The following is a 72,089-nucleotide window of genomic DNA, read 5'->3' as shown; positions in this document are numbered from 1 at the left end:
GTTATTTTATTTTATTTTAAGTTTATATTTAATTTTATTCTTTCTTAGTTAAATTTACCTTCTATTTCCTTCTTCATATTTATTTCCTATTCATAGTTCTGTTATTTTAAGGTCACGGGCAGTTGTCTAGCACTTCACTGCATATTGTACTATGTATGACTGTGTATGTGACAAATAAAATTTGAATTTGAATTTCAATGTGGGAGAAAGTACAGTACAATTCGCCATACAGTACATCAAATGATGTATAATATAACACAGGGTTGCCAGATCAGCAAAACTCCCAGAGTTTCTAACATAAAAACATTCAGACTGTTGAAGTGACCCAGAATAAGTCAGTGTGAGCTGCTGATTAAACACTCAGAAACTTAGAAACCACAATGTTATTTCTGTTCAACTGAAACAACTGCATGATGTGAGAGAGCGCTGCTGCAGTCAGTAACACTTCTACACGTGTGTTAAGAGCGTTTTTACACTGGGCCTAAACACTTGAGTCCACTCTCATGACTGCTTCTTGTTTGGGGGTGAAGCTTATAATCACAGGTCTGCTGTCACACAGAGGAATTAATCCTGAGCCATGGGTCACTTCTGCACTTCCATACATCACTTTGTATGTTTCTGCAACTTTGCTTGAAGTTCGTCTTTTTATTGTTTTAAATTGATTTCATTTGGTTCTCAAGCAGCTCGTCATCATGGAGGAATAACTGCGACCGAGGAGCTGACATGAGATGTGTGTATTGTTCAGTGTTCTCAGTATAAACACTCGCACCACAAGGGTGAGCTCATTACAGTAATGTCGCTCCAGGCATGGATTTTACAGAACCACATTTTACTACTGACATCTGTAACAAGTGTAATAATAATTTAAGGTTTAATACAGTTTATCACCTCAACACATTAAATAACCTAAGAATGTTGTGAAGTCTTTAGGGAGGAGTTGAGACAGGCTATGGGTGGTCAGGAGGGGCTTTCAGTTAACTGGACAACTACAGCCAATGTGATCAGGGAGACAGGTAGGAGGGTACTTGGTGTATCATCAGGTAAGGGGAAAGTGGACAAGGAGACTTGGTGGTGGAATAAGGAAGTCCAGGATTGTATACAGGGAAAGAGGCTAGCTAAGAAGAAGTGGGACACTGAGAGGACTGAAGAGAGTAGACAGGAGTACAGGGAGATGCAGAGTAAGGTGAAGGTAGAGGTGGCAAAGGCTAAACAAAGAGCATATGAGGACTTGTATGCTAGGCTAGACAGTAAGGAGGGAGAGGTGGATCAGTACAGGTTGGCAAGGCAGAGAGATAGAGATGGGAAGGATGTGCAGCAGGTTAGAGTAATTAAAGATAGAGATGGAAATGTACTGACAGATGCTAGGAGGGTGATGGGAAGATAGAAGGAGTACTTTAAGGAGTTGATGAATGAGGAAAACAAAAGAGAACAAAAAGTAGAAGAGGTGACTGTTGTGGAACAGAAAGTAGCAAATATTAGTAGAAGTGAGGTGAGAAGGGCGTTGAAGAGGATGAAGAGTGGAAAGGCTGTTGGTCCTGATGACATACCTGTGAGGTGGCAGTAGAGTTTCTGACAAGTTTGTTTAACAAGATCTTGGAGAGTGAAAGGATTCCAGAGGAATGGAGGAGAAGTGTATTGGTGCCAATTTTTAAGAACAAGGGAGATGTGCAAAGCTGTGGCAATTATAGAGGTATAAAGCTAATGAGCCAGACAATGAAGCTGTGGGAAAGAGTAGTGGAAGCTAGGTTAAGGGCAGAGGTGAGCATTTGTGAGCAGCAATATGGTTTTATGCCTAGAAAGAGTATATCAGATGCAGTATTTGCTTTGAGGATGCTGGTGGAGAAGTACAGAGAAGGTAACAGGGAGTTGCATTGTGTCTTTTTAGATTTAGAGAAAGCGTATGACAGGGTGCCAAGAGAGGAGCTGTGGTATTGTATGAGGAAGTCTGGAGTGGCAGAGAAGTATGTTAGAGTGGTGCAGGACATGTATGAGAGCTGTAAGACAGTGGTAAGATGTGCTGTAGGTGTGACAGAAGAGTTCAAGGTGGAGGTGGGTCTGCATCAAGGACCGGCTCTAAGCCCCTTTTTGTTTGCTCTGGTAATGGACAGGATGACAGATGAGGTAAGACAGGAGTCCCCATGGACTATGATGTTTGCAGATGACATTGTGCTCTGTAGCGAGAGCAGGGAACAGGTGGAGGAAAATTTGGAGAGGTGGAGGTATGCTCTGGAAAGCAGAGGAATGAAGGTTAGCCGCAGCAAGACGAAATACATGTGTGTAAATGAGAGGGACCCAGGAGGATCAGTGAGGCTACAGGGAGCAGAGGTAAAGAAGGTGCAGGATTTTAAGTACTAAGGGTCAACGGTCCAGAGCAACGGAGTGTGTTCAAAGGAGGTGAAGAGGCGGGTACAGGCAGGTTGGAATGGGTGGAGAAAAGTGTCAGGTGTGTTGTGCGATAATAGAGTATCAGCGAGAATGAAAGGAAAGGTGTACAGGACAGTGGTGAGACCAGCGATGCTCTACGGCTTAGAGGCAGTGGCGCTGAAGAAAAAACAGGAGGCAGAGTTGGAGGTAGCAGAGCTGAAGATGTTGAGGTTCTTTGTGGGAGTGACAAGGATGGATAGAATTAAGAATGAGTTTTTTAGAGGGACAACCCACGTTAAATGTTTTGGAGATAAAGTCAGTGTAGGTGCATGTTATTCACAAGTTCTGACGCGTGTCTTTAGTTACACAGTGTCACTGGCGACATCAGACGTTTCGTTGATTTCTTTGTCTCTTGTTTATTTTCAACATCAAAAACAACGGTTGTTACAGTTTCTTGCGTAAATCCACTGTAGTCACGACAAGTCGCTTGCTGTGTTCTGTAGCTTCGATAGATTACAGTTACAACAACTTATTTTACTGTATTCCTTTTAGCTTACTGTCTCACGGTCAAAAGCTTGTGTGCTCCACACCTTTCTGTATCCTTCCGTGTCTTAACAACAATTACAACTAACGTGCGTGATAGACATGGAACTGCATAACTGTGGGATGATGTCACAGAACAACACATGAAATGATGTCACAATACAAATTATATGTATGATACTTAATGCTTAATGCTTAACTAATAAACTGAAATAAGCATAACAACAAATCACAAGAATGAAATATGGCCCTTACATTTCCAGCCCCTAATTGACAGGCAGGAAGACTGACAATTACACACATTTTTTGTTTTGTTGTTTTTTCTTTTTTTTTTACAATTGGGCCACAACATTTACTATTGGATTAAAATTTGAATTAACTTTCTTAACACTTTAGACATTTGTTAACGGTTTAACTTAAGGTATTCATATCGCTGCGTACCAAATGAAAGGAACATGACTACTTTATAAGGTAATTAACAGTCCATTTCACATATCAGGCACAGCTTATCGATGGGTCTTTCCAAGGTACTGGTTTTAGTTTTGACCAGTACACGTCTCACAAGTCCTTTTTTATCAGGGAACACTTTCGTGATCCGTCCGACGACCCATGAATTTCTTGAAGAAGACTCATCAATTATTAGGACTACGTCTCCAATCGAGAGGTTTTTTCTCACCTGAGACCATTTTTGGCGCTCCTGAAGCAAGGGCAAGTATTCACGCACCCATCGCTTCCAGAATAGGTCGGCAAGGTACTGAATTTGCTTCCACTTGCGACGTGCGTAAATGTCCTCTTTTTTGAAAAGTCCAGGAGGCAAGTTTGGCTGTTTTTTCATCAGCAGCAGGTGGTTAGGTGTCAGGGGCTCCAGGTCTGTGGGATCGTCTGTAGCGGTGGTAAGGGGACGGTCATTTATTATAGCTTCCACCTCACACAGGAATGTGTGCAAGCTCTCATCGTTTAGTGTTTGTTCTTTAAGTACAGACCTCAAGATTTTTTTAACTGACCTTATCTGCCTTTCCCATATTCCACCGAAGTGAGACCCAGCAGGAGGATTAAATATCCACTGTATCCCCTTTTGCATGAGGACGCCTTCAATTTTTGACTGATTCCACTGTTGGATAGCTTTACGCAATTCAGTCTCAGCGCCTATGAAGTTTGTTCCATTATCACTTCTCATAACTGACACCTGGCCTCTTCTGCACATGAAGCGTCGAATAGCATTTAAGCCATATCTTTTAACATTACTTCTACCCCGTTTGACCTCGAAGGGTCCAAAATAGTCTACCCCTACGTTAGTGAACGGTGGGTGATCTGGTGTTATTCTATCGCGTGGCAGTTCTGACATTTTTTGTTCACTATTCTTCGCTCTGATCTTTCTGCATGTCACACAACTGGACAGAAACTTTCTCACAAGGGAATTTGCTGTCGGAATCCAGTATTTCTGCCGCAATTTTGAAAGCATATAATTCCTTCCACAATGTCCGAACTGTTCGTGAGTGTTTCTTAAGAATAGGGTTGTAATGTGTGAGTCTGTGGGTATAATGACAGGGTGTTTTGCATGCTCAGGCATTGCAGACCTACCAAGACGTCCTCCAACTCTTAGCACTCCATCCTGCAGTACTGGATCTAGTTTGGAGAGACAACTGTTTTCTTTTACGGAAGCATTACCCTTTTGTAACATGGAAACTTCGTCCTTGAATTTTTGGTTTTGAACGAACTTAATGACTGTTTTCTGCCCTTGTTAAGTCCTTAATTGTTAGAGACTTATGGTTTTCTGTTATTGAGTTGTTTGCCTGTCCCTAATTCTTTTTGTTCTATGTTTAAGCATATCTTTAACGCAAAGAATCCAGGCAACGGATCTTTTTAACTTATACCAGTCAGAGTGATAGTTAATCAGTTTACTCACGGCATCTGTGCTCTCTGTAGTTTTTACGAGATTCGCTGATGCTGAGTGTTTAATCTCAATGTCATCCTCTTTCGTCGACAGATCGTGAATGTTTTCAGGCCATTTACTCTCTGGTGTTTTAAGAAAGGGGGGACCATGGATCCAATTGTTGTTTTTCATGAATTTTTCACAGGAAACTCCTCTGGAAGCAGCGTCAGCTGGGTTTTTCGAAGTGTTGACGTACCTCCACTGCTGTGGCTTGGTTGACTCTCGTATGATGGAGATTCTGTTAGCGACAAAGGTTTTAAAGCGAAGTTTTTCATTAACAATGTATCTCAAAACAGTTGTGCTGTCGGTCCAAAACACAGAGTCCAGCAGTTCTATTTCCAGTTGACCTTTCAACATTTTGTCGTTGTTTACGGCGACCACTGCCGCTGTCAATTCCATTCGGGGGATAGTAGTTTGTTTCAAGGGCGCTACGCGAGAATTCCCCATCATGAATGCACAGTGTGTAAGTCCATCAGCATTTACTAGCCTAATATATGAGACAACTCCATATCCCATTTCACTTGCATCTGAGAAGTGGTGAAGTTGTGCTGTAGTTGTAACTCCAAAGTCAACTGGTTTTACGCATCTTGCTACACTAAACTCAGACAATTGATGCAACTCGTGTAGCCAGGCCCTCCATGTTTTTATAAATTGTTCGGGAATGTCATCGTCCCAAGCGAGTCTCTCTTTACATAACTCCTGCATTAAGATCTTAGCTGGCAGTATGACTGGTGCAAGGAAGCCTAAGGGGTCATAAATTGAACTAGTGACTGACAAGATTCCTCTTCTAGTCACAGGCCGCTCTTTTAAACTAATCTTGAACTTGAGCGTGTCTGAGTTAATACACCACAGCACCCCTAGAGCTCTCTCAACAGGGAGTGTGTCTTTACTCAAATCTAAGTCCCTCATGTCTTTAATTCTCTCACCCTCAGGGATGGAAGCTAGCAATGTACGACTATTACTTGCCCACTTGGTGAGGTGAAACCCTCTACTTGCGCACAGTTTGGTGAGATTGCTATATAGCGCAACTGCTTGACTATGACTAGAGACAGATTTCAAGCAGTCGTCTACATAAAAGTTTTTAAGTACTGTGTTGACTGCTTTGGCAGGTGCATTGCTGCGGTTTTCTTCTGCTGTTTTCCTAAGGGCGAAGTTAGCAACACTTGGAGATGATTTTGCACCAAACAAATGAACAACCATTTTATACTCAACCAAGTCCTGGTTCATGTCTCCATTCGGCCACCACAGGAAACGCAACAAGTCTATGTCCTTTTCCGGAACTCTGACCTGATAGTACATGGCTTCCACATCTGCCATCATGGCAACTTCTTCTTGTCTAAAGCGTGCGAGCACTCCAATGAGTAAGTTTGTCAGGTCGATCCCTGCAGAAGCTCGCTATTTAATGATATTCCCTGATAGCTGGCAGCACAGTCAAAGACTACCCTTAGCTTTTTCTTTTGAGGATGGTACACACCATGGTGAGGTATGTACCACACTTGCCCGTCTTGTCGACTTAGGTGGGGTGTGGGGACCTTGACTGCGTGACCCTTTTCAAACATGTCGTTCATGAAGTTTAGATACTCTTTGTGAAAGGAGCGGTTATGCTTAAACTTCCGTTTGAGGTTCAGTGCGCGCTGCATGGCTGCGCTTCGGTTATTGGGCATTTGAATAGCTGCTTTCTTAAATGGGAGACCGATGTAGAAGTGATTATCGGTAAATTGCAGGGAGTTAGTTACAGAGTCTAAAAACTGATAGTCCTCTTGTGACAACTCAGCTTTGTCATCACAGTTCCGTTCAGAAAAATCATTTTTCTTGTACTGTTGTATCAGCATTTGTTCTACACTTTCGATGGAGACTCTGTTGACTGCAACGCTCACTTGCTCATTGTCACATGTGCCTTCCTTGACCGACTCTCGAAGAGGTCCATTTATGGTCCATCCAAGAGCGGTCTTTACTGCGTATGGCCCATTGTGCCTGTTGTTAATTACTTGCCATGGTTCTAGGAGCCTGTGCTCTTTGTTACCTATAAGAATTTCATCTCCAGCATTAATGTGAGGCAGTTTTACTTCGCTGAGGTATGGCCACTTATCGATGTCGTGCTGTTGTGGAATGTTTTACACTGAGACTGGGATACTCTTTTGTGTGAACACTTTGGGGAGTTCAACAAAGGTGTTTTCTTCCAGACTACTAACCTCTAGGTCAGTAAGCACGTAACTTTCTACTTGTTTCCTCGCGTTCATGGTGCTTAACAGGATGTCAATTTTTTTACCTTGTACGTTTAAGCGCCTTGCTAATGACTCTGTGCAAAGGGTAGCGGAGCTGCCTGGGTCCATAAAGGCATATACTTCTACTGTCTTGTTACCTTTCTTGGACTTTATTTTAACAGGTACTATGGAGAGAATACAGTCATCTCCAGCTCCGATACACGCACTCGTTTCGTGACTCATTGTAACAGGCAATGTTTAAACTGGTTCGGTTTCGTCAGCCTTTACGATCGCTTGAGCTGTGTCTTTTGCTGCAATGTGTAGCATCCGAGGATGTTTCTTTTAAGTTCAAGTTCAAGTTCAAGTAGGCTTTATTGTCATTACAACCATATACAGTTAGTACACAGTGAAACGAAACAACGTTCCTCCAGGACCAAGGTGCTACATGCAACATAAATTTACAACATAAATTAACAGAGACACTAAACGAGCTAACCAAGAGGCCTAGTTAACTGGCTAGCAGAGACAGGACAGAGAGACTTAACATAAATTACAACATAAATTAACAAAAAACTAACTAGCTAAGTATAACTATTTTTACAGACAACATAAAGTGCACGTGCAAATGTGCAAACAAGAGCAACAACAAAGTGACAGTGCGCAACCACGACATAACAGAACATAAAATATGGTGTTGAGGTAGTGGGGAAACGTAAACGTAACAGTAACAGAACATAAAATATGGTGTTGAGGTAGTGGGTAAACGTAAACATTCTTTAAAAACAGCAACAAGAATTGAGGAATTAGTGCAAAAATTAGTCCAGTAATGATCATTGTGCAAAAGATAAACAGTGAAGCATTTACAGGTTACAGGTGAAGCAGGTTACAGGTTGGTGTATACGATAATTTGGTGGTGTAGGTCAGTGTGTCTGCACTTGTGTTGATTAGTCAGTCCAGTCCCAATATTTTGAGGTAGTTGAGTTAAGCTGTGTGATAATGTTTGTGTTAGTGTGTGTGTGTGTGTGTGTGTGTGTGTGTGTTTATCAGTCCAGTCCCTTTTTGTTGAGGAGACGGATGGCTTGTGGAAAAAAGCTGTTGCACAGTCTGGATGTGTGTGCCCGAATGCTTCGGTACCTTTTTCCAGATGGCAGGAGTGTCAAGTGTGTGTGAGAGGGGTGTGTCCGATCAGCCACAATGCTGGTGGCTTTGCGGATGCAGCATGTGGTGTAGATGTCTTCAATAGAGGGGAGAGAGACCCTGATGATCTTCTCCGCTGTCCTCACTATCCGCTGTAGGGTTCTGCGGTCTGATATGGCACAGTTCCCAAACCAGACAGTGATGCAGCCGCTCAGAATGCTCTCGATAGTTCCTCTATAGAAGGTGGTCAGGATCGGTGGTGGAAGCTGGGCCTTTCTCAGTCTTCTCAGAAAGAAGAGATGCTGTTGGGCTTTCTTGTGTAGGGAGCTGGTGTTGAGGGACCAGCTGAGGTCCTTCTCTAGGTGGACACCTAGGAATTTGGTGCTTTCGACGATTCCCACAGAGGAGCCGTTGATTCTCAGCGGAGAATGGTCGCCTCGTGTCCTCCTAAAGTCAACAACCATCTCCTTTGTCTTGTCAACATTTAGAGACAGGTTGTTGTCATTACACCAGTCCGTTAGCCTCTGCACTTCCTCTCTGTACGCTGACTCGTCGTTCTTGCTAATGAGACCCACCACGGTTGTGTCATCAGCGAACTTAATGATGTGGTTCGAACTGTGTGTTCCTACACAGTCGTGAGTCAGCAGTGTAAACAGCAGGGGACTGAGCACACAGCCTTGTGGGGCCCCAGTGCTCAGTGTGATGGTGCTGGAGGTGCAGTTCCCGATCCGTACTGACTGAGGCCTACCGGTCAGAAAGTCCAGGATCCAGTTGCAGAGGGAGGTGTTCAGGCCCAACAGGTTCAGCTTCCCAATCAGTTGTTGGGGGATGATAGTGTTGAATGCTGAGCTGAAATCTATGTACAGCATTCGAACATATGTGTCCTTCTTGTCAAGGTGTGTGAGGGCAAGATGGAGTGTAGTGGAGATGGCGTCGTCCGTTGAGCGGTTAGGACGGTACGCAAATTCAATTCAATTCAATTCAATTTTATTTGTATAGCGCTTTTAGCAATTTTCATTGCCGCAAAGCAGCTTTACATAGTCAAAAGAATTATTTAAGTTTGTATGAAATGTGAATTTGTATGAATCAAAATGGTCAGTTTGTCCCTGGTGAGCAAGCCGAGGGCGACAGTGGCAAGGAAAAACTCCCTGAGATGGTAATAGGAAGAAACCTTGAGAGGAACCAGACTCAACAGGGAACCCATCCTCATTTGGGTGAAACAGAAAGCAGTAAATGATCTGCATTTATACAGTGTGTAGGGTGGGAGGCAGTTCAGCTATAATAGCTGATGTTAATATGGAGTCCAGGTAGTTATTGAAGACCCAGGTAGACTTGTAAGAAGTTCCAGTCATGAACTATCGAACTGTCAAGTCCCCAGAGAAACAGTTGCCAACACCAGTCAAGGCCAGAACCATTTTCTAGGTAGAGAGAATCATTCCCAGACACCAGACGCATCCCAGAGAGACACACGGGGCATCCATGTGACGAGATCTTCAGATCCAGAAGCGGGGCACCAGGATGGGTCAGACAGGTCCGGAGGGCAGAGGGAGTCTGGATCACTGGCAGCTCAGTAACGACATGTGTAGCTCGACAGAGAGAGAGAGAAAGAGTGAAAGGGGGGGACAGGAGGAGAAAGGAAAAAGAAAGAGGGGGGGAAAGAGAAGAAGAGGAGAGATGGCAGTTAGGTATGGTCACAGTCACACAATGTATAATGTGAATGTATATTAACTGTAGAGTGCAAGCAGAGACTCTGGCAGGACTAACTATGACAGCATAACTAAAAGGGAGAGCCAGAAGGAAACACCAACATGAGGGCTTCCTGACATGTAAAGCAAACAATCACCTCACCGTCAGCAAACCTGAGTGATCAATGAGAGTGAGGAAGACAGCATCCAAACATACCAGTTCACCATAATACTCTACGTCCATGAGTCCCCCAGATCTGCTCCTTTACCTATGGCAAATCTATTTATAAAAATGCTTGGCTAAATAAATAGGTTTTTAGCCTGGACTTAAACACTGAGACTGTGTCTGAGTCCCGAACACTATTTGGAAGACTATTCCATAATTTTGGGGCTTTGTAAGAAAAAGCTCTGCCCCCAGCTGTATTTTTCATAATACGCGGTACTGACAAGCAGCCTGCATCCTTTGATCGAAGTAGGCGTGGCGGATCGTAAGACACTAGCATTTCGCTCAGGTACTGCGGCGCGAGACCATTTAATGCTTTATATGTCAAAAGTAGTATTTTAAAATCAATGCGAAATTTCACAGGGAGCCAATGGAGTGAAGATAAAATAGGGGTGATGTGCTCATATCTTCTGGTTCTGGTGAGGACTCTCGCTGCTGCATTCTGGACTAGCTGAAGCTTATTTATGCATCTAGCTGAACAACCAGACAGTAAGGCATTACAATAGTCCAACCTAGAGGTGATAAAAGCATGAACTAGTTTTTCTGCGTCGTTTAGCGACAATAAATTTCTTATTCTGGCAATATTTCTGAGGTGAAAGAATGCTATCCTGGTAATATTATCTACATGTGCTTCAAATGAAAGGCTGGAATCAATAATCACACCAAGGTCTTTCACTGTTGCATTTGATGGAACAGAAAGGCCATCTAAAGTTACGGTGTGATCTAAAATTTTACTCCTAGCTGTATGCGGTCCTATGACTAGAACTTCTGTCTTATCCGGATTTAGCAGAAGGAAGTTAATTAGCATCCAATTTCTTATGTCCTGCACACATTGCTCAATTTTAGTAAGCTGTTTTTTCTCATCAGGTTTTGCTGAGACATATAACTGTGTATCGTCAGCATAACAATGAAAACTAATACCATGCTTACGGATTATGTTGCCCAGAGGAAGCATGTAAAGGGAAAAAAGCAGTGGACCTAAAACTGAACCCTGCGGAACGCCAAACTCCACTAGAGAACGTGCAGAATAATCACCATTTAAGTCTACATACTGATAACGATGGGTCAGATAGGATCTGAGCCAGGAGAGGGCTGTACCCTTAATTCCCACTACATTTTCTAATCTGTGAAGAAGAATAGCGTGATCAACAGTGTCAAAAGCTGCACTGAGGTCAAGTAATACAAGCATAGTTACACAACCCTGATCAGAGGCCAATAGAATGTCATTTACTACTTTAACGAGCGCTGTCTCTGTACTGTGATGAGGCCTAAATCCTGACTGATACAGTTCATGTATGCCATTTTTATGTATATATGAGCATAGCTGCTCCGCTACTATCTTTTCCAGGATCTTAGAGATAAAGGGGAGGTTTGATATTGGTCTGTAACTGGACAGCTGACAGGGGTCGAGGTCAGGTTTCTTAATTATTGGTTTGATAACTGCTAATTTAAAAGATTTTGGAACATATCCAATGCTGAGTGAAGAATTAATTATTCTCAACAGGGGTTCTATTATTGCTTGTACTATCTGTTTAAGAAAATGTGTCGGTACAGGATCTAATATACAGGTTGATGAATTTGAAGAAGAGATGAGTGAAATTAGTTCATTCTCTTCAAGGAGAGTAAAGTATTGTGGCGTTTTTATCGCCTGAAAGGATAGTGGAGAGACGAGCGAGCTTATCTTGCTGCCCAATGCAAATGGCTGGGAGTATTTTATTCAAGCACACAATCTCACAACTCGAACACATGAGACGGCTTAAAAGAAGACCACCCTATCACACATACCCTGGCTGAAGCCACTAAACCAAACACCTTTCCCCAACACGGTGAACACATAAACAGTCCCTCCCGCAGAGCATGATGGTTATTACCCGAAACCCCGCCCACGCCACAGTATTCTAGGTTCTGGTCTGACATGGCTAGATTAACATCTGCATCAATTACATTGTTCGGTTTCAAAACCTCAATTTTATGCCTAATATTTACAATTTTATTATTAAAAAAGTTCATGAAGTCCTCACTATTGCATGATGTTGTTGTGGAGATTTCTGCAGTGGTCTTATTTCTGGTTAATTTGGCTACAGCATTAAATAAGAATCTAGGATTATTTTTGTTATTTTCTATAAGAGTGGAGAGATATGTTGATCTAGCTACACTAAGAGCTTTTCTATAGTTCAGGATGCTCTCCTTCCATGCTATTTGAAATACTAGTAATTTAGTTTGACGCCATTTACGTTCTAATTTCCGAGCGGTCTGTTTTAGAGTGCACGTGTGATCGTTATACCAGGGAGCAAGTTTTTTATCTCTAATAATTTTTCTTTTGACTGGAGCTACATTATCTAGGGTATAGCGAAATGTCGACTCTAAATATTCAGTCGCCTGATCGAGTTCTGTGGGGTCAGAGGGTGATCTAATCGAAGTTGGGAACTCTGGGAGATTACTGATAAAACTCTGTTTGGTAGTTGATGTGAATGTACGTTTCATACGGTAGCGCGGCGCTGTGTGTACATTATTATTGTGACACACTTGAATTGAGACAAGATAGTGATCTGAGATAACTTCAGATAGTGGTATTGTGAATAAATTTCTTATACTTAATCCAAATAATATTATTAAATCTAAAGTGTGACCTGCTTTATGAGTGGGTCCTACTACACACTGATTTACTCCTACCGAGTCCAGTATAGACATAAATGCAGTTCTCAGAGGGTCTTCTGGGTTTTCAAAATGAATATTAAAATCTCCAGCAATTAACATTTTGTCTACAGAAACGACTAGGTTTGAGAGGAAATCTGCAAATTCACTAAGAAATTCCGAGTACGGCCCTGGAGGTCTGTAAACGACAATTAGCGGGATCGACTGAGCTGACTTAATATAGTTAAATACACTTATGTTACTATAAAGAATTTCAAATGAATTAAATTTGTGTCCGTGTTTTTGTACAATAGTCAAATTATCATTGTGAATAATTGCGACGCCTCCTCCTCTACCAGTTAACCGAGGCTGGTGTATGTAGCTGTATCCAGGAGGACTAGCTTCATTTAGAGCTACATACTCGTCCTGTTTAATCCAGGTTTCTGTTAAACAGAGTATATCAAACTCCTGATCTGTGATAATTTCATTAACTATAACTGCTTTAGATGCGAGAGATCTAATATTTAACAGTCCTAGCTTCAGATCAGAGGTGCCGGCTGCGCATTCAGTCTGATCCAAGTTTGTGGTCTTTATGCTAATTAAATTACTAAAACAGACTTTCTGAGTCTTTCTAAATTTGATTTTAGCTCGGGGAACAGACACAGTCTCAATAGAGTGAACCCTGAGTGACGACTCTATGCAGCTAGCAGACGGTTGGGTTAGCCTGTCTGTCTGCTCCCTGGCCTGGGCTCTGGATTGTCACCGATTAACTAGGCCTCTTCTGAGACTATGAGCTATACTACAAGAAATGAGAGTAGCACCTTCCCAAGTGGGATGGACACCGTCCCGCCCTAACAGGCCAGCTTTGCCCTCAAAGGTCTTCCAATTATCAATGAAGCCCACGTTGTTTTCGGAGCACCACCTGGACATCCAGCGGTTCAGCGACCATAACCTGCTGTAAGTTATGTCACCACGTCTCATTGGGATGGGACCAGAGCATACTACTCCATCGGACATCGCCTTCGCTAATTTAAACACCTCTATAAAGTTATTTTTACTAACCTCTGACTGACGAAGGCGTATATCGTTAGCTCCAGCATGTACCACTATCTTGGAGAACCTGTGCTGTCCTAGAGCCCTAAGATTACCTGCTATGTCCGGTGCTCTGGCTCCCGGGATACACCTAACCACTGCCGCTGGCGCCCCTAAAGGTCTAGCTAATTTCACGTGTCTCATTATAGAGTCTCCTATAACCAGAGCTCTTTCAGGTTTCTCAGTGGGTGCATCACTGAGGAGAGCAAACCTGTTGGACACGTGAAGCGCAGAAGAGGTGTGCTCCGGTGGGCTAGCCTTAGCGTTAGCTTTGGCTGAACGAGTATGCCGCGAGTCGTCACCCACTCGCCCCGCTGTGAGGGCTCTAATGCCGGAGTCGGGGGCTGGTTATCTCCGCCTGCGGCACCCAGACTGTCCGCTACAGGAATAACACTGCTCTTACACTCTCTAACCCTCTCTAAAGTCTGGATGCGCTCCTCTAACGCTGATATCTTCTCCGTCAGAGTGCTCACTAACACACACCTATCACAAATAAAATTACCGCTAACGACGGAGGAAGAATGTCTAAACATCCTGCACTCTACACACTGAACGAGCTGAATATTAGACATGATAACGTACCTGAGTCGGAGTTGTAGTTGTTTGGAGCTGAATTCCGTTTGTTGTTTTTAGAAAAAGAAACTCGCGCGTTCTCCAAAAAGCGCAGAAAAAGGCAAAGCCAAATAGTGTGAGATGTAAAAACTAGTTGCTATTAATATTATTATTGTATAAATGAAAAAAAAGTATGTAATTTAAACGCTAACACAAACGCAAACTTTCGCGGCAACGATACGAAAACAGGAAGCTACGTCAGCAACAGGAAGTCCGATCATCAACACCGCAAATTGCAGTGGGTCCAGTGAGGAGGGCAGCAGGGTCTTGATGTGTCTCATGACGAGCCGCTCGAAGCACTTCATGATGGTGGGTGTGAGTGCAACGGGACGGTAGTCATTGAGACAGGACACAGTAGACTTCTTGGGCACGGGGACGATGGTGGTGGCCTTGAAGCACGTGGGAACGACGGCGCTGCTCAGAGAGATGTTGAAGATGTCGGTGAGAACATCTGCCAGCTGTTCAGCACATTCTCTGAGCACTCTGCCTGGAATGTTGTCTGGTCCAGCAGCTTTACATGGGTTGACTCTGCGTAGAGTTTTCCTCACCTCAGCTGTAGTGAGACACAGCACCTGGTCGTTCGGAGGGGGGGTGGTCTTCCTCGCCGCCACGTCGTTCTGCCTGTCAAACCGAGCATAAAAGTTGTTCAGCGCATCTGGGAGGGAGCCGTCACTGTCACAGGCAGGTGATGTCGTCCTGTAGTTTGTGATGGCTTGTAAGCCCTGCCACATGTGCCGTGTGTCGCCGCTGTCTCTGAAGTGATTGTGGATTTTCTGGGCGTGTGCACGCTTTGCCTCTCTTATGGCCCGAGAAAGTTTGGCCCTTGCTGTTCTGAGGGCCACATTGTCTCCCGCTTTGAAGGCAGAGTCTCTGGTCCTCAGAAGTGCACACACTTCCGCAGTAATCCACAGTTTCTGGTTGGGTCATGAGATGATGCTCTTGGAGACAGTGACGTCATCGGTGCACTTGTTGATGTAGCTGGTCACTGATGACGTGTACTCCTCCAAGTCAGTAAAGTCGCCGTAAGTTGCAGCCTCCCTAAACATGTTCCAGTCAGTGTTCTCGAAACAGTCCTGAAGAGCAGAGATGGCTCCTGCTGGCCAGGTTCTCACCTGCTTCAGAACCGGTTTTGAGCGCCTGACGAGTGGTCTGTATGCTGGAATTAGCATAACAGAGATGTGGTCTGAGTAGCCGAGGTGGGGGCGGGGCTCTGCCCGATATGTGCCGGGGATGTTTGTGTAAACAAGATCCAGCGTGTTTTTCCCTCTCGTTGCAAAGTCCACATACTGATGGAATCTAGGAAGCACTGACTTAAGATTTGCATGGTTGAAATCTCCAGCAACAATAAACAGTCCATCCGGGTGTGTATTTTGCAGTTCACTGATCTTTGTATACAGTTCCCATAGCGATTCCTTAGCATTAGCGCTAGGTGGAACGTACAATCCGTTAATGAAAACAGTGGTGAATTCCCGCGGTAAATAAAAGGGTCTGCATCTAACCATCACAAACTCCACTAGCAATGAACAATAACTAGAAGCTAGCACAGAGTTCTTGCATCATTTCGTGTTGATGTAAACACACAAGCCGCCACCGCGAGTCTTACCACACAGAGCTGCATTTCTGTCGGCGCGAAACGAGGCTAGCCCGTCTAGCTGAATAGCGGCGTCCGGTACTCTGTCGCTGAGCCATGTCTCCGTGAAAACAAAGACACAGCAGTCTCTAACCTCACACTGTGTAGCCTGCTGGAGTCGGATGTAGTCCAGTTTATTTTCCAGAGACCAGACGTTGGCTAAGATGATGGACGGGAGAGCCGGCCGGCTAGGGTTTGTTTTTAGCCTAGCACAGACTCCCGCCCGCTTGCCGCGCTTCCGCTTCCTCGCGCACCGCTTCCGATGTCCCTTCCTCCGGCCTCCTGCATCAGGCAACGCCGAGGCTTTGAGGCCTGGTTCACGCAGCAAGCCGAGGTCGCGTAGCTTTTCCCGCAGCTCATTGTCGATATCATTAACCGGGTTATTTAGGTTGAAATGTGTATGGCTGTATGTACGGACACCAGTTGTGAAGATATCCATACACATAGAAAAAATAAACGCGCTACACACAAAACGTAAACAACGTAGCACCATTTTGGCTCCGGAGCGGCCGCTGCGTGCTACTGCCGCGCCGCCATCTTGGATCCAAGATTCTTTGAACACAACTGACATGTAATTTTCTTCGTGCAGTCTTTGCTTAAATGTCCTTTTACTAAACAGCCAAAGCAGAATCCATTCTTTTTTAGAAAGTCCAATTTGACCTTATATGTCTCATTGTTAAACTGGTGGCATTCATCTAGGGTATGATCCTTCCCACAGGATGCACAAGGTTTAGTGAAGGCACTAATAACTAATGCACCACTACTTTTTACTGTAATTGAGTCTTTATGATTTTTACCAACCTGTTTTACGCCGGTCGCAAAGCTGCTACCTCTCTTTTCTTCCATTTTTTTGCTTGAATCCTGGAGGGGATTTGTTGCTGTGTTTTTTACCACTAGTCGAAACGTTCAGGTCTCCAAAAAGTGGGTTGGACATTACCTTTGCTTCTCGTTGTACGAATTTCATCAGCTGCACGAACTTAGCTCTTTCCTGATTGCGCTCCTCGTACTTGTATACGTGGCTTTTCCATTTTTCACGCAATTTGTAAGGCAGTTTTGAGGCAACACTCCTCAAGTTGGTAGCGTTGTCTAGCTCATCCATGTAATCAATGCTTGACATGGTATTGTAACATTTAACTGAGAACAGGGAGACAGTTTTCAGCGACTTTCCGTCCTCTGACTTTATTTCCGGCCAGTTGAGTGCCTTTTGCATCAGCGTTGTAGCGATTATTTGTCTATTTCCGAAATTGTCATGTAACAGTTTCATGCATAACCACGATGTTCTGGCATGAGCTGGCAGCTTCTCACTAGGTCCCTAGGCTGTCCTTCAGTATACTGCTCAAGAAAGAACAGCCTTTCCAGATTGCTATCAGTTTTGGTTTCGATGGCATGTTTAAAGGCTCTTACAAAGGACGTGAACTCAAGAGGGTCACTATCGAATGAAGGAACGTTGCGCGGAGGTAAGGAAAGTTGCCTCTGACTCTTCGCAAACATTTCTGTAAGATCTGCCTGAAGTGGCATCCTACCCTGAGGCTCCACTATGTCAGTGTTGTAAAGTGAGTGTTCGTTACCTTGGGTGGGCCGTTCCATTAAGGTGCTTGACATTATGGGTTTGGCACTCACTGGCATGCTTAAGTGGGTTGCTCGGAGGCGTGATGGCAGCTCATGGTATTCCGTTGCCGAACTGTGGTCGCAGTGGTCGTTGTGCTCCGGTTCCAGGGGGCATGCACCACTCGTTTCGATGACCACGCTCCGTCTGGCAGGATGTTGTTTTTTACGTTCTGGTAAGAATTTAGTTTAACATCGGCCATTGCAAGCGCCGTTTCCATTTCCAGCCTTTCCTTTTGTGCCTTTAATTGTGCTTGTTTAGCCTTTAATCGTGCTTCCTCCAGCTCCAGCGCCTGCCGATCTCTCAAGGTTGCTGCTTTAGCCAGCAAAGCTGCTCTGTTGGCTTCTGCCTTTTTTAGTCGAGCTTCGGATGTTGCTGACGTTAAGGACCTCTTTGATGCCACTGACGTTACGCTTCCGTGCCTTTGGGGGGCGGGCGTCTTGCGCTCCAGTATTGACACACTGTCGTTTGGCGAAACGCCATCGTCACCGTCTCTGGCGCTCTTCAGTTTCGTCGAGCACCATCACCTGCTCAGATTCGGCAATAGCGACGTTGTTCTGGCCGTGTGACATGGTGAAGTTTAAAACAGGCAAGTCCTTTTCTCGCTTTCGGCTTCGGTTGCTCGTTGGCAGTCAGTGCGCGTTTTAAATCGCACGCGCGCTCTTCAACCCACGTTCACACTCTTAAATCACTTATCTTTATTTCTGCGGCGGAGCAAGCTTTTGACTTTACATGTACATGCATGTTATTCACAAGTTCTGACGCGTGTCTTTAGTTACACAGTGTCACTGACGACATCAGACGTTTCGTTGATTTCTTTGTCTCTTGTTTATTTTCAACATCAAAAACAACGGTTGTTACAGTTTCTTGCATAAATTCACTGTAGTCACGACAAGTCGCTTGCTGTGTTCTGTAGCTTCGATAGATTACAGTTACAACAACTTACTTTACTGTATTCCTTTTAGCTTACTGTCTCACGGTCAAAAGCTTGTGTGCTCCACACCTTTCTGTATCCTTCCGTGTCTTAACAACAACTAACAACTAACGTGCGTGATAGACATGAAACTGCATAACTGTGGGATGATGTCACAGAACAACCCATGAGATGATGTCACAATACAAATTATAAGTATGATACTTAATGCTTAATGCTTAACTAATAAACTGAAATAAGATAAACATAACAACAAATCACAAGAATGAAATATGGCCCTTACAGTGTTGTTTTTTCAAATATTAAAATATATTTCACTGCACATGTTAGTTTGCTGTAGTGGTTGTTTCACTCTGGTTGTTTACACACTTGACCTGCATTTGGTCTGGTTTTAAATTTTTAAAAAGTGTGAAAAAATATTTGTGTTTGTTAAGGTCATATAACAGCTGTTTTTTTTGCATGAGAGTGGACTCACGTGTCCAGGCCCAGTGTGAGAACAATCTTAACACACGTGTAGAAGTGTTACTGACTGCAGCAGCGCTCTCTCACATCATGCAGTTGTTTCAGTTCAACAGAAATAACATTGTGGTTTCTGAGTTTCTGAGACTGAGTGTTTAATCAGCAGCTCACACTAAATCATTCTGGGTCACTTCAACAGTCTGAATGTCTTTATGTTAGAAACTCTGGGATTTTGCTGATCTGGCAACTCTGTGTCATATTAAACTTTCAATTCAATTCAATTTTATTTGTATAGAGCTTTTAGCAATTGTCATTGCCGCAAAGCAGCTTTACACAATCAAATGAATTATTTAAGTTTGTATAAAATGTGAATTTGTATGAATCAAAATGGTCAGTTTGTCCCTGACATTAAACGTCATGTGATGTACTGTAGGGAAAAGTTTGTACTGTACTTTCTCCCACATGATGATGAAATGTTTAAATGAAGTCATGAGGAACATTAACATAAATCTGAAGTGTCTGAATGACAGAAAGACTTTACATATTGATGACCCTCAAAATTTTACGGAGCCACATTTAATAGATACACCTGTTCAACTGCTCAATGACCCAGCCAATCACATGAAAGCAACTTGGTGCAGTAAAACCGAGCACCAGAATGAATAATAGAGTGAGTTTGAACGTCGCATGCTTGTTGCTTTCAGATGGGCTGGACTGAGAATTTCCAAAACTGCTGATGTATGTGAAGGTTTTACAGAGAATGATCTGAAAAAGAGACAATGTCCTGTGAGCAGCAGTCCTCTGGTCAAACATGCCTTGTTGATGCCAGAGGTAAGTAAACAAACTTCTACAAGATTTACTTGGGCACCAGTAACTTAAATAACGTTGCAACCAAGTTATGCTGAAGAAGGTGCTCTAAATACACAAGACATTTATATTTGAAGCAGCTGGGCTACAGGAGCAGAAGACCAGACTGGGTGCTGCTCCTGTCAGCTAAAAACAGGACACAAGATATCTGCTATACTAACCTACAGTACATCAAGTGATGTATAATGTATAATACATCAGATCAATTAACAGACACTTTGGTGTTTGCTTTTGCTCAGGAGTCCAAGAAAACAACTCATCCCTACATTCATACTGGGGGCTTCCAAATAATGTCCCACAAGCCCAACATTTAAAGCATCACTTCCTAGAGTGTCATGACCAGTAGACCCACTATACACACCTACATCCTGTGTCACTAGTCATTATTTTGTGTGACTATTTGTTAATGTGACTGCATGCAGATCATCTCAGGTTACTTTGCTGTAACCCTGTTCCCTGAAAGGTGGGAACGAGATGCTGCGTGAAAATGCTATGGGAATATCTTTTCATGTTGCCGGTTGTGAAGCATGTGTGTACTAAACACGCCAAATTTTGGCTTATATATCCTCGGTCAGGTGACGTCATCTGATTAGACGCACCTGCAGGTTATAAATAGGAGTCAGCTGGCAACATTCCTTAGATTGATTTGTCTGAACGGACGTCCAGTCACATGGGCAGTGCGGCATTGGGACGCAGCATCTCATTCCCGCCTTTTCAGGGAACAGTTGCGGCCCCCCAGTTGCGGCCTCCATAACATATAAAGAGTTGCTCTGATTTACGCCACTGGCTGGTGAGGTGGACGTAAATCCGAAGAGCACGTACTGGACACAATAGATGAAGTTTCTCCTGCTCCGAAGCTGTAAAAGGCGGAAGACAGAAGGCTTTAAGAACAACAGGGTGCATGTTTGAAAATGAAACTTTCGGAAGATAGTTCGGGTGAGGATGCAGAATGGCCTTGACTTGCCCAGGGGCAACGTCCAGGCAGGATGGGGAGCCTGACAAGGCGCACAGATCTCCAATCCTCTTGAGAGAGGAAATGGCCATAAGAAAAACCATCTTAAGAGTCAGAAGTCTGTTAGGCGCTGACTCTAGCGAAAGGAGTGTCAATTAGACCTTCGAGCACGATAGATAAATCCCATGAAGAGGTCGTGGCTCTAGTGGGTGGCCTCAACCATTTAGCTCCACGAAACGGGCAACTAAAGGGTGTTTTCCCACTGTAACATCCTCGATTGGAATGTGGCAGGCTGAAATAGCGGCCACGTACGTCCTGAGGGTACTAGGGTCCAAGCCCGAGGACAACTTATCTTGCAGGAACTTCAGCGCTGAAAAAATTCGGCAGTGGACTGGGTCTACCAGCTTCGTCATGCATCAACTTTCAAAAACATTCCATTTGAGGGCATAAGCTTTCCGAGTGGAGGGAGCTCTAGCGGCTAGAATAATGTCAATAACGCTGGCTGGGAGACCAGCTTGACTTAGTTGGTCCCGTTCAGGGGACCAAAATAATGAAATATGATGAAATATTGTCCCCTGCGACTGAGACAGAAGATCCCTCCTCACTGGAATCATCCAAGGTGTGCCATCAAGGAGAGATATTAGATCCAAGAACCATACTCTGGCCGGCCAACGGGGCGGAAGTGTAAGAGGTGCAAACCATGTTGACAGACCCTCGCCAGGCCTCCCGGGAGCAGAGATATTAGAGGAAACGCATAAAGGCATAAATTGGGCCACGTATGGGCCATCGCGTCCAGATCCAGGGGAGCTGGATGAGTCAGAGTAGTAGAGGGGACATTGTGCTGTCTCTTTGGAGGCAAAGAGGTCCACCTCTGCTGTAAAGAATCTTTCCCAGATTTGGCTGACTACGTCGGGGTGGAGTTTCCATTCCCCGTGTGTCACAGCTTGTCTGGACAGTAAATCTGCTCCCACATTTATGTGCCCTGGAATGTAAATCGCCCTGAGGGACAGGAACTTGTCCTGTGCCCAGAGCAGAACCTGATGTGCTAGCTCGTTCAAGTGGCGCGAGGGCAGTCCGCACTGGCGATTTATATAGGAGACTACCGATGTGTTGTCCACCCGCACTAAAACATGGTAGTCTCTCAGCTGCTGGAGGAAGTGCTGTAAGGCCAAGAATAAAGCCATCATTTCGGGGCAATTGATGTGCCATGCGAGAAGATGACCTCTCCAGCGCCCTGGAGCTGGACAGCCATCCAAGACCGCGCCCCAGTCGGTAAGGAAAGCGTCTGTCATTAGCATTTTTGCGACGACAAGACGGACCTAGAGTGGGACCCAAGGTGAAAAACCCGGGTCTGAACCACATAGAAAGGGTACAACCTCCTTTGAGTGTACCCTTTATTTGCCTTCGGAGATTGGCCCTTGTATGAAATCCCCTGGCTTTTAGCCACAACTAAAAAGCTCTCATGTGCAGAAGGCCCAAAGGTATCACCGTGGATGCAGCTGCCATGAAGCCTAAACATTTTTTTAAATGGTATACAGTCACTTCCTGGTCTAGTCTGATTTCCTTGAGGGCGCTGAGGATGGATTCGACACAAGTGGGTGACAATTGTGCCCGCAAAGTGATTGAATCCCATCTGACACCCAAGTATGTTGTCCTCTGAGCCGGAGTGAGAACGCTTTTGGTAGTGTTAAATCTCAGACCCAGCAAATGGAGATGAGCTAGGACGAGGTCGCGATGTCGGAGCGCTAGCTGCTGAGACTGGGTCAGGATTAGCCAGTCGTCTATGTAATTGAGAATACAGATGCCCTGGATTCGCAAGGGAGCCAGGACAGCATCCATAGATTTTGTATATGTGTGGGGTGACAGAGCTAGACTGAATGGAAGGACCCGATACTGGTAAGCTTCTTCCCCGAAAGCGAACCTCAGGAACTTCCTGTGTTGTGGCAAAACTTTTATGTGAAAGTATGCGTCCTTTAAATCTATCGTCACAAACCAATCTTTTGGTTGGATTTGCGAGACAATCATATTGATGGTTAACATTTTTTAATCTGTACTTTTTGAGTTAGCGGTTCAACCCACGAAGATCCAAAATCGGACGCAGCCCCCCGCCTTTCTTGGGGACGAGAAAATGATGACTGTAATAGCCTGACTCCCTGTCTGGAGGAGGAACCTGTTCTATGGCTCCGTTCTCCAGCAACACCTGGAGTTCGGAGTCCAACAGATGCTCTCTTTCCGGTATCACGGAAGTGTAGACCACGCCGTTGAAACATGGAGGGCGATGAGCAAACTGAATCCTGTAGCCTTTCTTTACAGTCTTAAGCACCCAGGGAGATATGCCTGGCAGTAGCTTCCACGCTGCCAGTTTCTCCGAAAGGGGTACAAGTTTTAGTTAGCGGGGGGGTATTAGTGGTTCAGCATCCTGGAATATATCAAATTCAAATTCAAATTTTATTTGTCACATACACAATCATACAGAGTACAATATGCAGTGAAATGATTTTGTGCGACCACAGAGTCGCGACGGCAGCCACCTAACCGGCGCCATCATACCTAACCGGCGCCCTTCATACCTAACCGGCGCCATCATAGCAGGATATATACCTAGGCACTAATACCTCTGGAGGTCGGTGTCGTCCGAAACACCAGAGGCGGCGGAAACTGAACACCGGCCCCCCACAGTCCCCACAGTCCTGGGTGAGTAGGCTTTTAAGACTTAGTCTTTGAAAAGAAGACAGTGCGGCGATCTGATCTTTTGGATGCAGCCTGTGAGGGGCGACGAGCCGTACCCCAGTCCTTACGGGGGGGTGCCCGGCTGCTGATGCTCTCCTTCTGTGCCTCTCGCCTGGCAAGAATCAGATCTGGTTGAGGCTGGGTGGCCGAAGGCCTCGACTCTTGAGCGCGGCGTGGGAGAAATTTCCCAAAAGCCTGTACATACAGCTTAGCTTCTCGGAACCTAGTGGCGACGGAATTCACAGCGTTGCCAAATAGGCCGGAAGTTGAGACAGTGGCATCAAGGAGGAATGTTTGATTCTTGTCCTTGATGCCTGTCAGATTCAACCACAGGTGTCTTTCAGCAGTCACCAAGGAGGCCATGGAATGGCCGATTGCACGGGCTGTCTGTTTAGTCGCACGTAGGGATAAATCAGTAGCCCGGCGTAATTCATTGAATGCTTTATGCTTCAGTGTGCCGCTCGTGCTCAAATCTTTCAGTGCAAGGATGGTGTGCAAGGAAGCGCCGGCCTGACCTGCTGCTTGGAACGCTTTACCTACCAGGGTAGAAGTTCTACACGGCTTGGAGGGAAGTGTTGGTTTCTTTAATGAGGATGATGTTCCAGGAGAGAGATAGCCCGCAAGCATCTCTTCTATCTGGGGCATCACTACATAACCTCGTGCTTTTGCATTAACAATGTTTGAATAAAACGATGGTACAAAAAGTCGATGGTACAAAAATACGGGAAGAAAAAGGATTCCTCCAAGAACGAGATAACTCGTTGTGGAGGTCATAAAAAAATGGGAAAGAGCGGCGTTGATGCTCCATCTCCTGGTCACCCGACAGAAATCTGTCATCTAAATTAGATTGTTTTGGGTGAGCCTGCTCCTGTGGCCAGTCAATATGCAGTCGTTTGGCTGCGCGCGTTATGACTCCAAGCAATTCCTCGTATTCTCTATCATCTTTAGACGATTGTTCTGAGGTAGAAACTTTCATTTCCACAGAAGCAGGAGAACGAGTCTCTTCAACACACCCGCGAGAAGCACCGGAGTGCGCTCGTGAAGTGGAAGGAGAGACTTCGGGATCGGGGAGAAGGCGAGAGAAAGGAGGGACTCCGTCTCTCGTGCCTCGGCCAGATCTGCTTGTGATCAGCGCGGCTCCTGGTTCCCTAAAGAACGCCAAGCACGCGCGAAGCAGCTTCATGGGGAGAAGATCACAGTGCTCACACTCTCATTAAGCCCTTCGAGAAACATTCGAAGCAGAATGTATGCATATCGCCCTCCGAAAGGAAATTTTCGCAAGGAGGGGGACATCCAACTCTAAACATATTATCTGGTGAGTTTTATGAGCTTTAATTCTGCTTGTTTTATATATTTGTTATGCTTTGCTGACACACACACACACACAATGCGGTGAAGAAAAAGATCTGAGGAATGTTGCCGGCTCACTCCTATTTATAACCTGCAGGTGTGTCTAATCAGATGACGTCACCTGACCAAGGCTATATAAGCCAAAATTTTGCGTGTTTGGTACACACATGCTTCACAACCTGCAACATGAAAAGATATTCCCATAGCGTGTAGCCTTTGAAAGGGAACAGAGTTGTGTTAAGATTAAAACTGATCTGTAAATGTTACCAGGTCTGATCTAATCAGATTACAGAGTGACTTTTACACAGAAAATACCAGGTTGATCATTTACTGTATAAAGCCAACACAAGAAACATTGCTATTATATCTTTATTGATGAGGTTTTGTGTGTGTGTGTGTGTGTGTGTGTGTGTGTGTGTGAAAGGAGTTTAAGTTTCAGTCTTGTGAAATGAGTGTGTTGAAGTGACCAGACTTTCTCTCTCACTCACTCACTCACACACACACACACACACACACACACACACACACACACACACACATTTAAACTCGTATACTTATTAAATACTGAAATGTGTGTATTGTGTGAAATGAGAAACATGGAGTTTAAACTGAGAGTCGAGTCTAAAGTTAATAAATGCTCCTCATATTTCACTTTAGCAGATACTTAAAGATAGACACTTTCTTCACACTGCTACTTCCTGTTTCTCATTAACAGGAAGTTCTGCAGTCCTCCCCTCCTCCCCTCACACTGGTACTTTAAGTTCCAGGTTCCACCATATTGAGACTGTGTCTGTTCCCCCGAGATAAACACAAACACACTTCTAGAAGTTGGTGTTCAGACTTTCAAGTCAATAATAAAATTAGATTCATATAGTTTTTTATAATTATTATTTTTATGATAAATGTGTCATAAAGCAGATTTACAGAAATAAATGAAGTCCATTAAGTTTATCTCTAATGAGAAGATGAGTGGTGATGGTGGTGGGGAAAAGCTCCCTGAGATGATCTGAGGAAGAAACCTTGAGAGGAAGCAGACTGAGAAGAGAACTCATCCTCATCTGGGTGTCAGCAGATTATAAATAACATCTCATCTAGAACTGTACATTATAATGTTAAAAAGTGCAATTGTGTTAACAGGAACTTGCGAGTTTATGAGGAACTTATGAACATCAGAATTCAGTCAGTCATTTCTGAACTCATTAGAGTTTTAAAGTCTGTGGTGTTGCAGTTATCATGAGTTAAAGTAGTTTGTATGATTTGCAGTCCTGAGGTTCTTACAGCAATGTTTATGGTTTCTATCTGCTTCTATCTACAGTAATGTCAAAGATCAGGCAGGTCCAGAGAGCAGAAGGGTCCAAATCACTGGTGTCTCAGGAGTATCATGATGGGATGTTTATCAGAGTCGTCAGAGCTGCTGATTAAACACTTTGTTGCAGAAACTCAGAAACGTCTCGGGTTACTTTGCTGTAACCCTGTTCCCTGAAAAGGCGGGAACGAGATGCTGCGTGAAAACGCTATGGGAAACATCTTGTCATGTTGCCGGTTGTGAAGCATGTGTGTATCAAACACGCCAAATTTTGGCTTATATAACCTCGGTCGGGTGACGTCATCTGATGAGACGCACCTGCAGGTTATAAATAGGAGTGAACCGGAAACATTCCTCAGATTGATTTGTCTGAACGGACGTCCGGTCACGTAGGCAGTGCGGCATTGGGACGCAGCATCTCGTTCCCGCCTTTTCAGGGAACAGGGTTACAGCAAAGTAACCCGAGACGTTCTCTTTCAAAGGCTACACTCGATGCTGCGTGAAAACGCTATGGGAACGAGAATACCAACGCCGCCGCACTGCAAGTGTCTGGACCCCAAGGTTGTGTAGCGTGTGCGCACAAGGCCAAAAAGGTCACTATATCTGGGAAGCTGACTCGAGGGCCTGTGAGCCCGGAGTGGCATGATCATCCAGATTATAAAATCTAACAAATGTGTGCGGAAAGGACAACCCTCCATGTCACACACTTGCTGCAGGGGAATACTTCTTGCCAGTGCAATAGATGAGGCGATCCCCCTGGTTGAATGAGCCCTGATTCCTAGAGGCGAAGTGAGCCCACGCGCCTCATAGGAGAGGGCAATAGCCCAGTGTAGTGGGGGCCACCCCCCGTTGCGGCCCCAGACCATGCAAAAGCTGCTTTGACTTACGCCACTAGCTGATGCGGTGGACGTAAATCTAAAGAGCACGTACTGGACAAAGTAGGTGAAGTCTTTCCTGCTCCGAAGCTGTAAAGGCGGAGGACAGAAGGCTTCATAAACAATAGGATGCATATTGGCAAATGTGTGCGGAGAGGACCAACCCTCCGCGTACCAGACTTGCTGCAAGGGAATACCTCTTGCTAGTGCAATTGATGAGGCGATTCCCCTGGTTGAATGAACCCCGATTCCTAGAGGCGAAGTGAGCCCACGCGCCTCATAGGAGAGGGCAATAGCATCTCTCACGCCGCTTGCGGCTTCAAAACATGTAAAAGCTGCTCTGACTTACGCCACTGGCTAATGCGGTGGACATAAATCTGAAGAGCACATACTGGACACAGTAAGTGAAGTCTCTCCTGCTCCGAAGCTGTAAAGGCGGAGGACAGAAGACTTCAAAACAATAGGATGCATATTGGCAAATGTGTGCGGAGAGGACCAACCCTCCGCATTACAGACTTGCTGCAAAGGAATACCTCTTGCTAGTGCAATTAATGAGGCGATTCCCCTGGTTGAATGAACCCTGATTCCTAGAGGCGAAGTGAACCCACGCGCCTCATAGGAGAGGGCAATAGCATCTCTCACGTAGCTTGCGGCTTCAAAACATGTAAAAACTGCCCTGACTTACGCACCTGGCTAATGCGGTGGATGTAAATCTGAAGAGCACATACTGGACACAGTAAGTGAAGTCTCTCCTGCTCCGAAGCTGTAAAGGCGGAGGACAGAAGGCTTCAAAACAATAGGATGCATATTGGCAAATGTGTGCGGAGAGGACCAACCCTCCGTGTCACATACTTGCTGCAAGGGAATACCTCTTGCTAATGCAATTGATGAGGCGATTCCCCTGGTTGAATGAGCCCTGATTCCTAGAGGCGAAGTGAGCCCACGCGCCTCATAGGAGAGGGCAATAGCTGTCCGCTCCTGGAGGTAACACCATTTAGAAAAACCATCTTAAGGGTCAGAAACCTGAGGCGCTGACTCTAGTGGTTCAAAAGGGGCACAAGCCAAAGGACAAATTTTTTTCTGCAGAAACTCCAGCACTGAAACAATTCGGCAGTGGACTGGGTCTACCTGCTTCGTCATGCACCAACTTTTCAAATACATTCTATTTGAGGGGAGGCAGTCCTAGTACTTAGAATAGTCTTAATTACGCTGGCTGGAAGACCAGCTTGACTTAGAGTCAGAGAGTAGTAAAGGGGACATTAGCTGATCTTGCGAGGCAAAGAGGTCCACCTACGCTACATGAAATTTTCCAAGAGTGTAGATCGCCCTGAGGGACAGGAATCTGGTGCGCTAGCTATTTAGCGGCGCGAGCACAGTCCGCCCTGGCGATTAATATACGAGACTGCCATAGTGTTGTCCACCCGCACTAGGACATGGTAGTCTCAACTGCTGGAGGAAGTGCTTTAGGGCCTGAAATAGAGCCATGATTTTGAGGCAATTGAGTGCCGTGCAAAAAGATGGCCTCTCCAGCTCCCTTGGGCTGGACGGTCATTTAAGGCCGCACCCCAGCCCATGAGGGAAGCGTCTGTCGTTAGCATCTGCGACGACAAGACGAACTTAGAGTGGGACCCAGAGTCAGAAACCGGGGTCTGAACCACATAGGAAGGGTACGAAGCACCTGGCGCGTAGCCCTTATTGGGGATTGGCCCTAGAGTAAAATCCCCTGGTTCCTAGCCACAACTGAAATGCTCTCATGTGCAGAAGGTCCAAAGGTGTCACCGTGGATACAGCTGCCATGAGAGCTAAGATCTCTGAAAGTGATGGTCACTTTCTGGTCTAGCTTGATTTCCTTGATGGTGTTGAGAATGGATTCGACACGAGCGGGAGACAGCTGTGCCCGCTTACGCTCAAATTCCATGTGACACCCAAAAATGTTGTCCTCTAAACAGGAAAGAGCATGCTTTCATGGCATTGGATCTCAATCCTAGGAAACAAAGATTAGCTAGAACGACATGCTGATGTCGAAGCGCTAGCTACTGAGACTGGGCCGGCCAGTCATGTAATTCAATACGGATGCTCTGGAGTCGTAAGAGCCAAAAATTCATCCATGTATTTTGTGTATGTGCGGGTGAAAAAGCTAGACCAAATGGAAGGACCCGATACTGGTAAGCTTCGCCCCCGAAAGCGAACCTCAGGAACCTCCTGTGTTGTGGCAATATTTCCATTGATTTATTTTTAGATAGCGGAAAGGCCCGCAAAATCTAAAAAATTGGACTCAGCCCCCCGTTCCTCTTGCACTTTCCGGTTTCGTGGAGGTGGAGACCATGCCATTGAAACGCGGAGGGTGATGTGAGAACTGAATCCTGTAGTTTCTCTGTACAGTGCTTAGTGCCCAAGGAGATATACTTGGCAGTAGCTTCCACGCTGCCAGTTTCTCAGAAAGGGGCAAAGCTCAGTGGCTTGGTTAAACGGGGGGGATGTTAGATGTTCGGCATCCTGAAACACGGCAGGAAAAACCCGAAGAACTAACAATTTTATTGGAGACTGGAGTTGCCCGAAACACCAGTGGTGGCGGAGCAAGAACACCAACCTCCTGGGGGTGCCAGGGAGAACACTTCATTCTTTAAAAGGAATTCTGCGTGCCTCTCCCCATTGGGGGGCCACCCCCCACGATCCTGTTGAACCTCAGGGCTTCTTTGTGAAGACAATATTCCAGTCTGACCTCTTTTGAGGCGGATCTCTTCTTGTGTTTCATGCCTCGCAACAGTCAGACCCGGTCGAGACTGGGTGGCCGACAGTCCCGACTCTTGAGCAAGGCGGGGAAGGAATTTCCCGAAGGCTTGTTATATAACTCCGCCTCATGAACCTAGTGGCGACCGAGTAAACGACATCGCCAAGCAGGCCGGGAGGCGAGATGGGGCATCGAGGAGGAATACACGATCCTTTTCCTTAATGCCCCTGAGATTCAACCACAAGTGCCTCTCCGCGGAGACCATAGCAGCCATAAAACGGCCGATAGCACGAGCCGTCTGCTTTGTTGCACGAAGAGACAAGTCTGTGGCCCGGCGTAAATCCAATACGCCTTACCTTGCAGAGCCCCGCCAGTACTCAAGTCTCTCAGCAGGTCAGCCTGGTAGGCGTGCAAAACCGCCATGGTGTGCAATGGAGCACCAACCTGACCTGCTGCCTGAAAAGCTTTTCCCTCCAGGGAAGATAAAAAGTCTACACAGCTTGAAAGGAAGTAATAGCTTTTCAGGAAGGATGATGTCCCAGAAGAGAGATAGCCTGGAAGCGTCTCTTCTATCTGGGTGTCATCATATAACTCCGCGTTCCTACCTCAATTATATTTAAATAAATAAATAAGTTGATGGCAGGAAAACACGGGATGAATACAGCTTACTCCATGAAAGGGTTAACTTATATGGAGATTGCTAAGAAAAGGGGAGAGAGCGTCGTTGAGGCTCTGCCCCCGGCCACCCGACAGAACCTGCCGTCTGTTTTTTTTTTTTTTTTTTTTTTTATATTATTTTTAAGTGCTTAGAGCTATTATCATCTCCGCGAAAGCAAGAGAGGATGTTTATCCTTGCCCATTCACAAGAAGCGCGGCGCGCGTTTGCGAGCGGACAGAGGGATTTCCCGATCCGATGAGAACGCGAAAGAAAGGAGTTTTAAAACCCGTCTCTCACTGCTCTGCCGGATGCACGTGTTTAAGCCCCAGAAATGCGCAGCGGCTCGGAATGCGAGGCGCGCGCGTAGCACTTAATCGAAGCAGTAAAGTGTAGAGATCGCCCTCCGATATGGATTATACACACGGAGGGACATCTCGTTTAAAACTCTACCATATCGGTGAGTTAAACACTTTCTTATTTTGCTGGTTTAAACACACACGCAAACACAACAAGGTCAGTGAAGACAAAAGATCTGAGGAATGTTTCCGGTTCACTCCTATTTATAACCTGCAGGTGCGTCTCATCAGATGACGTCACCCGACCGAGGTTATATAAGCCAAAATTTGGCGTGTTTGATACACACATGCTTCACAACCGGCAACATGACAAGATGTTTCCCATAGCGTTTTCACGCAGCATCGAGTGTAGCCTTTGAAAGGGAACCACAATGTTATTTCTGTTAAAGTGAAACAACTGCATGATGTGAAAGAGCGCTGCTGCAGTCAGGAACACTTCTACACGTGTGTTAAGAGTGTTTTCACACTGGGCCTGAACACGCGAGTGATGACCTTAACAAACACAAATATTTTCCACACTTTTAATTAAAGCTTAAACATGAGAGATAAATATTAATAAAAGAAATACGTTAGGAAATAGAATTAACTAGTAAAATATACTGTACAATGTAAAATAAAATAAACTGTACAAATAAGAACAAGTGTCAATATAATAATATAGAAATATAAAAAGAAGAAAAAAGAAATTTGTCCAAATCAGAAATGTAGAAATGACTGAGGTGTGCAAATATGCATAAAGTGACTTCTTAAAGTGACTTGTTATTAAAGTGATTTGTGCAGTGGTCCATAAATGAAAATATAAATATATAGTGCAAAAGTGTGCATGAATGTGTCCATAGTAGCCATGAATGCCCAGTCAGTGTTTGATGTAAAAGAGATGATGTTGGTCCTGTCAGTCCTGTATTGTTATTTTTCTGTATTATATTGTGACACACTCAGTGTGGACATCAGAATCCCACCTTTCTTCCTCTCCATACGCAGCTCTAGATCTTCCATTTGCCTGAAGTCAGATTTAATTTGAATTTCCAGCTCTAGTGGTAGTTTAGTTAAGATTTATTTATTTTCCCCAAAGTCTCCTCCCTCCATAACTGTTCTTTATAATGTTGCTAACAGTGATATTGAAAACAAAATGACGTGCTTTTATAAATACATGGCCATAACATTATGAACACTGACAGGTGAAGTGAATAACATTGAGCACCAACTATACACACAAACTGGAGAGACGGTCATGTGACCCCAAAGAACAGCTCACTTATACCCATGGGGACGACTAGCCAGCTGATGGGTCCAATCCCAGAAAAAGGGTCAATGTTGGTCACAGTAGAAAGGTATCAGAACACCCAGTGCATCACAGCCTCCCGTGTTTGGGGCTTAGCAGAGAAAGAGTTCAAGATGGTGATGGTAAGTACTTAACTGTTGAGTCAAATTTAAATGTCAAATTCTGTTAATGTCATGAAATAACACTGAACAAATAACTTAAAGGAAGTTAATTTTTGTTGTGAGAAAGTTAATTAACAGATTAAACACGTGGCTTTGATAGATTTAAAGAACAAATTAATAATTATTAAATTTAATAGTCAAGCTTAATGTGTTAAAAATATTGTGTGTGTGTTTGTGTGTACTGCTTTCTAATGTTTATATCTTAAATACTACAGATGAGCTTTCACTCATGTGTCATATGGTTTTTGTAAAACCCCATATATACATTCACTTAAGTTTCCATACACACACACACACACACACACACACACAGCAGGATTCCACATTATTCCTCTTTGGGGTTGTTAGATCTGCTGACCTAAAAGCACTTCATTAAACTTCTTCTATCAGAGAGGTTCCAGCACACAGGACTGATAGAGCTCCAGTAGATCATATCTGTAAAGTCATGTGACTCATCACAGCATCAGAATAGACAAGAATTCACTGTGAGCTTCACATCTCATTACAGCTAATGGACCAATCAAATCAGTCCACAGCTTCAAAACATCCAATCAGGCGTGAGTCTGGACCTGGTTTTCTACTGAACACACAAGTTCATTACCTCACTATCACTTTGTCTAAACAGGAACGATGATCACACTCTTTGTGGCTCTTTACTCTCTGCTTTGTCTCTGCACAACTGGTGAGGAACATTTTAAACTTTAACTTAAAATAGTCATTTTACATGTTTTACTAATTCATTAAAATAAAATATTAAACACTTTTTTGATTTTACAGGAAACACTTCTGACATCAAGGAGCTTCAAGTGAAAACAGCAAAGCCTGGAGAAGCTGTAACGATGGAGTGTAACATTAGTGAGGTCAGAAACAAAAAGAGTTTTGCTTGGTACAGACAGAGTTTTGGAAAAGTGCCACAGGTTTTTGCAAGAGAGTACGTTGGCACTCCTGGCTACACATTTTTCGAGGGATTTAATGATAGCCGCTTCAGTGTTACTGTAAAGGACCAAAAGTTTGATCTCAACATTAAAGAAATAAGAGAAGATGATGGAGGAGAATATTTCTGTGGATATGTGGAGGGAAGTACAATAAAGTTCACATCTGGAACACGTCTGCAGTTTGAAGGTAAACAGTTTTACTCTGATAACCTGCTAATTCCAGATCAACACTTTAACCAGAATTATGTGTACATGTGCATTAAATGTTGAATATTTCACATTATTCATATTTAGTATCATTTCTGTTTATTTGCTGCTTTTCCAATTTATTTGTAAAGGTGAAGAGATGAAACCCTGTCCTACACCTGGAACACTTAACAAGAACACACACTCTGTTACACACCAGGGTTCAAACAGCAGTGATGGAGAAGGTCAGAGTTTTAATAAATTTTCTTTTACTTTGTCAGGGGTGGACAATGTACACAAATCCTTAAATGCTTAAGTCCAAGTACTCGCTTTTATTTTTTTCTCTTATTAAAAGTTTATTGTAAATAATTATGGCTCTAATGTTATATGATTATCTTTGTGATTAGTCTCTTGTTCTCTTTGATGAATATAAATCAGTGTTTCATGTGTTTGGTGTGTAATAGATGGACTGAGACACTGGAGTGTTTGATAGTTTAGCAGAGGTTATGATCACAGCCAGTGGAAGCTGAATCTCAGTTGGTTAAAGTAGAACTTCACTCCACCTGCTAACTGTTTTAAAGTAAACATTTTCTTTGTCACATACACAGTATGATATGCAGTGAAATGCTTACGTGAACACTGATGACCAAAAAATAAAATATTTTCAAAAAAGAATGTAAATAAGAATATAAATGTACAAATATAGAAATATAGAAAGGTTGGCACGGTGGTGTAGTGGTTAGCACTGTCGCCCTGCACCTTCAGGGTCTAGGTTTGATTCCCGTGTGCAATTGACCCACAGTCCAAAGACCTGCAGCTTAGGCTAATTGAAATTCCCAAATTGCCCTTAGTGTGTGTGGGAGCGAAGGATTGGAACCCTGTCCAGCGTGTACCCGGCCTGGTGCCCTAATTCTCCTGTGATAGGCTCCAGGACCCTCGTGACCCTGAATATAGGATAAAGCGGTATAGAAGATGAGTGAGTGAAAAATATAGAAACACTTTTAACTGTAAAAAACTGACATTATGAACAAATAATAAAATTAAATACAGCATTGTCATACTGTATGAGAGCCATATGAGAGCGTTCAGCTGATGAGTTATAAACACTACACACTGAGGTGAAACAGCTCGCTAATGGAAATGGATAAAACTTCATTAGTGATTATTAGCTCCAGTCTGAGCTGCTGTTGTTGTATTGGGTTGTGGTGTAGAGACGCTTCACTGCTCAAGAGTTATTAGTTACTTCGTTAACTACTAATCTACTAAAACTATCTGGTGGATCACACAACAGTATCATGAATTAATTTAAAACACGAACACAAAGAAAGATGTTGCTGCTGCAAGCTAACATTAGATAAACACTAGCACAAACAATGGGGTTACTGCTACGAGTCAGTTCAGATTTAATGCACAATTCTTGTAAGAATTCAGTATTGTAGTCTGTTACACTGATCTTCCTATAGTAACGTACCTAATACCTTTACAGTGGAACCTTGGATTAGCAACATTATTCCATTCTGGAAACGGCTCATATTTCAAAACACTCGAATTTCCCCATAAGGAATAATGGAAACTCAAATGATTCGTTGCACAGTCCAAAAAATAAATAAATAAAAATAAATAATACAAAATGTAAAGTAAAAATAAAACAAAGTAACCTATACTTCACCTTAAAAAAAGTATAAATAAATCCTGACAGATAATTGTTTCTGTTTATGCTCGCAGGCGCTGTCTGTGTGTGTGTGTGTGTGTGTGTGTGTGTGTGTGTGTGTGTGTAAAGGCGAGAAAGACCGTTGGCTCAGTTGTGATTACGTGATGCTTGGCGTCAAAACAAGATACATGATACTCGGTACTCGTGAACCAAGACTTATTCGTTTTCCAAGTCAAAATGTAGTAAAAATCTTTGCTCGTCTTGCGGTACACTCGCAAACTGCTTTACTCGCAATCCGAGCGTTTACTGTAAAAATTGGCGAGCTTCCTGTGTTTTAATTTACAGTCATCAGTAAGAAGAAACAACATGTTAGTGGAGTATAAATTATGATATTATAAATGGACTGAAGTTAAAGTAAAAACTCCCCTTAAAAGAAATTACTCCTGTGAAGTAGAGATACTTTAATCATTACTTAAGTACAGTAAGAGATTTACATTTACTTTGTTCTTGTCCATCATGAATTTTGTATAACAAGAAATTTCTTTAAATTAAACCTTATTCTGTGAATAAATCATTTTAATCTCTAAAGGTAAAGAGATGAAACCCTGTTCTACACCTGGAACACATGACATCACATCTACTGGTAAGAGTTTTAGTCAAATAAGCTTCTTATCTCTTCTATGTCAGGATTTTCCACTGGTAAAACCTTTCAAAATAAATTGTGTTAATAATTTAATAAAAGGTTAATAATTTTAAAGTGTTTCAGCTTTTGATATTTATTAAAAACATGTTTTCCATACAGGTTCCATCTCTACTGATCAGATGCGTGTGCTGTTCTGGCTCTCTGTTTCTAGAGTTGGAGTTCTTGTCTTCATTATTTTTCCAACGATGCTGATTGTTTACAAATTAAAATACAAATTTTCATAAAATGGAAGAAATACTGATAATCTGTTAGATTTAACTAAAGTTAATCACTATAAATAGGTGGATGTGTGTTCTCTATATATGATTTGCTATATATTCTGGTGTTTACAATAGATTTAAAAATACCATGACATCAGTGTGAACCTGCAGAATACCTGTGATTTATTTATCTTTTTCCTTTTCAGACAGTGATGTACTTGAATATGTATAGAATAACATTTCATTCAGCAAAGTGCAAATAACATTTCTAAAAAAAAAAAAACATTCATTCCTCAATAATATTTTATTGTTGTTGTTTTAATGTTATTACTGATTGGTGTTTCTTACTGTAACTTTGGGCTGCTTTTACTAGTAGTTCTGTAATCACTCCATTTCAACATGTATTACTCCCTGATACTATATGAAGAAGAAATCTCGAGAGGAAGCAGACTCAGAAGAGAACTCATCCTCAACTGGGTGTCAGCAGATAATAAATTCACATCCCAACTGTACGAGATGTTTAGATGATGAGAACTCCAACCAGAAGTAAGGCATCAGGGTGGTTCAATCATGTCAAGAGAGCCAAAACCTCCAGTTAAATCTGAACGAATTACAAGTTTTCCCTCTTAAAAAGTGCAGTATTTTTTTTCTTTTCTTTGTTCACACATGGCATTTAAACACATAAAATAAGAAAAAGAGAACTTTGATACCCCCATGGTGTTCTCGGTCAAAAATTATCGGTCATCAGAAATGAATGGGTAAGACTACAATTAGTGTAAAAAACTGTTAAAGGACATTTCTACACTGTGGCAGAACGGAGCATGCAGAGGCAGCGTTCCTGCACGCTCCATCCTGACGGTGCTTCTTCCACTGTTGTTGGTAGGCCTGGCCCCTCCCAGCTCTCCATAGGTGCAGCCTTAGGTGGGAGTCCTCGCTGACAACCATCGCTGGGCGGCTTTCCCGGCTGGGATCGGGGACCTTAACGCAGTCCTCCTCGCAGCCTTTTCCTCTTTGGTGGTGGGGACGCTTCTAGGGAAGGGACAAAACTCTGCGCCTTGCTTTTATAATGCAGGGCAAGCCTGAGATCCTATTACCGTTAATTATCGGCAGTTGGTCTGAATAGGCGTCCCTTTGCATACCTGCAGAATAGTCTATTTTTGTGAAATACATCAATATGTTAATAATTTACACTATGATAACATTAGTGCAGAAGGATTTGAGGAGACTTGTCTCTATTACATCATGTCTTTAAGACATTCACAGTAAATTTGCCGTAGACAGTGTTTATTTTCCTGAACATTACAAAACAGTCCAATAAATACGGTGGCCCTGAAGTGCAAAACAAATTAACAAAACTGAAAACAAAATACCAAAACCCAAAACAAAATTACAAATTCAAAAACAAATTAACAAAAATATTAGAAAAAGTAGTATCAGCTCCAATATGCACATTTTTGCAGGAAAACAACATCCTTGAGGAGTTTCAGTCAGGTTTCAGGCCCCATCATAGTACAGAAACTGCACTAGTTAAGATTGCAAACGACTTGTTTTTAGCTTCGGACCAAGGCTGCATCTCAATACTAGTCTTGCTTGATCTTAGTGCTGCATTCGACACTATAGATCATAATATTCTCATAGATCGCTTACAAAATCACATAGGTATTCAGGGACAGGCATTAAAATGGTTTAGATCATACCTGTCTGATCGATACCATTTTGTAGATCTAAATGGAGAACTGTCTGGTGTAATGCCAGTGAAATATGGGGTCCCACAAGGGTCAGTTTTAGGACCTCTGCTGTTCTCAATATACATGCTTCCCTTGGGTAACATCATTAGAAGACATGGGATTAGTTTCCATTGTTATGCTGATGATACACAATTATATATCTCAACAAAACCAGATGAAATATCTAAGTTGTCTAGATTAACCAAGTGTGTCCAATAACTTTCTTTTACTAAACTCAGAAAAGACAGAGATATTACTCATCGGCCCAAAAACCAGCACACAACAGCTTTCACAATTCAGCCTGCATTTAGAAGGATGTACTGTTATTACTAGCTCAACAGTAAAAGACCTGGGCGTATTACAGATGTGGCAATTAAGACTGCGCGTGTTTTCCCGCGGGATGCCTCAATTTAGCGCGCCGCGACGCGACTTGCCGTAAGCAACATTCGGGAATTTAAATACATTTGTTGTGCTTCACTGAATATGCGCCAGATGGCGCATGGAAGGACTTTATTTAAACGCCGGACCAAGTACTGTACAACGAAGAATTGTGTATAATAACTTAGTCTAAAACAATATTGTTCCCAATGCTGAAGCAAACATGAATTTTTTTTTTGCTTTACAACAGATCTTTCATGATAAATGTGTGTATATGTGCTTCATATTTTTTTCATAATGATGAAATGAGATACCCAAATTCGTGCTTTAAAATTCTTAATAAGTTTCTTATATATTTTTTGTAATGTTTAAACAGGGACAAAACAGTAAAAGACATGGCAATGTCTCGGTTTGAATGGTGTTGAAATTAATTTAATTTCCTGATAGTAGGCTATCTAATAGTCTTAACTATGCGAATGTCCTGATTCGTGAATATGCCAACATATCTTATTTAAAACGTAAAAATGTGTCGACATCATCAGAAGACATGAATGCAACCACGGGGGGCGCAATCCAGTGTCTTCTTGTGCCAGTCCCAAGTCTGGAAAAATGCAGAGGGTTGTGTCAGGAAGGGCATCCGACGTAAAACATTTGCCAAATCAATAATGCGAATCAAGAATATAATTCCCATACCGGATCGGTCGTGGCCCGGGTTAACAACGACCGCCACTGGTGCTGTTGACCTACAGGGTGCTGGTGGAAATTGGGCTACTGTTGGTCGAAGAAGAAGAAGAGGAAGGCGTGTTCGTAAGCAGAGAGAGAAGAGGAAAGGCAAGAGTTTAGGAGTGATAGTGGGGACTTTGAATGTTGGGACCATGACAGGGAAGGAAAGAGAGTTAGTTGATATGATGCAGAGAAGAAAGGTGGATATACTGTGTGTACAGGAGACCAGGTGGAAAGGTAGCAAGGCTAGAAGCTTAGGATCAGGGTTCAAATTGTTTTACCATGGTGTGGATAGGAAAAGAAATGGAGTAGGAGTTATACTAAAAGAGGAGTTTGTAAGGAATGTTCTAGAGGTGAAGAGAGTATCAGATAGGGTGATGAGTCTGAAGCTGGAAATTGAAGGGATAATGTTCAATGTTGTTAGTGGTTATGCCCCACAGGTAGGATGTGAGTTAAAAGAGAAGGAGAAATTCTGGAGTGAGTTAGATGAAGTGATGCAGAGCATCCCCAGAGGGGAGAGAGTGGTGATTGGTGCAGACTTCAATGGACATGTTGGGGAAGGGAACAGAGGTGATGAAAATGTGATGGGCAGGTTTGGTTTTCAGGACAGGAATGTAGAAGGACAGATGGTGGTGGACTTTGCAAAGAGGATGGAAATGGCAGTGGTAAATACTTTCTTCCAGAAGAGGCAGGAACATAGGGTGACATATAAGAGTGGAGGCAGAAGCACTCAGGTCGACTACATCTTGTGTCGACGTTGTAACCTGAAAGAGATCAGTGACTGCAAAGTGTTGGTAGGGGAGAGTGTAGCCAGACAACACAGAATGGTGGTGTGCAAAATAACCCTGGTGGTGAGGAAGGCGAAGAGGACAAAGGCAGAGCAGAGGACAAAGTGGTGGAAGCTGAGAAAGGAAGAATGTTGTGAAGTCTTTAGGGAGGAGTTGAGACAGGCTATGGGTGGTCAGGAGGTGCTTTCAGTTGACTGGACAACTACAGCCAATGTGATCAGGGAGACAGGTAGGAGGGTACTTGGTGTATCATCAGGTAAGGGGAAAGTGGACAAGGAGACTTGGTGGTGGAATGAGGAAGTCCAGGAGTGTATACAGGGAAAGAGGCTAGCTAAGAAGAAGTGGGACACTGAGAGGACTGAAGAGAGTAGACAGGAGTACAAGGAGATGCAGAGTAAGGTGAAGGTAGAGGTGGCAAAGGCCAAACAAAGAGCATATGAGGACTTGTATGCTAGGCTAGACAGTAAGGAGGGAGAGGGGGATCTGTACAGGTTGGCAAGGCAAAGAGATAGAGATGGGAAGGATGTGCAGCAGGTTAGAGTGATTAAAGATAGAGATGGAAATGTACTGACAGATGCCAGGAGGGTGATGGGAAGATGGAAGGAGTACTTTAAGGAGTTGATGAATGAGGAAAACGAAAGAGAACAAAGAGTAGAAGAGGTGACTGTTGTGGAACAGGAAGTAGCAAATATTGGTAGAAGTGAGGTGAGAAGGGCGTTGAAAAAGATGAAGAGTGGAAAGGCTGTTGGTCCTGATGACATACCTGTGGAGGTATGGAAGTGCTTAGGAGAGGTGGCAGTAGAGTTTTTGACAAGTTTGTTTAACAAGATCTTGGAGAGTGAGAGGATTCCAGAGGAATGGAGAAGTGTATTGGTGCCAATTTTTAAGAACAAGGGAGATGTGCAAAGCTGTGGCAATTATAGAGGTATAAAGCTAATGAGCCAGACAATGAAGCTGTGGGAAAGAGTAGTGGAAGCTAGGTTAAGGGCAGAGGTAAGCATTTGTGAGCAGCAATATGGTTTTATGCCTAGAAAGAGTACATCAGATGCAGTATTTGCTTTGAGGATGCTGGCGGAGAAGTACAGAGAAGGTAACAGGGAGTTGCATTGTGTCTTTTTAGATTTAGAGAAAGCGTATGACAGGGTGCCAAGAGAGGAGCTGTGGTATTATATGAGGAAGTCTGGAGTGGCAGAGAAGTATGTTAGAGTGGTGCAGGACATGTATGAGAGCTGTAAGACAGTGGTAAGATGTGCTGTAGGTGTGACAGAAGAGTTTAAGGTGGAGGTGGGTCTGCATCAAGGATCAGCTCTAAGCCCCTTTTTGTTTGCTCTGGTGATGGACAGGATGACAGATGAGGTAAGACAGGAGTCCCCATGGACTATGATGTTTGCAGATGACATTGTGCTCTGTAGCGAGAGCAGGGAACAGGTGGAGGAAAATTTGGAGAGGTGGAGGTATGCTCTGGAAAGCAGAGGAATGAAGGTTAGCCGCAGCAAGACGGAATACATGTGTGTAAATGAGAGTGACCCTGGAGGATCGGTGAGGCTACAGGGAGCAGAGGTAAAGAAGGTGCAGGATTTTAAGTACTTGGGTTCAACGGTCCAGAGCAACGGGGAGTGTGGAAAGGAGGTGAAGAGGCGTGTACAGGCAGGTTGGAATGGGTGAAGAAAAGTGTCAGGTGTGTTGTGCGATAAAAGAGTATCAGCGAGAATGAAAGGAAAGGTGTACAGGACAGTGGTGAGACCAGCGATGCTCTACGGCTTAGAGAGAGTGGCGCTGAAGAAAAGACAGGAGGCAGAGTTGGAGGTAGCAGAGCTAAAGATGTTGAGGTTCTCTTTGGGAGTGACAAGGATGGATAGGATTAAGAATGAGTTTATCAGAGGGACAACCCACGTTAGATGTTTTGGAGATAAAGTCAGAGAGGCCAGATTGAGGTGGTTTGGACATGTTCAGAGGAGAGATTGGGAATATATCGGTAGAAGGATGCTGAGGTTGGAACTGCCAGGCAGGAGGTCTAGAGGAAGACCAAAGAGGAGATTTATGGATGCAGTGAGAGAGGACATGAAGTTAGTTGGTGTGAGAGAAGAGGATGCAGAGGATAGGGTTAGATGGAGACAGATGATTCGCTGTGGCGACCCCTGAAAGGGAACAGCCGAAAGACAAAGAAGAAGATCATCAGAAGACATGAATGAACTATATATATTATATTATTAAGTAAATATTATCTTATGACCACAAACTTTTTCGGGCTTTTTATAATAATCATCATATTTGCTGTTTGTGTCCAGCATTTAATAATTATTTCATACATTATTTAACCACGGCTGGAAATAATAGCTGGAATGTGATGTGATTGTGAATTCCTGACTGAAATAAAGCAGTTTGTCTTTTGTAAAGTACTTTCTCTTTACAAAAGGCAGCGTTTTTATAAAGCGTTTTTTAAAGGCAGCGTTTTTATGTAGGTTGATAAACGTGTGTTGTACAGTATATACACCGCGACAGCGCGCGCAGTTACTCACTTCTCACCTTTTATGTAGGTCTGCTCGGACTAATTCGTTTTAAACCCCTCAAAAATGTGTGTGTATACAGCCCCAAACCTCAACCAGTTATTAAAGCATCTATTTAGAAAAAATGCCCCAGTGATTTCGGAGCTTCAGGAAATCTCCCGGCGCTCTGCGCATAACACCGGGCCAACTCATGTCGAAAAGAATTTTTAAACAGTTTCTAAACGTGGGCTATTGTTTTTTTTTTTACTTATAGTATTTGTTAATTTAATTTAAATGAGGTTTGGGCTCAGGACTTTAATTCGGCATCGTGATTCTCCTCTTTAATTTACTCCATAGTTTTAATCAGAGCTCAGCCGCATGCATGGAGTTTTCCAGAGCGCACCGGCAGAAGTAGACTAATGATTATGAATGCGTCGGGAAAACAGCAAGCAGACTGACTCTGACCATTTATAAAAACGTTTGCGTTCATTTTCTGACGCGCTCAAGTTCACCAAAAAACAATACAGAACAGCTCACCGTATTTGCTTTCAAACATTTATAAAACCACGTTTTTTCGTTACTGTGAGTGCGCTTAAATAAAAGTTGAGTCTTATAAAGGGATGTAGTCTTATATAGTTTTATTATATAGTTTTTGCACATTAATCAGAATCCTCATCTGTTACATTTTTTAGGACAATAGTTTTTTTTCAGCCTGTCACGGCGTGCGCCCAAATCAATATCGCTCCTCGCTCACTAGTTAGGCGGCCTCTCCTTCAGATATGCAAAGAAGCAGGGCTGCAGAGTTAGGCACGAATAGTGAAGAAGAGCTCTCCTTGCTAAAGATTTCGGGCTTCCAATCCGCGCTATAAAATACTCGGGGTTTGTTGGTTTACAGTGGATTTTACTATGCGGTGTGAGTGAGACGTGCGCACACAACGCGGAAGTGCGGCATGAAAACGGGGCAATTGGAACGCGCCCCAGGGACTTTAAAGAAGAGCCAGCGCGAGCGGACGGAGGCAGGAGCTGCTGTCCACGGATGGCGGTCGTATTCGTATTTTATAGCGCAGGGTGCAAACCCGGGATCATTGGCATGGATGAGCTATGTTCAGCTCTGTACCAGCATGTCATGTGGGCTTTATAAGACTAAAAAGTGGCAGCTGGTATGCCTAAAAATAGACGCAGGTTAATTTTTTTATAGTCTAAATTAAAATCCTCCTCTTTAGTGCCTCCTATTCCTATTAATCCTGTTCTTTTAGTGTCACTGCGTGTGCTTACAATGCCAGACAACATTCAAATGCAAATTATTCACTCTCCCCAAGTGTGAATCAGCTGTTCTCACTTATACATATTAACCTATACGTTCTCACCTAAAGTGTTTAGGTAAAATTCCACCTATACAAGTGTGACAAATATGCAAAGAAAAAAAATAGAAAGGGGCAAATACTTTTTCATGGCACTTCACATGTAGTCAGATTGTTCCACTGGGCTGAAACTGTAGCAGGTGGAGTTATAGCACTTTTCAAATCACACTTACTATACACTGATATGAATAACTTTGAATGATGAATGCTACGTTAATATGATCTTGGGCTTGCTCCACATTATAAAAGCAAAGCGCGGAGTTTAGTCCGAGATCAGGGAAGTACGTGATGTGGTGGAAAATAGGCAGTGGCGGTTCTACACTGAATTGCTCCGCGGGCGAGACTCCCAGCCACAATATTGTATTAGGCTAACTTTATTAAAGATTATACACTCTTGTATTCTTTGTCCACACACGTGGGCATCTTTAAATTTTTAGATATTGATCCTTTCTCGATGCAGCGAATTTTCTGAGCAAATTAATAATAATTTCCATGAATGAAAAGCAGGAAGAAGAAAAGGTTACGCGAAAATAAGAAAAAGCTTTAGAGGTAAATGCTGTGAAATGCTTCAAATGAACAGATTCTGCCTATAACAGGTCAGGGACAGTGAGGCTGGACCCAGCAGCGCACCACATCCCACATCATAATACATGCTGATGATGACCAACACCTCTCTACCAGATCTACCAGAGCCAAGTAAAAAGAATGGCAATCAAACAGAATAAAATTAGTAGCAGCACTAACTTGTGCTAGGTATTATGATGGTGGTCAATATTAATTGAAATAATGTTTCTCAGCATTATTTCGTGTTAATATTGACTACCCTAATAATTAAAATAAGTAACTAGTTTACAAGCGTGAGCTACTGCTGCTACTGATTTTATTTCAGCTTACCTGTTCAGTTTTATTGCCATTCCTTTTAAAATATTGTCTTTATAGATTTATATGTTGTTTGTCTTGATGTTCTTTTTTTTTTTTCGTTTCATTGACCCAATATATGTTCAGTGATACTTCAAATAACATGTTTAAATAGCATTCTGTATTGTGTTATATTTTTATACTAGTATCTGGTGTTAAAAATGTATCTCTACATTAATGAGCCAATGTATTATGGTGTGGGCTGCTGTGTGCCAGGAAGTCCAGGGACACTTTTTGGTCCCAGTCCGCCCCTGTAATAACGAATGGAGAAAGCGCAGTCAAAGCCCGGGGATTCTGTGTTCCGCGGGGGCCAGTCGTGAATAGCTGACACTCAGTGACAGCCAATGAAATTGAAGCATTTTTGTTGCTTTCCACGTGGTGTGGCGTTGCTTAAATAATATCTGTATAATATCCGTATATCCTATAAAATCGTCCAGACCCTGGTTCGAATCCCGCTCTGGGTGAAAATGTAATAAATGTGAATCCTTTGTTTTACACTTTTTGCTTATGATAATCATTAAATTACAGCAACTGTGAGGTGAGTGCTAATGTGTTTTATAGCTTAAGAAAAAAAAATTCTCAATTGCAAACATGCATTTAGTACTGAAGCATAACTTGATAATGTAATGGCTATATCGTGGTATTTTAGCGAATAGCACCGGAATTTTGAGCACTGGCTGGGAATCGAACCCGGGTCTCCCGCATGGCGGGCGAATCACCTACCACTGAGCCACCAGTACCCGTCTGCGTTTAAAGCGCGTAAATATAGGCTAACGTCATACATCTTTGTAGTCCTTTTGCACACGCGCGGGTGCGTTACAATAATAATAATTATTATTATTAATTAATTATATATATAAATTATTAATAATTATTCCAGAACTACTACTAATAATAATAATAATTCTGAATGAAAATGAAGAATAAATACATATCAGTTTGAGCTTGACACGTTTATGAGCTCTGTTGCTTGCCGTCAATGGGCGCCTAAGAGACATAACATTTTTCAGCTTCAGTAGACACACAATACTTTAGACTGAAACACGACTGCCCCCTACAGGTATTGAAGGGCATTTTCACAGCTTGCCGCGCGCACTCGCGGCAAGTCGTGGGATCCCTTTTCCGAAAACGTGCGTTTTTAAAGGCCAGATCTGTTTTAGACAGTAACTTGTCCTTTGAAAATCATATTTCCAATATCACAAAAACAGCCTTTTATATCTTAGAAATATCGCCAAAGTTAGGAGCATCTTATCCGTATCTGATGCAGAAAAGCTAGTTCATGCATTTATGACCTCCAGACTGGACTATTGTAATGCATTACTAGGTGGTTGTCCTGCATCCTCAATAAACAAGCTTCAGTTAGTCCAAAATGCAGCTGCCAGGGTTCTCACTAGATCCAGAAAATATGATCATATAACCCCAATATTATCATCCCTGCACTGGCTACCTGTTCAGTTTAGAATTAATTACAAAATAGTATTACTTACATACAAGGCTTTAAATGGTTTAGCTCCCACATACCTAACCAGTCTTCTGATACGCTATAATCCACCATGCTCCTTAAGATCACAAAACTCTAGACTTCTTGTAATTCCCAGAATTTCAAAATCTACAAAAGGGGGTAGGGCTTTTTCATATTTAGCTCCAAAACTTTGGAATAGCCTTCCAGACAGTGTTTGGGGCTCAGACACAGTTTCCCAGTTTAAAAGTAGACTCAAGACGCATCTTTTTAATCTGGCATACGCATGACTCATCCCATAACCTCATACTTCAGTACATCTATCCTGAATGGAAACTACGCTAATTCTCTCCATCTGTTCTGTACTTTTCTACCCATCCCGAGGCATCTGGAGATTGTACCAGCTTTAGTAGATAAAGGCCAACCCTGTGAGGATCCTGAGGCATCCAGAGAAGGACCAGCTCCAGCTGGATTCTGCTTTATGATGGTTGGAGCTACACATCCTGCTCCTGTGCTCCCAGTGATCCAGACCCCATCTGCCCTCTGCACCTACTGACTCCCTGTGCTGATCTGGACTTCATGTTAATTTAAAGAATTTCTGTAATATTGTACTGTACTTTCAGCTGCATAACACACATGATGTTATATCATCTCTATTTGTTATCACCCAGATGAGGATGGGTTCCCTGTTGAGTCTGGTTCCTCTCAAGGTTTCTTCCTATTGCCATCTCAGGGAGTTTTTCCTTGCCACCGTCGCCGTCACCCTTGGCTTGCTCATCAGAGACATTTCATTCATTCATCTCATTATTATCTAGACACATTTTTCTCACACATACACTATTTATTATTATTATTTTATTATATATATATATATATATATATATATATATATATATATATATATATATATATTATTTTTTTTATTATTATTGTTTTTTTATGAATTTCTTTCATTTTTGTGAAGCTGCTTTAAGACAATGACCATTGTTAAAAGCGCTATATAAATAAAATTGAATTGAATTGAATTGAATAGAGGTCTCGTCCAATTAGCGGTAAGCATTTCATTCGCACACTATACCTACCTTTTCCGGTTTGTATTAGACTGACCAAGAAGTGCAATACAAATTAACAAAGCAGAAAACAAATTAACAAATTCAAAACCAAATTAACAAATCCGAAAACAAAATAACAAAAACAAAAACAAAACAACAAAACTCTTCCTCTTAAAAAAAAATAGTTTTGGGTTTTGTTATTTAGTTTCTAATTTGTTTTCCGTTTTGTTAATTTGTATTGCACTTCTTGGCCAGTCAGATATTAGTTATTTTGTTTTCCGTTTTGTTAATTTGTTTTAGAATTTTTTATTTTGTTTTGGGTTTTGTTATTTTGTTTTCAGTTTTGTTAATTTCTTTTGCACTTCACGGCCACCGTAAATAAAGCAGTGCATCTTTAATAAGCCTTAATTAAAATAAAACAAACCAGGAATTTAGTGTTAGCAAGAGCCCTTAAAAACATAGCGACGGTGTACAGTATGTGGGCTGGTGGGGATGTGACGACTGTTCATTTTCCACTGTGTAAGAACGTCCAGGCCAACCAGATTTGCAGGACAAGCAAAGATTTTTAATAAAATTTTACTTGAAAAAACTAACAAGTCCTGGTTTACGAGTACAGAGTATCATGTATCACGGATGAACTTCTTGTTTTGACGCCAAGCGTCACATGATCACAACTGAGCCAACGTTTTTTCTCTCTTGTGCTGCGGAATTGTGGGTAATCGTTTCCCCTGCTGGGTCTTAGTGCTCGTCTCTTACTGGTATAATCAACATCTGTGCATTGTTTACTATAACACTGTGGACATGTGTGTGTGTGTGTAAAACATCTTTTATTTTGTGTTTGTATGTGTGTGTACAGTGCGCGTGTACTGTTTGTTATAACACACGTGTGAAGCCTTAGAAGACTGAGTGTGTTTTGGATCCCTGAAGAGATTCTGACGTGTCCTGACATTTGTGTATTTTTCAGTTAATTATAAACATATAAATGTCTAAAGTCTGATAACATTTTATTCAGCACAAACTGGGCTACAATAATATATGAGCAGCATGTATGTACAAGTTTGTATATTGGAGAAAAAAACAGTTATGCGTTTTTGAAAACAACAAAAAAAATAAGTCACTGAAATAAGACCACAAAACACATTTATGACATTTGTGTACAAGACTTTTGTGACCTGAATCTTATAGTGTAGATGGGTTCCCTGTTGAGTCTGGTTCCTCTCAAGGTTTCTTCCTATTGCCATCTCAGGGAGTTTTTCCTTGCCACTGTCGCCGTCACCCTTGGCTTGCTCATCAGAGAAATTTCATTCATCATTCATTCATCTCATTATTATCTAGACACATTTTTCTCACACATACACACTTTATTATTATTATTTTATTATTATTTTATTTATATATATATTATATATATATATATTTTTTTATTATATATATATATATATATATATATATATATATATATTTATTATTATTTTTTTTATATGAATTTCTTTCATCTTTGTGAAGCTGCTTTGAGACAATGACCATTGTTAAAAGCGCTATATAAATAAAATTGAATTGAATTCAATTGAATTGTTCTCTGTCGGAGTCTCAGTGTTGTTCTGAGGTAAAGATAAACTCCTCCCACGGTCGATAAACTCCTCCCACTCTCTCCCACAGATAAACTCCTCCCACTCTCTCCCACAGATAAACTCCTCCCACTCTCTCCCACAGATAAACTCCTCCCTCTGTCTCCCACAGATAAACTCCTCCCTCTGTCTCCCACAGATAAACTCCTCCCTCTGTCTTCCACAGATAAACTCCTCCCACTGTCTCCCACAGATAAACTCCTCCCACTGTCTCCCACAGATAAACTCCTCCCTCTGTCTCCCACAGATAAACTCCTCCCTCTGTCTCCCACAGATAAACTCCCCCCACTGTTTCTCACTGATAAACTCCTCCCACGGTCTCCCACAGATAAACCCCTCCCACTGTCTCCCACAGATAAACTCCTCCCACGGTCTCCCACAGATAAACTCCTCCCAATGTCCAGAACATTCTGTAGAGCTTTAGAAACCTGTACAGCGTGTGACATCCTTCACACATGCAGAAAACTAACTAAATCTGTGTGTTTGTGTGTGTGCGTGTGTGTGTGCTGGCGCACGTGTGTTGGGGACGTAGTCTTGTAGATTACCCAGAGTGCTTCCGTGTAAATAGCGTGTCGGCCTGTCCTGTCTTAGGTCATTATTAGATAATGAAGTGAGAGAAAGACTGTGCCTCTTCTTAGATTCATATGGATTACATAAACTGAGAATATTTATTATAATTTTTTTTTTTTATGTAAAAGTAGACACTTTAATCTTTCTATAGATATATTTCTCATGTCAGGAGCATTTTAAGTTCTTTTCACGGTTACCAAAAAAAAAAAAAAAAAAAATGGTCCCCCTGGCGGATCCACAGACCTTTTAATTAACAGAGAATACTTGTCAGGAGGAATCATATGGGGGTCAGGGAGAGAAGGCTTATGTAAAGTAATGACTCTTTCTTTTCCTTTACCACTTAAAAAAAAATCCTTTAGATAAGCCCATGTGTGTGATAAAAGAGGTGATTTAGAGTCAGGACTTCCTTTGCTCTTGTCTTAGTATTGTAGGCTGTTACACTGATCTTGTCACAATAATGTTCTGTATTTGCTAGTTAAATGCGTCTAATAAGTGCAACAATCAGGTTAAAGCAAAACACATGCTCTAGCATTATTGCTGTTCTTATCGTGCCCAAATTTACACTTTATTGTTTTTACCACTGCATTTTTTTTCCATTCATAGGTAATAAAGAACAACATACCAACAAAGAATGTCATGGAAACTAGTGGAGCAGAAAGTATTTTACCATGAAATGTAGTGGAGTTAAAGTAAAAAATCCCACAAAATGAAAATACTTCCATGGAGGGTACTGGTGACTCAGTAATAGGTCTCTCGCCTGTCATGGGGAAGGCCTGGGTTCGATTCCCACCCAATGCCCAAACCTCAGCCATGCAGTGCCGGTCCCAAACCCAGAAAAAATGGATGAATCCACTTGACGGGAGCAGCTGAAAGACTAAGACCAACAACTGTCCACCACTGCTGTTAATATAAATATCTATATATAATGTTACGAAATGAAAACCTCACTCATCATCTATACCATCTTATCCTGTATCCTCCCCCAGGCAGGAAGCCTGGAGCCTATGCCAGGAAACTTAGGGCACAAGGCGCAGTACACCAGGGTGACAATCTATCACAAGGCACACACACACTACAGGCAATTTGTGGATGCCAATTAGCCTAATCTTCATGTCTTTGGACTGTGGGAGGAAACCCACTAAACAGTGGGAGAACATGCACATAGAGATGGAAATTGAACCTGGCCGGGAATCGAACCCGGACCCTCAAGGTACAAGGTGACAGTGCTAACCACTACACTAGAGATGAAACCCTGTCCTACACCTGGAACATTTAACAAGAACACACACTCTGTTACACTCCAGGGTTTAAACAGCAGAGATGGAAGATGTAAGAGTTTTAAACAAATAAGCTTATTTTCGCTTTTATAGCAATATTTAAAAATGTTAAATTTTTTAAATAAATCTTTAATCTCTTAATATATTAATTATTGGGTAATAATTTATTTTTTAAGTTTTCTGATTGCTTTTGATGTTTAAAACATGTTTTCCATGCAGGTTACAGCTCTATGGAAGAAATACTGATTTATAAAGTCTGTTAGATTGAACTAAATCTAATCACTATAAATGGATCCATATGTGTTCTCTCACTTTTCCTTTTTTGACCCTAGTGTGCTGGCATATACAAACAACCAGATTATTATTATTATTATTATTATTATTATTATTTTAATCAAAGTGCAAATAATATTTGTCAAAAACATGCATTCTTCTGATAATGTTTTTGTTGTTGTTGTTTTAATGTTATGGCTGATTGGTGTATCTTACTGTTGATTTGGACAAAAATTAAATGGCTATTATAATTGAAATCTAAGGTATAATTTACCACCAGTCAGATGGTTCGAGAGACTGTTGTCAGAGAGGACTGCTGCTCCAGCTCTTTTAGGATGCAGGCCATCAGTGTGGTAGAGCCTAGGACGCTCCCAGAAAACATTGAAGTTATCAACAAAGGGTAATTTCTGTTGTTGAGATCAAGATTGTAACCATTCATTAAAAGCAAATAATCTACTGAACCTCTCAATTCCTTGCTGAAATGTGGGAAGTGGTCCTGATATGATGATCCTTGTCATGGGTAATATGCCGCGGACCTTCTTAACCAGGCTCCTGAAGTCCTTCTTCAGACTCTCTGTCTGCCTCAGCCTGGGGTCAGCATAGAGAACCACAAATCCAATGTTCTCTTTTAGGGCCGTGGGCACCTGGGCAGCTACATCAAGAACACGGGCACCAGGTAAACAGCGAGTGCTCATCTTACCTTTAGCCGTGGTAGCACGGACGAAGGAGTCTCTGATGATCAGCGTGTCATGTACTATTTTGCGAAGAGGAGAAAAGTGGTTTCGGGTTTAGATTTTAAAGACGGGTGGTGGCAGAGTTGGAGAGGTCCTCGCCCAGGGCCTGGACCATGTCTTCCGTTGCTGCTGCATCCAGACTCAGTGGCGCCTGAGTGAACGAAACCTGGGCGGGCCATGTCCTTGGCGCGTTGCACCTGGACAGAGAAACACACAGTGTTGAGGTTGTTGAAAAATTTGTGTCATGCTGAGAATTTACCTGAGACAGGTGAGCACTGGTCCATGATGGTTCTACTGTAGCGCGGCCTTTCTCTGTCGTAGCTTGGCCAGCTTTACCTGTAGTTCTGCTTCTCCACAGCCTCCAGCTCCAAATTTACTGAGTGCAGCTCGAGTCTATCCTCACCTGCACTCAGAGGCAGACACACAACCGACATGGTGTTTAGTGTAAAAAGCCAAAGGCAAACTGAAAACTGAAAAGCGTAGCCAAACTTATGATAGCCGGGCTAATGGGCTAGTGATGCTAATGGGCTAGCTGGCTAGAAGCAGGTGCGCTGGAAAACAACGACAAGCGTTTTGAATGAGTATATTATAAAATACTGTCACGTGTTTACTCTTCGTAAGAAGACAAAAGGTTAGAATATTAAGATGGATTAGGCTGGAAAATTGGGAATTATAAATTAGTCTGGTGAAGCTGAAAGAGTTCAAATAATGTTCTATGTCTCTCATTCTCTCTCTTAATCAGTAATATATGCTGAGTCAAGTCAAGTCAAGTAGGCTTTAAGTGCCGCTGTTTAAGGACCTTGAATATGGTGTAATTTTTGGCCCAAATTCCTAAACAGGAAATTTTTGTGTGCTCAGATTTTATTTTTAAAAATACATTTTTAATTCTCTGACAACTTGTACCTCCCCTTTAATCTCTTCCTCTCTCTCTCTCTCTCTCTTTCTCTCTCGCCCTCTCAATACCCCAACACTTCACTCCCTCTGTAATAATACTGCTATAAATTCCAGCCAATCAGAGACTAGAGGAGGGACAATAAGAGCCAATCAGAGACTGGAGGATTGTGTTCACTGTATCCAATGTTCATCTCCCACTTGGACTGATTCTGTAGCTCTAACTGTATATTTAACATGTGATTAAATTTCAGTAAATTCAGAGACTGAGACTACAACTTGCATTCATCGTCTCCAAACAGTGACTGTAGAGTGAATGTATAAAAGCACAATGTTTGTGGTATTTATAGCAGAGCTGCTCAGTCTGTGGTTTTGCTCAGTGTTACCACGGCAACGATACACAGTTGTGTGTGTCTTTAAATGCTGTGTGTGTTGGGGTGAAATAATAAAATAATTTAAAAATAATAAAACTCCACGTTAAATTACTGACAGATTAATGATAAGCAGTTCAGCTCTAAAAGGGGATTAGACCAGTTCACCAGAATTCAACAAGACTACAGTGTGTCACACACACACACACACACACACACACACAAACACACACACAATTGTGTGAAATGATGTGAAAAGTGCTGCAGAAAGTGAAATGAGAAACATGGAGTTTAAACTGAGAGTCGAGTCTAAAGTTAATAAATGTTCCTCATATTTCACTTTAGCAGATACTTAAAGATAGACACTTTCTTCACACTGCTACTTCCTGTTTCTCATTAACAGGAAGTTCTGCAGTCCTCCCCTCCTCCCCCCACACTGGTACTTTAAGTTCCAGGTTCCACCATATTGAGACTGTGTCTGTTCCCCCGAGATAAACACAAACACACATGATGAAATTCTCAGAATGTTTCTTATAATAATCTAATTACTAAAAGATAAAATGATCATCACATGCACGGCCAGTACCTTTGATCTGAAGCTAGGACTAATAAACATCACATCTCTTACATTTAATGTGTTTAATGAGTAGTGAAGCTCTAAATGAACACACTACAGTCATGGGGGAAAAAGAAAGTACACTCTCCTTCAGTTCTATGTGTTTAATGATCAGTTTTTAATGATTGCTGTAGATATTCATTACTGCTCCCCATTTCCCAGACACAGTACAGGAATAGTGAGAGCCTCATGCTTTTCCACATGTGCTTCACTTGGATAGACTTTTGCAGAAACTCCACCTGTCACCACCCACAGTGTTCTTCCAGACTCTCAGAGAGACAGAAAGAGTGGACAGTGTTATCAATGTTTTTAAGAAGGAGACCAGCAGGAGGAGAGAGACATGGACAGTGATGACAGAGAAGCCAGAAGAGACAAAACTCACAGAGATGCTGATGCTGGGACTTTGGACATGACATCCCTTTTAAGGTAAAGAGTTTAAGAGCGTAATATATAAAGTTATATAAAGTGTGTAGGACACACACATACCCAACGCGGGCACACACACATACAAACACTAAATAAAAGGTGTTTTAGAAAAAAAAACAATGGATCAATTGTAATTACGTTACTCTCGGCATCAACACAAGAAGCGTGTAAGAAGATTTTATTAATGGAGCCCCAGCATGAGACGTGTGTATTCCTCAATGTTCTCTGTACAAATACAACAACAGTAACGTTGCTCCAGGCGAAACAAAGTGTGTTTTTATTTATCTGTAAAGATTCACAACCCCAAACCCAGTCTGACATTTACTGTAAAACCCTTTATTTCAAATATTAACCTTACAAAAATGATTAGTGAAAGGTCGGTACTGAAACTGTACAGCGCCCCTCCCCCACAGCAGGATTCCACATTATTCCTCTTTGGGGTTGTTAGATCTGCTGACCTAAAAGCACTTCATTAAACTTCTTCTATCAGAGAGGTTCCAGCACACAGGACTGATAGAGCTCCAGTAGATCATATCTGTAAAGTCATGTGACTCATCACAGCATCAGAATAGACAAGAATTCACTGTGAGCTTCACATCTCATTACAGCTAATGGACCAATCAAATCAGTCCACAGCTTCAAAACATCCAATCAGGCGTGAGTCTGGACCTGGTTTTCTACTGAACACACAAGTTCATTACCTCACTATCACTTTGTCTAAACAGGAACGATGATCACACTCTTTGTGGCTCTTTACTCTCTGCTTTGTCTCTGCACAACTGGTGAGGAACATTTTAAACCTTAACTTAAAATAGTCATTTTACATGTTTAACTAATTCATTAAAATTAAATATTAAACACCTTTTTTTTTTACAGGTAACACTTCTGACATCAAGGAGTTTCAAGTGAAAACAGTAAAGCGTGGAGAAGCTGTAACTATGGAGTGTAACATTAGTGGGGTCAGAAACAAAAATAGTTTAGCTTGGTACAGACAGAGTTTTGGAAAAGTGCCTCAGGTTTTTATAAGACACTACAAAGCAAGCAATCAGAGCTACACATTTGCAGAGGGATTTAATGATAGCCGCTTCAGTGTTACTGCAAATGACCAAAAGTTTGATCTCAACATTAATAAAACAAGAGAAGATGATGGAGGAGAATATTTCTGTGGATATGTGGAGGGAAGTACAGTAAAGTTCACATTTGGAACACGTCTGCAGTTTGAAGGTAAACAGTTTTACTCTGATAACCTGCTAATTCCAGATCAACACTTTAACCAGAATTATGTGTACATGTGCATTAAATGTTGAATATTTCACATTATTCATATTTAGTATCATTTCTGTTTATTTGCTGCTTTTCCAATTTATTTGTAAAGGTGAAGAGATGAAACCCTGTCCTACACCTGGAACACTTAACAAGAACACACACTCTGTTACACACCAGGGTTCAAACAGCAGAGATGAAAAAGGTCAGAGTTTTAATCAAATAAACTTTACATCATTTCCTCAGTGGTGGACGATGTACACAAATCCTGTACTTGACTAAAAGAACTGGCCTCTTATCTCTTCTATATCAGGATTTTCCACTGGTAAAACCTTCCTAAATAAATTGTGTTAATAATTTAATAAAAGGTTAATAATTTTAAAGTGTTTCAGCTTTTGATATTTATTAAAAACATGTTTTCCATACAGGTTCCAGCTCTACTGATCAGATGCGTGTGCTGTTCTGGCTCTCTGTTTCTAGAGTTGGAGTTCTTGTCTTCATTATTTTTCCAACGATGCTGATTGTTTACAAATTAAAATACAAATTTTCATTAAATGGAAGAAATACTGATAGTCTGTTAGATTTAACTAAAGTTAATCACTATAAATAGGTGGATGTGTGTTCTCTATATATGATTTGATATATATTCTGGTGTTTTACAATAGATTTAAAAATACCATGACATCAGTGTGAACCTGCAGAATACCTGTGATTTATTTATCTTTTCCCTTTTTAGACAGTGATGTACTTGAATATGTATAGAATAACATTTCATTCAGCAAAGTGCAAATAACATTTCTAAAAAAACATTAATTCCTTAATTATATTTTTTTGTTGTTGTTTTAATGTTATTACTGATTGGTGTTTCTTACTGTAACTTTGGGCTGCTTTTACTAGTAGTTCTGTAATCACTCCATTTTAACATGTATTACTCCCTGATACAGCAAAAAAAGAAATTTCCCTTTTTCAGGACTGTGTATTTCAACAATAATGTTGTAAAAATCTAAATAACTTTACAGATCTTCACTGTAAAGGGTTTAAACAATGTTTTCCATGCATGTTCAATTAACCATAATCAATTAATTAACATGCACCTGTGGAATGGTCGTTAAGACCTTAACAGCTTACAGAAAGTAGGCATTTAAGGTTACAGTTCTAAAAATGCAGGACACTAAAGAGACTTGTCTACCGACTATGAAAAACACCCAAAGAAAGATGCCCAGGGTCCCTGCTCATCTGCGTGAACGTGCATTAGGCATGCTGCAGGGAGGCATGAGGACTGCTGATGTGGCTAGGGCGATAAATTGCCATGTCCGCACTGTGAGACGCCTAAGACGGCGCTACAGGGAGACGGGAAGGACGGCCGATCATCCTCGCAGTGGAAAACCACGTGTAACAACACCCGCACAGGATGGGTACATCCGAATATCACACCTGCGTGACAGGTACAGGATGGCCACAACAACTGCCCGAGTCACACCAGGAACACACAATCCCTCCATCAGTGCTCAGACTGTCCGCAATAGGCAGTCCATGAGGAGGAGATGCACTGCAGTACTTCAAGCAGCTGGTGGCCACCAGATACTGACTGGTACTTTTGATTTTAAGCCTCCCTTCATTCAGGGACACATTGGGAAACATTTTTCAGTTTATGTCTTATGGTGTTGACTCTTTTAGTGTTCATACAAATATTTACACATTAAGTTTACTGAAAGTAAAAACAGTTGAAAGTCAGAGGACTATTCTTTTTTTGCTGAGTATATATGAAGAAGAAATCTTGAGAGGAAGCAGACTGAGAAGAGAACTCATCCTCATCTGGGTGTCAGCAGATTATAAATAACTTCTCATCTAGAACTGTAAATTATAATGTTAAACATGCAGAAAAATGCAGGAAGTTATGAGTTTATGAGAAACTTCTGAATATCAGCATTCAGTCAGTCATTTCTGAATTCATTAGAGTTTTAATTTAAAACTATGTTGTGTTGCAGTTATCATCTGTTAAGTAATTTGAGTTAAGGCTGTTTGTATCAGTTGTAGTTTTGAGGTTCTCCAACATCACCGGATGTTTATGTTTAGATGATGAGAACTCCAACCAGAAGTGAGGCATCACGGTGGTTTAATCAGGTCAAGAAAACCAATACCTCTGGAGTAGCGCGTGGAGTGATCCAGACCCCCTCTGTCCTCTGGACCTGTCTGACTCGTCTTGTTTGTCCCTCTTCTGGTTGGAGATCTCGTCAAATGGACGCCCCGTGTGGTCTGTCTGGGATGCATGTGGTGATTGTGGACGGTTCCACTTTATCATGAAGACGGTCCTGTCCTCGGCTGATGCAGACAGCTGTTCTCTGAGGACTCGTGACTGTGTTCCAGTTTATTCTGAACGATTTACAAGTTTCCCCTCTAAAAAAGTGCAGTAATTTTTGTTTATTTCTCATGAGGTTCAATGACTGTTTGCACATGGCATTTGAAGACATAAAATAAGAAAAAGGGAACTTTTATACCCTTATGGTGTTCCCGGTCAAAAATGAGCGGTCATCAGAAATGAATGGGTAAGACTACAATTAGTGTAAAAAACAGTTAAAGGACATTTCTACACTCCTCTCACACACCTAAACACGCAGGTGTCTTTAAGCAGTGTAACGGGTTCGACCCTATGCGCATGGGCGGCACCATAAAGCACAGACACGAGGCGAGGTCTTATGGGAAAAAGGGTAATTTATTTAGGTAATTTATTTAAATGGGGAAGGAAAGAGTGAAAGGGGGGAGGATGGAAAGAAAGGGAAGGACAGAAAGTGCACTTGCAGATCCGGGGGCAGTGCCACGCTGGCATACGGATACACAGCTAGCAACAGGTGGTGGTGGGCAGAGTGGCAGAACGGAGCATGCAGAAGCAGCGTTCCTGCACGCTCCATCATGACGGCGCTTCTTTCACTGTCGATGGTCGGCCTAGCCCCTCCCAGCTCTACATAGGTGCAGCCTCAGGTGGGAGTCCTCACTGACGTCCCTCGGCTGGGTGGCTTTCCCGACTGAGATCGGGGACCTTAACGCAGTCCTCCTCGCGGCCTTTTCCTCTTCGGCGGTGGGGACGCTTCTAGGGAAGGGACTAAACTCCGCACCCTGCTTTTATAATGCAGGGCAAGCCCGAGATCCTATTACTGTTAATTATCGCCAGTCGGTCCAAATAGGCGGCCCAGAGGTTGCGAGTGTTTCGCAAGACAAGAAAAAGATTTTTAATAAATTTTGACTTAAAAAAACTAACAAGTCCTGGTTTACGAGTACAGAGTATCATGTATCACGCATGCGCTTCTTGTTTTGACGCCGAGCGTCACGTGATCACAACTGAGCCAACATTTTTTCTCTCTCTTGTGCTGCGGAATTGTGGTTAATCGTTTCCCCTGCTGGGTCTTAGTGCTCGTCTCTTACTGGTATAATCAACATCCGTGCATTGTTTACTATACCACTGTGACCATGTGTGTGTGTGTGTAAAACATCTTTTATTTTGTGTTTGTATGTGTGTGTACAGCGCGTGTGTACTGTTTCTTATAACACACGTGTGGAGCCTTAGAAGACTGAGCGTGTTTTGGATCCCTGAAGAGATTCTGACGTGTCCTGACATTTGTGTATTTTTCAGTAACTTATAAACATATAAATGTCTAAAGTCTGATATAATTTTATTAAGCACAAACTGGGCTACAATAATATATAAGCAGCATGTATGTACAAGTTTGTATATTGGAGAAAAAAAAAAAACATTATGCGTGATTATTGAAAATAACAAAAAAGTCACTGAAATAAGACCACAAAACACATTAATGACAGAAAACAATACATTTATTTACATTTTCTAACACACTTTTTGTTTAGAAAGGCCGTATGCGAGGAAGCGTGAATGATCATGAATAATGCTGTAATTCACACCAGAGAAGACAAAGACCCGCATAATGAGCTGTATAATTACCCCTTTCAGTCAGGTGTGTGGAAAGTGTTACACAGAGAAAAGTGTTACAAGAAAATAATTAGAGGACAGAAACATATTTATTTGTTTGTGGTTTATTTAGAATAACTTAAGATTCACTTGCAAAAATTCCAGGAACGGTCCAAAAATAAATGCAAAAATAAAAATTAAAAAGTGCAAAAAGTGCAAACAACATTCAGGGTAAAATGGTGCAAACCAAAAACTGTAGAATATAAACTGTGCAAAAACATACATGCAGGGTTAAACTGCAACAGGAACAGTACAAAATAAAAACTGAAAAAAGACGAACAATTAGGGTAAAACAGTACAAGATTTAAAAAAATGTGCAAAAACATACATGCAGGGTAGGCATTGGTGGCAACAATGTCCAAGAAGTGTAGAAAAATCTTTCTGTACCACTTCATTGTTTTGTGCTGTGCAGTGTAGTACTGTAACAGCTAATCAGAGAGATCAACGTCCCACATGTGCTGGTTGTACACAGTCACAGGGTCAGGACATGGACATGTCTTTGTAGTCCATGTACCTTGTAATTTCACCCTCATCTTCACCGTGTCTACTGTATAAGCAGAATGGATGAAAGATACTTCTCGTCTGTCCATCCACTTCACAAATACAAGAGGTCCATCTGAACGGTGCTTGTGTGTCCTGATGTGAGGTGCTGGTGAAGGCAAGGGTGATGCAGACACATTCCTAAAAACAAATATTTAATAAAAAATATATATTAAAAAATGTTAGCATATACTGTTCAGAGTAAAGGGATGTGCAGTTAATAGGTATGGACGCAGAATATATACAGAGTGGCCCAAAAATCCACACTTCAACATGAAAAATATACACCTTTCTTCTGTAGGTCACATGACAGCATCAATGGTGGTGATACAACTAACATTTTTAGAGGAAAGATAATATAATACTACACACTGCTGCCATAATTCAATATGAGTTTTTAAAAAGGCCAAAGATAATAATTGTGAAAGTGTATAAAGCGTGTCGAAAGGTTGGGGCGTGCTGAAAGCTTTTCATGGTTGCACAAGTTGCCTGTTTAAAGGCTAATATTAAACGCTATTGCTCTTTCTAACGCGTTATGGTAATGCAGCCAACATAGTCCTCTATATTAAAATTCCATTCTTTTCCTGTAAAATATCGATATTACAAATATTCCTTTATAAACATTCTACTGCGTTGCCACGGGTTACTGACGTCATCCTCGCGTTTGAGTGATGGTCGTGGCTAAAAAGGATATATAGCTCCAACCGGAAACTAACAATAAAATGAATTGTTATACCTATTGAATAATTTTTCACGTCTAAAACTAATCCTTTCTGTAATACAAAAAGTTTTATTGTTGTATAATGAGAGAATAATAACGTTAGATTGATGTGCGCATCCCCAATAGAGCTCGAGCTGTATTCCTTCTAGCCTTAAGAATATAGTACCACAAGCTGTTTGTTCATAACATTTTTAATGAAATTTTAATATTTTTGGAATACTGTTAACATATTTTTAAAGTATTTATAGAATAATATTTTTCAGTGTTATTTGAAACAAGGGTTGAGAGAAATGTAATTTCAATTCTCTATATGTATGCACTGTACATGTAGCAGAATTAACAATAACGTTGACTTTGACATTGCCTGATAAGGACAAATATGGTTCATAAAACACCACAATAAAGAGGAGGAGTACAGTTTAGTAACCTTTGAAGTGGCACTTGTTTAGTAAACAGACACAATTTTAGCCAATAAAACATTTTATTTAGAGGCAGAGCTGCTCCGTTTAAGAGTGTACTCCACCCAACCTGTACACTCAATCTGCTCATTCATTCATTTATTTATGCTGTAGTAGCAGTCCATGGAACAGAATCCTTCAAACTCTCGGTCAGAATAAAATGACGAGGCCTAAAACATTTCACGAGGCCTAAAAACATCTGTAGCGCAAAACGGACACCGATACAAACTGCCAACCCTTACTTCGAGGGAAAACCTGTCTGTGTTTCTCCTCACAGTAATATGTCTGTCGACAACAATTAAACGAACAATTAAATGACAAAAATAAAGAAAAGAATTATTTATATTGACTAACCACACCAAGCCTTACCGCCGCCATGTTCTTCCACGCTAAAATAAAGCTACTTATATATAAATAGGATTACCGCTGATTGGCCAACGCAGAAGCTCCTTTCAACAATGAGAAACCCTTCGGCACGCCCCGACCTTTCGACACGCCCCGACCTTTCGACACGCCCCTACCTTTCGGCACGCCTATTGCTCCAGCATGCAGTTATCCCTACTTGCTTCAAAATGCTCCCGTTCGTCGTCACAGTCACACAGTCTTCTTCTGTGAAAAAGGTAAATAAACTCCTTCCACTGTCCAGAACATTCTAAAGAGGTTCCTCGGCTGTGTAGTGCGCGCAATCTTCCAAATGTGCAGAAAAACTCACTGAATCTGTGTGTGAACTCTGTGTTTTCAAGCCGGTCTGTGTGTGTGCGCGCACGTGTGTGTGTTTTTTTTTTTTTTTTTTCTTACGCAGGTGTCTGAGGGGCGTAGCCTTGTATGTAAACTCTCTCTCTCTCTCTCTCACCTTTACACCGCCCACTCCCTCTCTGCTTCACACACACACACACACACACACACTCTGCCCTACACAGAAACTCTTATTTTTACTTTATAGCAGTGATTCTGTTAGTATGCGCTCACACGAGTGTCATTAGTGATGTTCCTTGTTAATTTTCACGATAAAACAGTGTGATGTCAACCTTTATTTGGAACAAAAAAACACCAAGAATTAAAAGAAGTATACTGCAGAGACCTCGTGCAAAAGGAGGGATGGCACTTCCAAATTTCATGTATTATTACTGGGCAACCAATATAAGAGCGCTGTTATTCTGGTTAAATAATGACATTAATCCCCCTGTTTGGACAATTCTGGAGGGGGCCTTAGTTAGGCCCACTACTCTAATAGCATTATTGTGTTCTAAAATGCCATTTATTCAACCAATCTCTAGTTTGAGCTCTAATCCAGTTGTAATACATTCAGTTAAAATCTGGAATCAATTCAGACTAACGTTTTCCCTTAAAGAGTTACCACAGGCTGCCCCGATTGCTAAAAATTACATGTTTGTTCCGTCTATGATGGATGATGCCTTTAAAGTTTGGGCTAGAAAGGGTTTGGTCTTATTGTCTGAACTCTATATTGATGGAAATTTTGCATCCTTCGAACAGTTGGTACAGAAACACGACATTCCCAAATCAAATTTTTTTAGGTACTTGCAGCTTCGGAACTTTGTGGCCTTGAATTCTAATAATTTCCCATCATGCCCTCCACTTTCTTTATTAGATTCAATATTTGAATGTAAATCAGTCCAAAAACAAACTATACGCAGGATTTATAAAAATTCTCAATGTATGTATGATTCAACACCCTTAGACTTACTCAGAAATAAATGGGAGACAGATTTGGATGAGCCAATTTCAGTGGAAATCTGGCACAAAATAATAAAGGGAATTTTCTCATCATCCATTTGCCTTAGACATGCTGTAATACAATTTAAGATTGTGCATCGTCTACATTGGTCAAAAGTCAGACTCTCTAAGATTAAAACTGATATAGACACCACATGTGACAGATGCAGACAGGCTCCTGCAACTCTGCTGCATATGTTCTGGACTTGTCCAAGACTCTACATGTTCTGGACCAATATTGTTGAGACTTTTTCTGGAGTATTTGGAGAGATAGTAGAGCCAACTCCATTTGTTGCATTGTTTGGTGTGCCTCCAGAAAATACCAGTTTTAACCAAAGGGAAATTAAAATATTGGCCTTCTGTTCCCTTTTGGCTAGGAGATTAATCTTGACTAAATGGAAAGATTCTGATCCACCAACATTTAGCCGCTGGATAAGGGAAGTGATGTACTGTCTTAAACTGGAGAAAATTAGGTATACAGTTAGAGGGTCTACTGACACATTTAATAGTATTTGGCAGCCTTTCTTAACTTTTGCTGAGGGCATGAATGCAGATAATATAGTACCGTAAAGGAAGTGTGTGTGAAGATTACTTATTATTATTATTATTATTATTTTTTTTTTATGGACATCTGATTGTTATGGCATCCTTGTGTTTGTCTGGTGTTGGGGAGGATGGGGGGGGTTTGGTTTTGTGTTCTCTTTTGTTGTGTTCTGTTGTGTTTTTTTTCTGTAAAGTTTAAAAATAAATAAATAAACTTTGATAAAAAACACACACACACACACACACACACACACCCAGTCTGGTGGACTTCGGCTATTTGGGTCTCCAGACTTGGATGCAGGCAATCCCGAACTGACCATCTCACCAGCAGGATTTTTTTCCCCACTTTTGGGCTTTTTCAGGGCCTTAACATGCTCAAAAACTCATTAAAAATTGCCAGACAGGTTGGAATCTGCCAGAGACTTTGGGCCATGGGCGTGGCCCGAGGTCTTCAGGGGCCCTCACAAGAGATTAAGCTGCATAGTTCATACACACGTGAACATATGCACACAAAAGCCGTTACACATTTAGAGCTCATTGAGCCGAACAACTTTAACAACACCCGATGGATTTTGATCTTCTCCTCCTGGGGGATTTATACAACCGCCACCAAACTGGAATCTAAAGACATTGAGGATGTAAAATTATAGAGGGATCTCTCAAGCTGGTCAGCCCTAATAATGTCTTACACTTATGCTGAAAAGTGATTAATAACTTTCTGTGTGACATCATATTGAGTGACATCACGTTTAGTGGAATCACGTTCAGTGACATCATAGTACAGAGGAACATCATAGTGTGGTGCTTTGTTTTCAGCATCTGAGGCCTATTGTACACACGTACACCTCACAAATGTTAACACACACACACAAACACACTCATACATTATACAAATACACACTCACATCTCACACACTCACATCTTTTACACACACAGACACTCACATGCATAAACACACTTATATATAACACTTCAATTTAATTCAATTTTATTTATATAGTGCTTTTAACAATGGTCATTGTCTCAAAGCAGCTTCACAAAAATGAAAGAAATTCATTTTTTCAATATTAATTCACAAAAGAATTTTTTTTGAAATAAATAAATTTATTTATTGTGTGTGTGTGTGTGTGTGTGTGTGTGTGTGTGTAAGAAAAATGTGTCTAGATAATAATGAGATGAATTAATGAAATTTCTCTGATGAGCAAGCCAAGGGTGACGGCGACAGTGACAAGGAAAAACTCCCTGAGATGGCAATAGGAAGAAACCTTAAGAGGAACCAGACTCAACAGGGAACCCATCCTCATCTGGGTGATAACAGATAAAGATGATATAACACCATGTGTGTTATGCAGCTGAAAGTACAGTACAATATAACAGAAATTCTTTAAATTAACATGAAGTCCAGTTCAACATAGGGATGAGTCAGTAGGTGCAGAGGGCAGATGGGGTCTGGATCACTGGGAGCACAGGAGCAGGATGTGGAGCTCCAACCATAATAAGGCAGAATCCAGCTGGAGCTGGTCCTTCTCTGGATGCCTCAGGATCCTCGCAGGGTTGGCCTTTATCTACTAAGGCTGGTACAATCTCCAGATGCCTCGGGATGGGTAGAAAAGTACAGAACAGTTTAGCGTAGTTGCCATTCAGGATAGATGTACTGAAGTATGAAGTTATGGGATGAGTTACTTTTAAACTGGGAAACTGTGTCTGAGCCCCGAACACTATGTGGAAGGCTATTCCAAAGCTTTTATGAAAAAGCCCTAACCCCTTTTGTAGATTTTGAAATTCTGGGAATTACAAGAAGTCCAGAGTTTTGTGATCTTAAGATGTTTTTTTACATTTGGGCATTTGGCAGACACTCTTATCCAGAGCGACTTACATTTTTTTAATGACAATCTCATTACACATCTGAGCAGTTGAGGGTTAAGGGCCGCGCTCAAGGGCCCAATAGTGGCAACTTGGTGGTTGTGGGGTTTGAACCTGGGATCTTCCGAACCGTAGTCCAATGCCTTCATTTCCAATGCCAATGATAACTGTGTTATCACAAATGTTAACACTCACATCTGTGTCTCTCTCTCTCTCTCTCTCTCTCTCACACACACACACACACACACAACGCCCGCTCATTGTTGCTTGCAAATATATTATTCTATTTATGTTTAACAACTTTTTACTTTAATAACATTAAAAAAGAAAAAGGTGATTTTTATTGTAATACAGGAAAGTTGAAAGTCCTGTGCAGATGACTTTTCTTCTTAAGTGTAATTAATGTATTATGTTGGGAAAAAAACAAAAAAAACAAAGAGAGAATCTTGATCTCAATTCCCTTGAATGAAAATTCTGATTGACATTTTGTCAAAAATCGTGCAGCCCTAGATTGTCTGATCATTTCATATATTTTTTTTTTTTCTTCTTCTTTGTCTTTGAGCTGTTCCCTTTCAGGCGTCCCACAGTGAATCATCTGCCTCCATCTAACCCTGTCCTCTGCATCCTCTTCTCTCACACCAACTAACTTCACTGCATCCATAAATCTCCTCTTTGATCTTCCTCTAGACCTCCTGCATGACAGATCCAACCTCAGCATCCTTCTACAGATATATTCACAATCTCTCCTCTGAACACGTCTAAACCACCTCAATCTGTCGTCTCTGACTTTATCTCCAAAACATCTCACGTGGGTCTCCCTCTGTATGTGGATAATATATACACACACTGTATATACTGTATATCATCATCATCATCATCTTTAATTACTAATAGCCATGTATAAGGACAACACAAGCTTTTGTAATGTCACATCAGCACTTATACTTTTTTGTATTAAAATATGCATGTACATCTGAATAACACAAACATCTGTGAGCTACATAACTCAGTATTTTAGCCACCATGAGCTAAAGTGTTTGTGCTAAATAACATTATAGATAGTCGTGTCATGAGCTAACCAAAAACCAAATATATATTGGAGGAAAATTACACCACATTTACACCACAGCTGATTTTCAACAAACACTATATAAGACATTAGCTTAACCACCAAAAGCTAACATGTTTGGCTAAGCTACATGAGGCAGTATGTTAGCATGTTTAGCAGTGTTGTATACTTACACACTCTCACTCATCTTCTATACCGCTTTATCCTGTATTCAGGGTGACGGGGACCTGGAGTCTATCTCAGGCGCCTTAGGGCATGAGGTGGGGTACACCCTGGACAGGGTGCCAATCCATCACAGGGCACACACACACACACGCACGCACACATTCTCATTCACACACTATGGGCAATTTGGGAACGCCAATTAGCCTAATCTACATATTTTTGGACTGTGAAAGGAAACCAGAGTCCCCGGGGGAAACCCACCAAGCACGGGAAGAACATGCACACAGAGACAGGAATCGAGCCTGTGTTGTATACATACTAACCTAAACTATGTTACAGTGAAAGACAATGTTTTATATAAACTGGTCAAAGCTAAAACCAGGAAAAATATAATAATATAAGTTTTATATGATTAGAATAAGGATTATATAAGATTTAATAACTCACTCATGGTAACAGTTTACTGGATTCTCCTCCTCTGAGTCTCAGTGTTGTTCTGAGGTAAATCTAAACTCCTCCCACTGTCTCCCACAGATAAACTCCTCCCACTGTCTCCCGCTGATAAACTCCTCCCACTGTCTCTCACCGATAAACTCCTCCTACTGTCTCCCACAGATAAACTTTTCCTACTGTCTCTCACAGATAAACCCCTCCCACTGTCACTCACCGATAAACCCCTCCCACTGTCACTCACCGATAAACTCCTCCCACTGTCACTCACCGATAAACTCCTCCTACTGTCTCCCACATATAAACGTTTCCTACTGTCTCTCACAGATAAACACCTCCCACTGTCACTCACCGATAAACTCCTCCCACTGTCTCTCACCGATAAACTCCTCCTACTGTTTTCCACAGATAAACCCCTCCCACTGTCTCTCACCAATAAACACCTCCCACTGTCTCTCACCAATAAACACCTCCCACTGTCACTCACCGATAAACTCCTCCCACTGTCTCCCACAGATAAACTCCTCCTACTGTCTTCCACAGATAAACTCCTCCCACTGTCTTCCACAGATAAACCCCTCCGACTGTCTCTCACTAATAAACACCTCCCACTGTCTCTCACCAATAAACACCTCCCACTGTCACTCACCGATAAACTCCTCCCACTGTCTCTCATCGATAAACCCCTCCCACTGTCTCTCATCGATAAACTCCTCCCACTGTCTCTCACCGATAAACTCCTCCCACTGTCTTCCACAGATAAACCCCTCCCACTGTCTTCCACAGATAAACCCCTCCCACTGTCTCTTACCGATAAACACCTCCCACTGTCACTCACCGATAAACACCTCCCACTGTCTCTCATCGATAAACCCCTCCCACTGTCTCTCATCGATAAACTCCTCCCACTGTCTCTCACCGATAAACTCCTCCTACTGTCTTCCACAGATAAACCCCTCCCACTGTCTTCCACAGATAAACCCCTCCCACTGTCTTTTACCGATAAACTCCTCCCACTGTCTTCCACAGATAAACCCCTCCCACTGTCTCTCACCAATAAACACCTCCCACTGTCTCTCACCAATAAACACCTCCCACTGTCACTCACCGATAAACTCCTCCCACTGTCTCTCACCGATAAACCCCTCCCACTGTCTCCCACAGATAAACTTTTCCTACTGTCTCTCACAGATAAACACCTCCCATTGTCTCTCACAGATAAACCCCTCCGACTGTCTCTCACAGATAAACACCTCCCACTGTCTCTCATCGATAAACTCCTCCTACTGTCTCCCACAGATAAACTCCTCCTACTGTCTCCCACCGATAAACTCCTCCTACTGTCTCCCACAGATAAACTCCTTCCACTGTCTCCCACAGATAAACTCCTCTCACTGTCTCTCACAGATAAACTCCTCTCACTGTCTCTCACAGATAAACTCCTCCCACTGTCTCCCACAGATAAACCCCTCCCACTGTCTCCCACAGATAAACTCCTCCCACTGTCCAGAACATTCTGTAGAGCTTCAGAAACCTGTACAGCGTGTGACATCTTCCATGCAAGCAAAAATCTAACTGAATCTATCTGTGTGTGTGTGTGTGTGTGTGTGTGTGTGTGTGTTTGTGTTTGGGGGAGTGCCCTTGTCTATAGATTACCCAGAGTGGTTTCCGTGTGAATAGCGTGTGGGCGTGTCCTGTCTCAGGTCATTATCAGATAATGAAGTGAGTCAGAAAGACTGTCCCTCTCCTTAGATTCATATGGATTACATAAACTGAGAATATTTATTATTATTTTTTAAAATGTAAAAGTAGACACTTTAATCTTTCTATAGATATATTTCTCATGTCAGGAGCATTTTAAGTTCTTTTCACGGTTACCAAAATAATAAAAAATAAAAATGGTCCCCCTGGCGGGTCCGCAGACCCCTTTTGGGGGTCATCCAGCCCCATTTTTAAATGTTAATATAATTCTTTAGGGTCCTAATGAAAAGTAATATACTTTAATTTAAAATTCTCAATGGTTGTGTAAAAAAAACATTACTTTTACCTGGTAAAAACTAGCTCTGTTCTCAGCAACCTGTTTCAGTACATGTTTCTTTAAATGCTTATGATCTCTGCTAAGCCCGCCCCCCCAGTTCTGTGGGGCGTGTCTTCACAACACACGTGGGGTATAGCCACGGGAGTGTAGTACAGTGCGGGCAATGCTTTGTGGGTAATGCAGTCCAAACTGGAAAACGCTGGAATATAGAGCCTGAGCCTGTTTTCTTCAGTAGTTTTTGGTTTGATTTAAGTACGGAACCTACGCGGAAGTTTGTAATATCGCCTGACAACGCAAAAATTAAAAGAATGGACATGCATCGACCCGTTTGTCTTTCTCATCACTGCATGTGCATGAATTAACGGGCTGTTACGCTGCCGCGAGCAACAATAACAAAAGCGGAGAAGCTTACTGAGAGAGATACGGACGCGATGTGTTTACTGATGTGTTTACATGACTTCTTAATCTTCGACAGACATCGTTATAAACCATCTAACGTTGCAAAGGTAAGCATAATATAGTTTTCCGACTACGTACACAGTTTGCAACTAGACAATCACCTTAACCCTCTGAGGTCCGGGGTGATTTTGGGGCCCTTGAGATGTTTGGACATGCTCTGATATTTGTGCTTTTTTCAGCTACTTATAATATATTATTGACCAACCTGTATTTTTATTGTAATCAGCACAAACTGTTCTATAATAATACGTGACCAAAATGAATGTATGTGTTTGCATTTTTTAGGAAAAAAATATTATGCGTGGTTAGTAAGTTTTTTGAAAATAAAAGTAGCTTGAATAAGGCCATGAAACTCATACAGAACATTTGTTCACAAGACTTTTTGAGAACTGGGCTGGTGGACTAGTGTTTTTGCTTCAAAATGATGTAAAAATGATCTTGTTTACTTGCTCACAGAAAACAATATAGTGATTAACATTTTTTAAGTCACTTTTCAATTATGTAAAAGGTCTATGCGAGAAGGCGTGACTATCATTACTAATGCAGTGATTCACACCTGAGAACAAAAAGGTCTGCATACTGATCTGCATAATGAGCCATCAGACAGGTATGTGACTGAGAGAGCAGAGTTACAAGAAAGTATCTGAGGACAAAATAAGGTATATATTTTCAGTGTTTAGGTTATTTGAGAATGTATTTGACACACACAAAAAAACCTTAAGATTTACTTGTGAGTTCAGTTAAACAGTTTATTAGGTCTAAACAATTAAAGTTGACTTTTTAGCTGCATTACTGCAGTCATTCTAACAGAAAATATAGCTGTTATCACAAATTACACCTAAATTACATGTTAAAATATAAAAGTGTAAGAACAGTGCAAAAAAAACACTGATGACGCCAATAAGAACTTAAATTACACTTTCAGTTTCAGTCGTACAGACAAGATCTATATATTAATAAAATCTGTAAAGTGTCTACTTTTATTTGTATGCACACATGTTAAAAATAAAACTTTGTGCATTAATAAAATAAAGAAAATAAACCAGGTGCGCTGTCTGTCGCTTTGGTCTGCGTGAACTGCAGGGAGAAACACGTCATTAAAATGAACTGAAACTCAGCAAATACTCCACAGAGAGACACAAAATACATATCTATAGAAAGCTTAAATTGTCTACTTTTACATTTACCAATTCAACTCGTAAACAAATAATCTGTTTTTATGTAATCTGTATGAAAGTAAGGAGTGGTACAGATTCTCCTGTATCGGCTCATTACAGCTGATGTGATCCCGCCTCCCCGTGCGCGCGCTGTTCATGAAAGGTTCATTTCCTTACTTCCATACAGTCGAACCCGGACCCTGGAGGTACAGGGCGACAGTGCTAACCACTACACTAGAGATGAAACCCTGTCCTACACCTGGAACACTTAACAAGAACACACACTCTGTTACACTCCAGGATTTAAACAGCAGAGATGGAAAATTTAAGAGTTTTAAACAAATAAGCTTCTTTTCTCTTCTATAGCAATATTTAAATCTTTAATCTTTTAATATATTAATTATTGGGTAATAATTTAAAAGTTTTCTGATTGCTTTTGATGTTTAAATCATGTTTTCCATACTGGTTACAGCTCCATGGAAGAAATACTGATTCATAAAGTCTGTTAGATTAAACTAAATCTAATCACTATAAATTGATCGATATGTGATCTTTTCCTTTTCCTTTTTTGACCCTGGTGTGCTGGAATATATAAACAACCAGGTTATTATTATTATTATTTTTTATCAAACATTCTGATAATGTTTTTGTTGTTGTTTTAATGTTATGGCTGATTGGTGTATCTCACTGTTGCTTTGGACAAAAATTAAATGGCTATTATAATTGAAATCTAAGGTATAATTTACCACCAGTCAGATGGTTCGAGAGACTGTTGTCAGAGAGGACTGCTGCTCCAGCTCCTCTAGGATGCAGGCCGTAAATATGGTAGAGCCTAGGACACTCCCACAAAACATTGAAGTTATCAACAAGGGGTCATTAGTAGCAAATAATCTACTGAACCTCTCAATTCCTTGCTGAAATGTGGGAAGCGGTCCTGATATGATGAACCTTATCATGGGTAATATGCTGCGGACCTTCTTAACCAGGCTCCTGAAGTCCTTCTTCAGACTCTCGGTCTGCCTCAGCCTGGGGTCAGCATGGAGAACCACAACTCCAATGTTATCTTTCAGGGCCGTGGGCACCTGGGCAGCTACATTAAGAACACTGGCACCAGGTAAACAGCGAGTGCTCATCTTACCTTTAGCCGTGGTAGCACGGACGGTGAAGTCTCTGATGATCAGCGTGTCATGTACCATGCTCCATCAGAGGAGCTACAGTAGTTAATCAATTGGAATGGTTATTACCGTTGCGCTCACCGCCGTGTAAAAACGTCAGCGGCCAAAATAAATCAGTTGCATTTCAAAGTCATTCGTAAAATGGCCGCCAGGTGGCGCAAAGTGACATTTTCGCTTATTGCAATAAATACAATAGTGACTGTTATATAGCGTATCTCTGTATCTGTTTATTGTTATTTAAGTTCTGGATTATTTTAAGTACTTTACACACATTGTTGGGTTGCTCATGTTGGCTCATGTGAGATTTTTACAAATGAACACCTGGTTGGGTTATTTTGACCCAACAACTGGTTTATTCATTATTCTTTTGTTTCTCCAAATATCAGCCCGCAGAATGTTCGAAATATTACTGTTTATTGTGTCACAGGTGTAGTTTTAAGAGTTGTTTAGGCAGGAATGCGTGTGTATAAAGCTCAAAACCTCCATAAGTTATTAAAGATAGTGTCTATTTAGAAAAAATGCCCCAGTGATTTCTGAGCTTCAGGAAATCTCCCGGCGCTCTGCGCATAACACCGGGCCAACTCATGTCGGAAAGAATTTATAAACGGTTTCTAAACGTGGGCTATTGTTTTTTACTTATAATATTTGTTAATTTAATTTAAATGAGGTTTGGGCTCAGGACTTCGACTCGGCATCAAGATTCTCCTCTTTAATTTACTCCATAGTTTTATTCAGCGCTCAGCCGCATGCATGAAGTTTTCCAGAGCGCACCGGCAGAAGTAGACTAATGATTA

At 41.8% G+C, this 72,089-nt stretch overlaps 1 protein-coding gene across 1 annotated transcript; it reads left to right on the top strand.

Annotated features, from left to right (window-relative positions):
- Window positions 1–32,954: 32,954 nt before the first annotated feature.
- Window positions 32,955–68,184, top strand: LOC128514921 (uncharacterized). The gene is made up of 7 exons (XM_053488836.1): window positions 32,955–33,006; window positions 33,102–33,446; window positions 33,598–33,690; window positions 35,686–35,739; window positions 55,369–55,463; window positions 67,901–68,002; window positions 68,170–68,184. The coding sequence occupies exons 1-7, from the start codon at window positions 32,955–32,957 to the stop codon at window positions 68,182–68,184; spliced, it is 756 nt and encodes a 251-aa protein (XP_053344811.1).
- The last annotated feature ends 3,905 nt before the right edge of the window (window positions 68,185–72,089 follow it).

This window comes from Clarias gariepinus, chromosome 27 (assembly GCF_024256425.1).
Source record: "Clarias gariepinus isolate MV-2021 ecotype Netherlands chromosome 27, CGAR_prim_01v2, whole genome shotgun sequence".
NCBI lineage: Eukaryota > Metazoa > Chordata > Actinopteri > Siluriformes > Clariidae > Clarias > Clarias gariepinus.
Note: the sequence above shows the minus strand (reverse complement) of the source record. Positions and strands in the feature narration are given on the sequence as shown.

Bases quoted from the DNA above. Each gene is read 5' to 3' on its own strand.
- LOC128514921 (XM_053488836.1), top strand. From the start codon at position 32,955: ATGATCACACTCTTTGTGGCTCTTTACTCTCTGCTTTGTCTCTGCACA. The intron at 33,007-33,101 runs GTGAGGAACATT...TTGATTTTACAG, and splicing joins GCTTTGTCTCTGCACAACTG to GAAACACTTCTGACATCAAG. The intron at 33,447-33,597 runs GTAAACAGTTTT...TTATTTGTAAAG, and splicing joins AACACGTCTGCAGTTTGAAG to GTGAAGAGATGAAACCCTGT.